This window comes from Emys orbicularis, chromosome 17, assembly GCF_028017835.1.
Source record: "Emys orbicularis isolate rEmyOrb1 chromosome 17, rEmyOrb1.hap1, whole genome shotgun sequence".
NCBI classification, from domain to species: domain Eukaryota; kingdom Metazoa; phylum Chordata; order Testudines; family Emydidae; genus Emys; species Emys orbicularis.
Window position 1 is genome coordinate 1,913,450 of NC_088699.1, and position 54,936 is coordinate 1,968,385.

At 41.2% G+C, this 54,936-nt stretch overlaps 1 protein-coding gene across 1 annotated transcript; it reads left to right on the forward strand.

Moving 5' to 3' along the window:
- The first annotated feature begins 17,278 nt into the window (after positions 1 to 17,278).
- FOXN1 (forkhead box N1) lies at positions 17,279 to 40,809 on the forward strand. Its single transcript, XM_065418550.1, has 8 exons — positions 17,279 to 17,401; positions 19,033 to 19,536; positions 23,300 to 23,410; positions 29,246 to 29,373; positions 30,813 to 30,909; positions 36,571 to 36,778; positions 37,423 to 37,953; positions 40,538 to 40,809. Exons 1-8 carry the CDS (start codon positions 17,279 to 17,281, stop codon positions 40,807 to 40,809), a joined length of 1,974 nt encoding a protein of 657 aa, XP_065274622.1.
- The last annotated feature ends 14,127 nt before the right edge of the window (positions 40,810 to 54,936 follow it).

Genomic DNA, 54,936 nt, shown 5'->3' on the forward strand with positions numbered 1-54,936 from the left:
TCCTTTCAAATGGCACTGGTTACTTTGGACTCAATAGATGAGCTATGTATATAGTTATGAGAATAGGTTCAAATCATCTCACCTTTCTCACCAGTGAGCCCCTGCTACAGAACACCTTTTGGTTACAGTTACTCCCTGCTCTACAAAAAAACCACAGTTCTTTTTGCTCCATTTCCTTATTCCTATATATTTTTTGCATTTATTTATTAAGGCTGGGCTATTTGAGGAGCTCCTTCACTCAGGCTCTTTGTCACTATTGGGCACACACATTCCCCCTCCAGCTCCCTGACTCAAACGGATTCCTACACAGACTGACGGTTTCTCTAATGGAAGGAAGTGGTTACCCTCCTCATCAGCAGATCTTTATTTTTAGAGGAATTAGCGTCCCTCCTTCCCAGACTCTGAACCAAATTTGCAGGTGAGTTTAAGCAAGTCCAAGAAACTCTAGACGGGGTCTAAATTGGTATAATTTATGCTACAGCTACATTAGGAGGATTTGCTGGTATAACTATGCCAGCAAAATGTTATAGTGTGGACAAGTCCTTATATTTCTTTTCCTTCAATTCCCCACTGATGTTTAGACTCCCTTGGGGACCTGTCTAAACACAAACTGTCACTGAAATATATCAATTGGTTTTAATTCACATCTTTTGTAATTATGGTCCAAGCCTGAATAGACTCTCATATCAGATTAAGAGTGTTCTACCTTAATTTATCATTTTGCCAATTTAGGCTAAATTGAAATAGAATTTTTAATCCAAAATAAGAGTGTCTATACAAAAATTTTCATCAAAATAACAAAAGGTGTAAACTAAAATCAAGAACGTCCTTATACTAAGGAGCCAAAATCAGAGGCGATCTGTGGGTTAGGTTCCCACACACAATCTAGATCTATGAGAGTTTGGTGTAATTTACAAACTAAGGTGCTGAAAGATGAAAGAAGCTGTAAATTAAAGTAGCCTGTACCCTATTTTAACATACACATATTGTCTCCTCAGTGTGTAAATTACAGCAACCGAAACTCCCTGGCCTGGTGTAGAGCAGAGTTTTTGGTCCTGCTGTAACTCAAGTTAATTGATTTCCACTTTACTCAAGTACATTAACAGACTAGAAAATGCTAATCTAGACACTCAACAAACATTTGTTCCAGGAACAAATGTTTACTGGGCATTTAAATTAGCATTTACAGTTGTCTTGATTATCTTTCTATTTCCATTCTCAATTTGTTGTCTCTTCCTCATCTGTGTCCTAGTTGCATTTGGGCCCAAAGGAAACAAATCTCAGGGTCCAGCCAAGCCCAGATGAAGAGGCTACTTTTGGGATTTAATGTTATTCTAACTGTGAGCTGTGATTAGGAGAGCACAGAATGGGATGTAGTGAAGAGAATTTCTGAAGACTTCCTCTAAAATATCAGACTTTATTGTTCTGATGATTTCAGAGTATTTTAACACTTTGGAATTCAAAATTAAAACAAGTGAAGACTTTTCAGTCATTAAAAAAAAAGGTTAAATTCGAATGTACTGCAGTCCTTACCTTATCCCCGAGTAAATCCCTTGTTAGGTTTTAGAATCTTACTCCCTTCACAATAAGGATTGTTGTGAATCAGATTAATTTCTTTCCCAGGAAAGGCTAAATATAGACATAGATCATGAACCATGGAGACAGACAAACCTGCTCTGACCAATACACCAACCACTTTGGAAAGGTAGTGGAGTTAGAGCAGAGGTAGGCAACCTATGGCATGTGTGCCGAAGTTGGCACACGAGCTGATTTTCAATGGCACTCACACTGCCCGGGTCCTGGCCACTGGTCCAGGGGGCTCTGCATTTTAATTTAATTTTAAATGAAGCTTCTTAAACATTTTAAAAACCTTATTTACTTTACATACAATAGTTTAGTTATATATTCTAGACTTATAGAAACAGACGTTCTAAAAACATTAAAATGTATTACTGGCACGCGAAACCTTAATTAGAGTGAATAAATGAAGACTCGGCACACCACTTCTGAAAGGTTGCCAACCCCTGAGTTAGAGTCTAGCCTTAGAAGCAGTAAATCTTTATTGAATTATTTACTGGTACCATACTACATTTTTCTCTTTAAGGGCAGATTATTCTTGAGAGTCAGGTATGTCTATGGCATAGCGAAGAAAAGTGCAAGTTTGTAGAGGAGTGGCTTACACCACATTTTCACGAATTAGGATGGAGATGCAAGAGTGTCACACTTATTTCTACCAAACTATGATAATGTGTAATTATAATCATCAAAACATGGTGCTTAGATGCCTAAGCAGAGCAAAGCAGCCAGAAGCGTGGTCAATGATCTAGCTCCTAGTGTGAAGTATTACTAGAAACAGCAATGGTGTTTGTCATTGTTCAATAATTTCCATATCAAACGTTCTCCCACCTTAAAAGATTTTTTTTTCTAGCTGCCCGCCCTGCAAACTCAGACTGGAATCAGAAAGTCAAAGAGGATGCACATCATCTCCAGTAACGTTCTGCAGCCAAATCATGGCCTTAGTTACACGTGTGCAACTCTATTGTCTTCTGATTATAAACTAGATTCATCGATTCTAAAGCCAGAAGGGAGCACTGTGATCTTCTAGTCTGACCTCCTGTATAGCACAGTCCGGAGAACTTCCCCAAAATAATTCCTAGAGCAGAGCTCTTAGAAAAACCTCCAATCTCGATTTAAAACTTGTCAGTGATGGAGAATCCACCACAATCCTTGGTAAATTGTTCTGATGGTTAACTACACCTTTGTAACTCCATGGGCTTTATTGTGTACACTGGGGTAAGTGATTGGCCCTGGAACTGGACGTTTGTAAACAATTCTGTTGATGATGCACAGGAGCTGGGTTGGCTCCACAGAACTAACAGAAGTAAAAATAGTACAAAATGGCTTTTATCACTAAAATCAGCTTATAGTTCTCTGAATATACCTAGGGAGATCTGCTGAGCAGGAAGGTACCATTTCTACATAGTCACTTTTCAGAGTAGAACCATGCTTTGGAAAGGGAGCTTTCATAAAGTAAAATTGGAAGGAAAGAGAATTGTAACAAAAACTTCCCCTGAAATTTTCTGTTCTCCCTTTGCTAATCCTGCACAGTACTGGGCACTCCATCCCCGATCCAGCAGAGCACATACGCACACCTGCAACTTTAAGCATGAGCCGAGTCTTACTGAAGACAAAGCGTAAGTGCTTTGCTAGATTGGGTACAGAGTAATCAGCATCTTGTTGGATAGGACTGAGCCCAGGGAGAGCAATTCAAGTTTTGCGATATGCCACTTACTTTAAGGGACTTGTTTAATTGGGTCATTTTCTTGTCTCTGGTTGTCGGCTCTGCTGTTTTAGAGTAGCACTAAGCATTATCTTGGTATATTACTCCGGGCACCTGGCTCCCTAATTCTCCCCAACAGAAGCAAAGACTGTTCACTCAGAGGCATTTGCAATTTTCTCAAGTTTGGGGGAATTGTTCCTTTCTGGATTAGATACCTACATCTTTTGTGCTATGATGTGTTTGTGCATATGACAGGCTCATCACCAGAAGGAATTTTTTAGTGGTGAGAGAGCTCTCTCTTTCCTAAAATCACTGGGGCCTGTCTATAAATGAGAAGAGTTGGGGAATGACATTCATAGTGGGATATAATCTGAGACTCCTCCTGAAACATGACCTGACTGCAAACTCTCTGGATCCCATGGGGTTATATTTGTATTTCTTTTGAAGAAAAGGTTGTATCATGAAGAGGTATTTTTAGTTACCCTTAGTGTGGGACTGGGAGAGGGGAATCTATTGATAACTGAGACTACAAATACAATAGTAAAATTCACCCATGAGGAATCAACTGATAGATGGCCTGGATACCCAGCAAACAGAAAGAGGACCCAGGGGGACAGTGATGGGGCTCTGGAATTTACAGCTCTATGACTTGACTGTACGGGTCACTCTGGCAAGCAGACCCATCCCTTTGGGCATACAGTCAACCATTCAAGGTGGGAGTATTTATTTTATTATTTTAGAAGTTCTTAAGAAGGCTGAAATATCTCCACCTGGAACAGACAAAGATGGCACTTGCACTTCTGTAAGCGTGAAAGCCTTCATTTATTCCTTGGGTGTGAGTGTGATTGAGAGGGGGTGGGAAGTATTTTTACTGAGGTCTGAGTACATTTTACCTGTCTGCTGTGTAATGGCTACTCTTTATATTTGCCCCTTTGCTTGCTTTCTATAACGCTACTTAGCACAGGGACTCATAGACAGAAGGTACAAAATGAAGGGCAGCTAATGTCTCATGAATGGTGATTGTATGGTATTGCTGATATAGCGGTCAAAAGTGTGCTGGCTGCCTCCCCAAAGAGCTTACAGGCTAAACAGATAGTACACAGACAAGGGAGGCGGGAGTAGGGTCTGTGCTGTCAGAGCCAGGGCCGGCTCCAGGCACCAGCGTAGGAAGCTGGTGCTTGGGGCGGCCAATACAAAGGGGCGGCATTCTGTCCGGTATCGGGGTGGCACGTCCGGGTCTTCGGCGGGAATTCGGCGGCGGGTCCCTCATTCCCTCTCTTCCTCTATGAGCTGCCGCTGAAGAGGAAGAGAGGGAGGACCCGCCGCCGAATTGCCGACGACGAAGCGGCGCGATTGAGCTGCCGCCGAATTGCCGCCGCCAAAGAAGCGTGATTGAGCTGCCACCGAAGTGCTGCCGCTCGTCTTTTTTTTTTTTTTTTTTTTTTGCTGCTTGGGGCGGCAGAAAAGCTGGAGCCTGGTCAGAGCCTTGTTTTTAACCCTTGTCTGTTTGCCACTTATTATTTAGGGTTTAGGGTTTTTTCAAACCCATGTTTATTTGATCTCACTCCTTCTCTTTCTCTCATCAGCACAATGTGGACATCTGATAAGAGTTGAAAGAACTCCTAGCATTTATATTATAATATCTTTCTCCTTCTGAAAATGAAACTAGCTTTGGGAATAGGAAGGGCCTTGTTAATAGTTGGGGTTATTCTTCCACATAAATTGGTGCCTCCCCATGGCACCTGTTCCTCCACATTTGGTGCTTTGTGTGAGATTTTTCCAAGCATCTCTAGGGATAAGCGACAGAAGCTTATATCCCTCCAAATCCTATGGTGTGCTTCTGGGAGACAGCTGGATTAGTTAGTAGTTGCTAAATGGATGCTGAAAGGCATTTGATCTTGGGAAGTCAAAGTAAGTATTTAAGGGTCACCTTTTTTCAAGGGCTTTATCAACAGAAACTAGAAATCTGAGCCAGAATCTCTTCAGTTCTAACCACATGCAATTCCTTGTCTACACTGAGGATTTCAGCCTCCAGTGGCCAGCCACCAGTGCAAACTCTTGTAAAAACAGGTAAAACCACCAGTGTAAATTGCAGCTTATAGGAGCTTTGCCTGTCCACACTTGAAACTAGTAATGGTGAAGCTACACCAACGGCTGCAATAGGAGCAAATCCCAAATGTAGACAAGGCCTTGAAGACAGCATCTTAAAGAGGACAAGAACTAATGCTCAAAAAAAAAAAAAAAATCTCAGAGGTTTAGCAGCCACTGGAACTTGAGAACTTGTCCGGGGGAAATTCAGTGTCTATGTCTCTGCTGGCTTCTCCCCTTCTTAGTGAACACATCACTGCTCAGTGAATCAGTTGCCCACGTTTTTTTACATACTCAACTTACAACCATACCAATAAAATTCCCAAATCCATTCCCTAGATCAAATAAAGGTAATTACAGAGCTCACTGTGGGCGATTCCCAGGGGGAGGGTGGGAGTGGCCACGGGTGGGGCTGGAAGGTGAATACTGTAAATGCACAACAGAGAAAATGGGAATGTACCACACCCATCGTAAAACATGCTGTCACAGTCAGCAACAGAAATCATTAGGGTGGATCTTTATACACACCTTTCTCATAAAGAAAGAAAGATGGCACAAGATCCCAAGATGAACTCACAAGCCACAGGGAGCTGAGCGTGACTCACTCACTGTGGGAGAGGAGAAAACTGGAGAGGATTGTGAGACTGTTGAAGGAGCAATGTCTTCATGTTTTCTGTGAGATCCCTTCCCTTATGGGATGGACTGGGTACATCATATTGATTCTTGTCGGCCAAAAGACAGTGCTGATGTCTCTTTGGTGTTTCTCTTGCCCATACAATGCCACTCCCAGCCACACTGCAGGGAGAAGTGTTGCTCCTGTCCAACTCCTGGAGAATTCGGTCAGATTCATGCTAGTGAAGATGCAACATTGTTCTCTAAATCTGTTTTGCACTGTTTAAACCTGCTGGCTAAGATGGTTATCCTGGCAATGGCTACACTTCAGCTGGAAGTTTGCCTACCAGCTCAGGCAGACTGACAGGTGGTAGCTGTACTTGAGCTAATGTACTAATAATAGCAATGGGCACATTGCAGCAGGAGTGGCACAAGGGCTAGTCAACCAAGTATGGATCCAGGGGGGTCAAATGGGCTTGTACTTGGGCAGTTAAACCATGTTACCCCCCATGTCCACACTGTTATTTTTAATGCACTAGCTCAAGCAGACGTAGCGTGCGTCTGTCTACTCGGACTGGGAGACATGCTCCCAGCTGTAGGGTAAACATACCCACTAAGGGAAACATTCAAAGATTCTCTGTCTATTTAGAGTTGGGTCTGATAGCATGGTCAAATCTATGGTATAAAGTAATGAAATCTCACATGGCTCACATTGAAACCAGCACAAATGTGTTCATCTCCAGAATAGGAAAGTGCTGAGCAATGGATGGGGATTTCAAAAATAAATTTATTTAAGAACATAAGAACGGCCATACTGGGTCAGACCAATGGTCCATCTAGCCCAGTATCCTGTCTTCCAACAGTGGCCAATGCCAGGTGCTTCAGAGGGAATGAACACAACAGGTAATCATCAAGTGATCCATCCCCTGTCGCCCATTCCCAGCTTCTGGCAAACAAAGGCTAGGGACACTTCAGAGCATGGTTTTGCATCTCTGCCCGTCTTGGCTAATAGCCATTGACAGACCTATCCTGCATGAACGTATCTAGTTTTTTTTTAATCCTGTTACAATCTTGGCCTTCACAACATCCTCTGGCAAAGAGTTCCACAGGCTGACTGTGCATTATGTGAAGAAATACTGCCTTTTGCTTGTTTTAAATCTGCTGCCTATTAATTCATTTGGCGACCCCTAGTTCTTGTGTTATGAGAAGAAGTAAATAACACTTTCTCATTTACTTTCTCCACACCAGACATGATTTTATAGACCCTATCATATCCCCTCCCCCTTAGTCATCTCTTTTCCAAGCTGAAAAGTCTTAGTCTTACTAATATCTCCTCGTATGGAAGCTGTTACATACCCCTAATCATGTTTGTTGGCCTTTTCTGTATCTTTTCCAATTCCAAAATAACTTTTTTTGAGATGGGGTGAACAGATCCCCTGCACCCCCCACTTCCTTCGATTCACTGTGACTCTCAGCCAGCTAGTAAAACAGAAGGTTTATTAGACGACAGGAACACACTCCAAAACAGAGCTTGTAAGCACAGACAACAGGACCCCCTCAGTCAGGTCCATCTTGGGGGGGCAGGGAGTTTAGACCCCAGCCCTGGGGCTCCCTCCATTTCCCCAGCCAGCTCCAAACTGAAACCCCCTCCAGCCCATCCTCTGGCCGTTGTCTCTTTCCCGGGCCAGGAGGTCACCTGATCTCTTTGTTCTCCAACACCCCCCCTTATCCCACCACCTAGATACTTAAGAACTGCATAGGGGAAACTGAGGCACCCACACAGTATTCAGAGAAAACATTAAGAACGTTCCCACTTCGTCACAGGAGGAAAGAGAGAGAGGACCAAAAAGAGAGAGAAATGGGTTGGGGAGGACTTGGGGATTGAAGCTCTGTTCAGGAATGCATCGCCTGATGGGTGCTTTGCAAAATGTATGTGGCCCAGATATGGATGACCCTGATGAGAGAAGAAACTAGCAGAGAATCACATGGGGTGCAAGTGGTTTTGGACTAGAAAGAGTGAAAGAGGAAAACCCACAAAAGGTCAAGGAGCCTAATATGGTGAATGGAATATAAATGGAAACGGAAGCAGGAAGCCGTCTACGAAGGACTTGGTCCAATTTCTGCACAGCTTGCAAAATCTGAAGTCTCCGGTCACTGAAGAATTTTTTAAAAACCTAAGGAAATTAATTCCCAGGAAAAAAATTCATTACCTGAAAATATCACTTACTTAAGCCAAAAAAACACAAAAACACCTGAACCGAATGTTGTATTTTTTCTCAAAACACAAATGCTAGAAAGCCAGAAAATTCCAAGTTAAGTTTCTGCTTTACAAACACACACACACACACAGCTAAAAACATTCCAAAATATGCAGATGTAGCCAGGGTTCACCAAACAACCTCAACCTGGCCACTGTAACACCACCCTAAGAACTGAAAACTGTGATCCCTTATCCATCCATCATACAGGTTTATTTCATCAGGGACCACAAAAATGGTCCTCTTAATTAACCTGTGTGATGGATGGATAAAAAGTGCATCAGCATTTTTGATTAGGCTCTGGGTGCTGCTACAGGACCAGAATTAAGGGTGCTTGTGTAACTGTGTATTTTCCACTTTTAATTATTTTTATATTTGCTTTTTTTTGTACGGTGTAATCTTGACTTGAAATTTCTAAGCTAACATATGTTTATACAAGATATTCTTACTTTTTTGTTTTGTCTGAAATGATAGATTCTTTCAACTTTCCCCTCCGGTTAATGAAATATTGTGTTTCGGAACAGAGCAGTTATTAGTTTCAGAATTACTCACTTAGGCTTTGGTAGTATTTGGAAACAGTAAAGTTCTGGCACAACTGGTGAACATCACCAAACCTCAAACATCCAGCAAACTTCATAAGGTTAGACTTCAGTTCAGTACGTTTCATGAAAATGAGAGAGATGCTAAACTGTATGAATCTGTGAACTTGGTTCAATGAGGTGGGTGTGGGAAGCAAAACCAGATTAAGACAATCTATGCCCTTAGGCCCACCAACATGGGGCTCCCCTGGGCCCTGACCCTACCCCTTCACTCCCAGAGAGACAGTGGTGTGCACTCCCATGACTTCAGGAGTGGCGGCAGGCCCCCCTCTACCTTGGAAGCAGCATGGCAGCAGAGGAGTACCCTTTCCCTCCCAGAGACAGCTGTGGTGGCAGAGGGATTCCCAGTACTTCTCCCAGCAACTGGGGTGTATCAGCTTGTGTGTGGGGCTGGGCCTGCTGCATTCTTCTCTTCCCACTACAAACAAAGTCTGTTGGGGATGGGGTTGGCGAGCCCCTCTCCCCAAGGAGTGAGTCTTGGAAATAACGTCCTGCTGAGATGGATGGGGGAAATGCACACCTGTCAGAGCTGTGGCTTCAGGCTGCCTGCAGACTCTGGCAGAAATCCCTCCTTCTCTGACACTCAGGTCAGGTTTTCAAATTATCTTTGCAACCATGACAGCTAAAAACATACTTTTTAAAAATGAAAGCTGAGTTTTCTGATGTGATCACATAACTCCCATTGATGGGGCCCTAGCCTTGGCTCTATAGTGCCTATGTTTTAATCTATCCCTTGTGAGGAGCAATTGTGTTCAACATATTAAACAATTAACTACCTTTCTGTGGAGTACAGAGTGAGTGAGCAGACTGCTGCCCCCATTAGTGTAATGGAATGTCCTACAGCTACCTCTTCAAACACCTTTTTAAAACAGATTTAGAAGAAAAGCACAAGATTCTGGATGCAGTTTGTTGCAGAGGTAGTTGTGATGTATTTTGGGAAAGTTGCACCTGCAGTACATGAAAAACCTGCGGTGAAAACTCCGCTCTCTCCAACTAGGAAAGTGTCCTCTCAGCAGGGATCTGATGTTTTAATAACTCCCAGCCTCTGTTACAGTACAGAGGGAGCATGGATGGGGTGAGAAAGAGACTGATTGCTTTTGTTTCCACTGGTTATTAGGACACAGTAATCACTCAGTGCCCAGACCTGCATATGGAAAGCACTTACTGACAAACAGCCAATAATTTCTTTTTTTTTTTTCTAATTATCAATGTATGTTTCTACAACAGTAAACTTTAAAAATAATAATAAAAAACAAATTCCAGAAGGGAGTTCTAATGACTTACTGTCAGGGTGCCTAGAGCTTTTGTATAGGCTGGTATTTGGACCTTAAATCAGAATAATAATATAAATAATCAAACATATCACACATGTATATATACATACATATCACATGTGTATATATACATACATATCACACGTGTATATATACATACATACACATGGAATCCATGATGCTGTAGCATAGTACAGTATGAGTTTTGGATGGCTGCACTACTCACAATAGTTGAAGCCATGAATAAGTTATACTGATCAACTCAAACGAGAGAATTATTGATAGGTGCAATAAGTAATGAAATAGCATTTTCTAATGCTTTGCCTAGTCTACTTTTAAAAGGCCCAAGCAACAGGACCCCTACCAGTTCCCTTAAGGATTATCCCACACAGGTCAATAATTTTCGTTATTCCTATTTATACTCCCAGATGCCATTCTAAATAATTCTCCTCTCTCACTGGAGTTTACTCCCTTCATATTCTCACAGGGCATTTATCATGTCCCTTCTTAGGATTTGTCTACACGATGGTGAGAATGTGCACTGCAAGCAGTGATTTCTAAAGCGCACTAAGGGTCTTGCACATTAACTGGTCCGTGTAGCCCCTGCTGATTCATCCTAAATGTTCCCTAGTGCGATTTAATTTATGTTAAAGTGCACTAAGAACATTTAGGGCACATTATGGTCTACATGAACCAATTAATGCACAACACATTAGTGCGCTTTAGAAATCATAACCCATTAGTGCGCATTAACCCACTGTTTAGACAAGTCCTTAGTCACTGCCTAGACAACCTGCATGTATTTAGCTCCTTCGAATCTTTACTCATATAGCAATTCCTCCAGCCTTCTAGTCATTTTAATTGCTCTTCACTGAACTTTCTCAAATTTGCTAATGTCTTTCTGGCATTGAGGTGTCCAAAGTTCAGTGCAATGTTCATAAGAACGGCCATACTGAGTCAGACCAATGGTCCATCTAACCCAGAGGTTCCCAAACTGTAGGGTGCACCCCTTAGGGGGCGCAGAACATTCAGAGGAGCGCAGCAGCCTTGGCCCCCAGCCACTGCCCCCTTACCTCATCCACATCTCCCACCCTAGAGCCACGGTCCCGCTCCCGGCTCAGGGGACATGACCCTGAAAAGTTTGGGTACCACTGATGTAACCCAGTATCCTGTCTTCTGACAGTGGCCAATGCCAGATACTTCAGAGGGAATGAACAGAACAGGCAATCATCTAATGATCCATCCCCTGTTGTCCACTACCAGCTTCTTGCAAACAGAGGCTATGGATACTCAGAGCACGAGGTTGCATTCCTGACCATTTTAGCTAATAGCCATTGATGGACCTATACTCCAGGAATTTATCTAGTTCTTTTTTGAACTTGTTATAGTTTTTGCCTTCACAACATCCCCTGGCAACGAGTTCCACAGGTTGACTGTGCGTTCCAGGTGTGGTCTCACCAAAATTACATAGATAGGGTCTCCCTGCTCTGACTCGATGCCCAAAACTACACTGCCCTATGGCATTGGAAATTCGTGGCTAATCTGCTGTAATTACCCTTAGGTTTCTGTCTGCATTACTACTGTCCAGGTTTCTTCCTCCTGTTTGAGATTATTTTTCTAAAATTAATCTTGTTTTGCTTTTGCCCCACCATAATCATGTGTCTAAGTTCCTTCCTAATGTTTACCTCTAGTGTTATCTGTGCATATCATTAATAATTTGTTTACCCCTCTCCCAAATCACTAATGAAGCTATTAAATGAGACTGGGCTGAACCCCAAACCCTGAAGCACCCCACTAAACTACACCCCTATTTGAAAAATTACCATTTGTCATTACTCTTTGTTTATGTTCACTCTGTTAGTTATCAATTCACATGCAAGGCTCAAATCTAAGCCTATATGTAGTGATCCTGTAGCTGGATCTGCTCAAGCAGACTTCTGGAGCCATGTGGAACCCCAGTGACTTCAACTACCTGCATATAAACTGGTCAAATGGCACAAGGATTACATCAGCAATTTCTTGATACCTTAAGTAATTGCTTTTTGGAACAACTAATGCATGAGGAGATGCTATTCTCAACTTAGTCTTAAATAACATACACAAGTGATTTCAACAAGTACCTATAGTTTCTAGCTACTAACTAACAGTGGCCCCAGTAAAATTAAGTTCAGCACCCTCAGGGGATGAATCATACCAAAGTTTTTTTTTTTTAATGAAGACTTGTCAAAATGGTCTAAAGTGAGGAAAATAAAATACTTAGAGACAGCGTGAAAGCTACTTAAGTGTACTATAACTGAGTCCCAGAAGCAATAGATACCTCTAAACAGAAAAGGAAGCAGGAAGGCAATGAGAAACTGGCATGGTTAAATGGTAAGTTAGGTTTGTGCAAACATATACACATAATTCTACATATTGACATCTGAAAATATGTCTCTTCCAATGTTTTATTAAAAATAGAGAGAACTTTAGTAAGATGGATGTCATACAGGGTGACCAGATAGCAAGTTTGAAAAATCTGGACACTTTTTTTTCCCAGGGGGGCGGGGGGGGAAGAGGCGACGGGGGGATATAGTTGGCAATATAAGATAAAGGGGGAAGAGGCGACGGGGGGATATAGTTGGCAATATAAGATAAAGCCCCTAATATCAAGACGTCTGGTCTCCCTAATGTCATGGGGCAACAGGTTCCACAACTCAGGGCCCACCACAACAAAGTACAATCATCAGCCAACCTGAGACACTATCCTTTACAATTCAGTAATGTCTGAGTATAGATTTGTCAGGACAGGAGGACTCGAGAAGGAGGTCTTTCATACAGCCTGGCCCTGCTCTCTTCAAAGTTTTAAAAAGCTCTGATTCTTGTTGATACTGTTTCTATTTCTGAAGGTCTCCTATATAGTGATGCACTACTAGGAAGAGACATAGACATGGGAGGCTTTGGTACCAAAATTAGGGTTGCCTCTGAAATGCTAGGAATTTGGGATTGATGAGTGGAAAATATGTCACTCTAAATATCCAGTTGGAAAAGTGGAAATCTAAAATTCCATGGCCCTTCTGAACACTTGCCTATAAAAGGCCGCTGGAAAATATCCCAGATAGTTGTCTCTTTACTGAGAGGTATCAGTGTGAGTTGGAGAGGAAAAAGATGATTTAGTGCTTTGGGGAGGGGGGAGAAGAAAGAAGCAGATCACAAAAGCTGGTGTCAAGCAAGGAGCAGTATGCTCCTTAAGGCAAGCTGCATGAAGAATGAATTATGAATTGGTGAACATCCAAACACACCTTCCTCTCATGAAAGCTGATCTCAGCCCCAAGGGATACAGAAGGCATTTACAGTAGCACCCAGCATTCAGCACATCTCTGAGTGCTCAGACGGCCCGGTGCCGAGCTCTGGTGAAGTGTGTCGCCGGCAGAGTGTCCTCCAATCTCCAGGAAAGATACAAAAACAAGGATTGTTTCAGCTATGGCCTGGTGCCAGTGGCTTCAGTCATGCAGAGCTAATAGATCAGCTGCTGCTGCCCAGCTTACCCAAACACTCAGCTGAGGTTACAGTTTCTCGCTTTATTTTATTTATATTTTTAAAGATAATTATCTTATCATGGGAGCCTGGGACTGTCATGCAACATTTACAAAAGCAGAAATAACATGGGATTTGGAGAAATGATTTCAGCTACTCCTAAGGGAATAAGATACGTTTTTTAAAATCAAAGGGTCATTGTTTTCCGTGACAAGTTAGCTCTACCTCTAGGGAGTTCATATCCTTCTGAGTCCCCTCCCTTCCAAGAGCAGCTGGGTCATGTTTATTATACGATACAGTCAAGCCTGCTTATTGTCAACTTGCACTGGATACAATTTTTTCCCTCTTAAATGAGATTTTCCAATAAATGGAAAGCCAAACCAACTAGGTAGAAGATTTTTTTCCTCAATCCTTTATGGATAAGGAATAATGTCTATCCCCTCATTACCCATTTTCAAAAATCATAGAAATAACCTTAAAACAAAGAAAAACTACATCAAAGGCGTTAATGGTGCACTGATTTTATAATTTGCATTTAGTATACCCTCGAATCTGTTCATACGTAGAACCAGTAGTTAATGAAAAACTCGTTTGTTCTGAGTGCTTCAGCCAACATATAGGATTGTTTGAGACAGGAGCAGTGTTTTACAATTTACAATATATAGAAAAATGTTTGACAGTTGATATTTAACAGGCATATAAGTATGACGTTCATACAAAATAGTTTAATTTAGTGCTGAGAATATACTTTCAAATTAATAGGATATTCCATTAACTACATTTTCTTAAGTGGGCTTGATCATGTTCTGAAAATCTGATTTTAATACAAGTCCTTAAAGGCAATTAACCTGACTAATCTCTAGCACACAAAAACAAGTGAGGGAATGGGGAAAGCATGTGATCTGCACACACACACACATTTTCTTGACATGCAGCAGGGAGGGAAGATGCTTTGTGTATATTTTTGGTGGGCGTTCCAAATGCAAAGGCAGATAAGGAGACAAAGGCTACGCATCTACCCTATGTGCTAGGGGTGTGATTCCCAGCTCGCGTAGACTTACTCATGCAAGCTCTCATTGAGCGCTAAAAGTATTAGTATACTCAGGGTAGCATGGGCAGTGGCAAGAGGCAGCACAGACTAGCTATGCCAAGTACGTGCCCATAGAATTCGGGCAGGTTTGTACTTGGCACAGCTAGCCTGCACTGCCACCCTCCACTGCCTGTGCTACCCTGGCTACACTATCCTAGTGGGCTAACTGGGGGGAGGGATAGCTCAGTGGTTTGAGCATTGGCCTGCTAAACCCAGGGTTGTAAGTTAAATCCTTGAGGGGGCCACGTAGGGATCTGGGGCAAAATCAGTACTTGGTCCTGCTAGTGAAGGCAGGGGGCTGGACTCGATGACCTTTCAGGGTCCCTTCCAGTTCTATGAGATAGATATATCTCCATATATGAACTCGGTGACAGCTAGCATGGATATGTCTTCGTGAGCTGGGAATCACACCCCTAGCTCAACTGGTTTGACAGTGTATTGTTACTAGGGTTGCTTCTAGTTCAATACTCAATAAGACACTTCCACTGCTCAGGGGAGACGGATTCTAGTCTTAAGATGACAGGCAGGCTGTTCCTTTCATGCCAATCTCCAGGAGATAGCAAAACAAAATCCACAGGCTAAGGCTGGTAAAATTTGGCTGCAATTAAGGACATTATATTGGAAAGATCAAACAGTTAGTTTTCCTTATTTACAGTGTACTAACTCCCCTTATAACCCAAATGTATTCATTACCACTTTCAGAAGGGCAACCCAATGGCTTTCAAATAACTAGAGCCTGAATGTCCTGGTTCAGGCAGAACCTTTCCTGACCCATGGCAGGAACTCGATTGTAACGCCTCTGAACACAGGACCTATGGCAGACAGAAAAAGAAGCTGAGGTTTGGATGTTATTTACTAGTGACCCTCAGACAAAGTTCTTCTCTGACTTGCTCACTTCAGTTACATCTCATCAAATTGACTTCTTGGAATCAAGTTACTTCTCATCCTGTATCAGTCTTACTGAGAGAGTCTGTCAAATGCTTCTTAAACACAGTATCACCAGGCCTTTAGTGTAGCTGGACCAATGCTTCTAATCAGATTCTGAATTTTTGGTCCACAAAATGAGGTAATTGGTCAAAATTCAAGTTTACAGCCCAGGTCAGCCACCAAGTGAGAAATGAATATTGAGAACAGGGCTGCCAGTGCTGAACATCTACAAATATATCTGATATGTCCAAGTTGTCAGCATTTCCCACCTGCTCCTTTCATTCAATAATTAGAAGCTCCCTCCCTGTCAGCCTCCAGATAAGTTGCTCAGAGATGATCCTGGGCCCAAGACATTTCTCAACTTTAGCTAACATCACTTGTTCCTGATCTAGTAGAGATCTCACACCAGATTTCCATTCCCCAGGGTGTTTTATTCCCTTGGGCAGTGCACATTGCAGCCGACCTACTCATCATGAAATAGATTTTGTTCTTTGAACTATAAAGGCAAAAGAAAAGGTTCACATATTAAAATTATATATTGTTTTTAACCAAACCTAATAAACCCTGCAGTTATTTACCTAACGGCCATTTAAACATGTAGCAAAACTCCACTGATTAACTCTTTATGTAAAGACAGGATTTTAAATTTGTACATCTGGAATCCAACTTCCGTAGTTCCAACACAGCTCAGACATGACAGGATCTCTCTGTAGGGCAGCACGTTCAGCACAAGGTCGTCTGTGATATATAGGCTAAGCCATCACTATTACTGCCTAAGAGACTCTTAGGGAGGTCACAAAGAGCAAGACCCAGGAGAGCCCATAGCACATAAGACATTAGAAGATGAAACTTGCTTCTCTTAACACAAAGCAATAGTATCAGAAATGTCCCAGTTCAAAGGTTAGGGGCAGAGAGGAAGATGTGAGTGATGACACTACATAGCATTAAGTGATGCTGGATCCTTACACATCTCAGCTACATGTAATGATGTAAGGCAGAAGTCAAAAGGTCATGTGCCTTTAACCAACGAAAAAGTGGAAGTGGAAGTATATGACCCCTCCCAATCTAAGCAGTGAAGAGATAAACCTTCCCTTTAAATTGCCCTGCCCAGAACAGTATGGGTTCATCTGCATAAGAGCCTCTCAACAAAGCAGTGTTATTATCCTCAGATAACACTCCCCAAGCAGTGTAGTTTCATCCGTACAAGCATAATCCTCCATGGAAGAGCAATGCACTCCACAGTAAACCAGCGTGGCTATCACACCTCTCATCAGAGCACTGTAGATACACCTGTATAACACCTCTCCCTATGCAGAAAGTAATGGGAAAATGCCAGTGTGCTGGTAATTCTGTAGAGTTTTGGGTGGACAGGGTGACTAGACTGGATATCTGCAGTCGGAATCTTCCCCAGAGAATCAGATGATTTAGTTCACAATTCCAATTTTAGAAATACTCACAATCTGAGGGAGAGGAACACTGGTCAGGCAGGTATGCAAATGGTGAAGCCCAAGAGCTTTGTTTGTGACAAGAAAGGCTGTCCGTTTACAGTAGACAGCTTTTTAAAAGCAGATATACACTGATATTCATTGTGGTTTGGTTCCATTACAACAGGATTTCTACCTGGCTGGGACTTGGTAATGGTTTCATTGCTTGAAGATCAACCTAATATTAAGTTCTCTTCTTCGGACACTCTGGAGAGTGACCAACAAGACAACCTCATGCAGACACAAGGGGACCCAAGCTCCCCAGCTCAGCAAACTGTGAGTAAGACATGCAATCTTTTTTCTCCTTTTCAACAAGGACAAGCCCAGCTACAGTGCTTAACAGTTGGTATACTGGGACTCAGATTTGTCCAGCCAAAGAAATAACACAAGAATAAATTCAGAAATCTTTATGGTAACAGAAGGTACCAAGTATCAGAGGGGTAGCCGTGTTAGTCTGAATCTGTAAAAAGCAACAGAGGGTCCTGTGGCACCTTTAAGACTAACAGAAGTATTGGGAGCATAAGCTTTCGTGGGTAAGAACCTCACTTCTTCAGATGCAAGTAATTTCCTGCCTCTGGAAATTTCCATTACTTGCATCTGAAGAAGTGAGGTTCTTACCCACGAAAGCTTATGCTCCCAATACTTCTGTTAGTCTTAAAGGTGCCACAGGACCCTCTGTTGCTTTTTACAGAAGGTACCAAGAATGCCGAATTGGTGTACAAGAGCAAACATTTAAATTATATTTTTGAAGTGTCAAAAGCTTACACATGGTGCTGAATTGTAAGCCCTATGGTAACTCTTCTACTGGAGTCTCAGTACTCAGGTACAAAAACAGGCAACTTACCTCTAATAGGAATCATAGTTATTTTACAACTGGTGGTGTTTTTGAAATTATTTTTATACTGTTTCTTTACTGAACCATAGAAATTAGAGATTCAAAGGATAAACCCATCTTGTCCATCCCCTGCCAATGGAGGATATCACCAAGTGCTTGCTTCAGACTTGGTTGTGACTTTAAGTCATGAAATGAAAGAAATTCTCTGACTGTTACTGCTCACATATTCAACCTGTCAGCTTGCTAAAAAAAGAATGCTGTAATGTTATAGCTGATGATTTTGGCATGTCTGTGTCCACCACCTGGTTTGGTACATTGCATTCAACAACAGTGAAAGCAAATATCATGATTCCATCATGAAAATTCCAGGTGGTGGATTAACAGTATAGTTGTCCAAACAGCTTGGCACCTCTATGATTTTATTATACTTCTTGGTGAAACAAAAATGGCCTACCTGCAGACATGTTTCGCTTGATTGAAGAATGAAAAGGGAAGGACAGTTATAAAAGAATATTACAATTGGTTTTCATTCATACATCAAGCCAAAAATGGCCCGGAGTTGGATTTGCTTTTTGGATAAATCTCTGAATGAACAGAATTTCTCTGTGAAAACCAGATTAGGACTGACTGCTGATGTTTAGTTGCAAGAAATGCTCAAATTGGCATCACACATCAGGATACATCAGCTTCCCCTTAACATCTCACAACAGTAGCTTACTGAACTAAATTAATACCTTTGATTGTCACAGCAGCAATGGGTGTAGTGCGCCTAATCCATTCAAATTGGACGTGTATTTAGAAAATTAAAAACTAGGACTCTTGACAAACAAGTTCTTATGTAGATTAGTGATCACTGAAACATTACAGGTTTTTTATGACATCCTGCAAGTTCTTCAAGGTCCCTCTCTCTGCAGGGAACACTGTATTTTCATGCAGATTTCCCTGAAGGATCTTTCTGAATCTGCAAGTCCTTCCCTGAATATGCTTCTGTAGCCCAGTGTTCACTGTATATTGAAAGTATCAGCTCTTGGAGTTCAATGGTCTTTAAATGTATGTAAATTTTGCCTTGCAGGATAATCCCAGTTTCAGTTGCCAGTCGTATGATCCAGACAGCAGGACAGAAAGAAAGAGTTCAGAATCTTCTCACAGCCCAAGCCCCTCTTCTCCAACCCAGGATCAAATCCATGGGAGATTTCCTGCCAACCAAGGAATTCACTCTGGCAAGTGCAAATTTAAAGTCTCTCCCAACGCTGAGAAATTCAGAAGGTATAGCTATGAGGAAAGCACTGCAGGAAACTATGGCAGGTTCCTCAAGAGCAACAGGAACCCCTTCCATCCTTATAAGAGGGAGTTCAGTGAAGATGTCTTCCAAGAAACTCATCCAGCCCTCACACTGGATAGTAATTCCTTCAAAAATGCAAGAAGCGTTGAGGGTTTTGAAGAGCTACCAGGATCTACAGGCACTGGAGAGTCAGAGTCCTTTCCCACACATATTCAGAACATTTCCACAGAACCAACATGGTGCAACAATCTCCAATACAACCTCACAGGCCAAGATCAGAGTTCCCAAGTCATGGTGAGTTATCATACTACAGAGGGCTATCATCAGGGTCCTCAACTACTTTTGGAAATAATTCCTGTTATCCATGGCATAACGGTACCAAGAATTAGTCTTTCAAGGTTGCAGGCGAGAGTTCATAACTCTCATAACTGTTATGAACTCTCGCCAGAGTTCATATCTACTACTTTTGTTGCAGTTCCCCATGCAACTCCCTTTCCTCAATTAAAGTTAATTCTCAGAAGTCCATAGAAATGATTTCCCTATAAACCCAATATGTGGAGCTGAAATATTCAACTTTCCTGACAACTAAGATTCAGGTAGACCAAACTGAGTGGTGGTTCCCATTTAGTTGGCATGCTAACATGGAAAATTGTACTGCTATATGGCATTCAGAAGGCATGTTCACAAATTGTAATGTTTCATTTCAATACTATAGGCAGCAATAAACGAGCTTCAGGACAATCTAAGATCATATTACTATAAGGAGGTTTGGGCTCTTTATATTTCCTGCATGTTTTACTTGCTTTGAGATTGATAAAAGAGTAAATATAAGGAAAGGTATAAAGTCTGTAAACTCCTTTAAATTGCAACTCTTTGAAATCCATTATTTCAATTAAGAGCAGGTTTCCTATCTCCATTTCTTCCATGGTTCATCAGAAAAAGAAAGTTTTAAGGCAGAACCCTAGTGACAATGAAAAGACGGTTACCTACCTTTCGTAACTGTTGTTCTTCGGGATGTGTTGCTTATGTCCATTCCAATACGTGTGTGCGCGCCACATGCATGGTCGTCGGAAGGTTTTACCCATCCGGTGGGCTGTGGAGCTCTCTGGAGTGGTGCCTTTGTGGCGGTGTATATAGGTCCCTGCCCACCCGCTGCCTGCTCAGTTCCTTCTTACTGCCACTGACAGTCATTGGAGCAACTGGTTTCTTGCTTTGCCAGTGTTTCTTAGCGTTTTTCCGTGTATATAGTTATTATTTTTCACTAGATCGTTAGTCAGTTTTATTAGTTAGCACGTTTAAGTTGGGGGGTTCCCCCCGATATTTTCCCCGTCACCGGGGCATGCCGTGGCCCCAGGGGTTCAAGCTCTGCGATAGGTGCAGTAAGCCTGTGCCCAGAGGGGATCCGCACGCTGCTTGTCTAAAGTGCCTGGGAAAGGGTCCTTTGCAAGACAAGTGCACCATCTGCAGAGGCTTCAAGCCCAGAACTAAGAGGGAGAGAGACTATCAAGCTCCTCTTGATGGAGTCTGCTCTCCCGCCCCAACCGGCTCAAAAGCCAGCCTCAGCAGCCTCGGTGCACAGCGCCCTGGCCTCGGTGCGGGACATCTCAGCACCGAGGAAGGACTCGCATAAGGAGCATCGGCACTACTCCCCTACGTGGAAAGCTGGCTCATCAATGCGGCACCGTTCACAATCCCCGGCCAGGGTCAAATCTCCTCCAAGCAGCCCCTCAGCTCGAAGCCGAACTTTTGATGGTGCACCTGGGGACAGAGCACCAGCCCAAATCCTGGATCCTTGCCCTCCCTTTGTGAATCATCTGTCCCACTTCTACTGTGCCTGGGCCCAGATTACTTCAGATTGCTGGGTCCTGAGCATGGTAGGGGGTGGGATATTCTATCCAATTTTGTGCCCGCCCACCTTCCCCGTCCCGCTTTAGGGACCCCTCTCACGAGCAACTCCTGCTACAGGAGGTGCAATCGCTCCTCATGCTGGGGGCAATAGAGGAGGTTCCTCAGGAGTTCAGGGGCAGGGGGTTCTACTCCCAATATTTTCTCAGATTCATATTGTTTCTGACTTACCTGAATATGCTGGTGAAAATAAGATGTGCATGTGACCTTTTAATAATGAATTTTGATTGTTTTTAATTTGCAGTTCTATCTTGTAAACTTGAAAATTACATTTCCATACTTGTTCTCAGTCTGGCTATTCCTCTGATGCTGCTGAAGCAAAAATGTAGTTCCCTTTTATCACTTAAACACTACAGTAGAACATCAGAGTTATGAACAACAGAGTTACGAACTGACTGGTCAACTACATACCTCATTTGGAACTGGAAGTATACAATCAGGTGGCAGCAGAGACAAAAAAAAAAAAGGTTTCAGAGTAGCAGCCGTGTTAGTCTGTATCCGCAAAAATAACAGGAGTACTTGTGGCACCTTAGAGACTAACAAATTTGTTAGTCTCTAAGGTGCCACAAGTACTCCTGTTATTTTAAAAAAAAAAAAAGAGTAAATACAATACAGTACTGTTAAACATAAACTACTAAAAATAAATGGAAAGTTTAAAAAAATTGACAAGTTATGGAAACTGTTTCTGTGCTTGTTTCATTTAAATTAAGATGGTTAAAAGCAGCATTTCTCTTCTGCATAGTAAAGTTTCAAAGCTGTATTAAGTCAATGTTCAGTTGTAAACTTTTGAAAGAACAACCATAACATTTAGTTCAGAGTTACAAACAACCTCCATTCCCGAGGTGCTCGTAACTCTGAAGTTCTACTGTATATGCATTCCTTCGAATAGTCCTAAGTGGTTAAAAGACACTGCAAAGGCAGTAGGAGAACACACACTTTTTGATATATAACACAAAAATATCAGTGATTATTTTTAAAGGGATGTAGCAGATTTAAAAGAAGATATTTAGAACACTGAGGTTGCCCTGCCAGTTTGCATCGGTTGGTAGGGAGCTCAAATCTTAATCAAGTTGCCAGGATCATTTAAAGAATGCCAGCTCTGTGGTTATTAGAAATTATCCCACTTACTCACATATTATGTGTTTAAGCTATTGATCAAATCTGTCCATCAGTCTTTATAACATAACAGTATAATTGAAAGGAAAATTGAGGTTGAGCTTCTCTCTTTTTCTGAGGTAATCTCCCTAAATGTATTGCTGCTCTCTGTTCTCTTCACTAGTACTGGATTTTGCTTGTTATCTGTTTCAGAGTAGCAGCCGTGTTAGTCTGTATCCGCAAAAATAACAGGAGTACTTGTGGCACCTTAGAGACTAACAAATTTATTAGAGCATAAGCTTTCGTGGGCTACAACCCACTTCTTCGGATGCATATAGAGTGAAACATATCTTGTTATCTGTTGTTACTCCTGGAAGGATAGCCAAGGATTTTGAATATTCTAACCACGTCAGCATCCCTGAGGCAAGTCTGTAGGACTCTGGCAGCACACTAAGTGTGTGGAATCCTAGACAGAGAGATGGGCAGCAGGGGAGAGGCCTATGCTGCTAAAGCCTGACCAACCTATCTGCCTTTCTTGGCAGTTTTAGAGATGGCTCCTATTCTACAACTGGATTTTCTATAGCAATCAAGCTAGCTGATGCAGTCAGTCTAGTTTGACTTTCCTCTGCAACCTGTTTCTCCATATATTTTGATTCTCAACTCTCCCTCCAGCTTTGTGCATTCCTTCTATTGACAGCCTAAAGGAGTGAGAGAAAGGCAGAAAGAGCTAAGGAGTGCAGGTTATTCTGGTCGGTGAAGAAAAAAGGACAAACAGAAATGATCATTTTCTGGATTTTTCATATTTGTGTTAGAGGATTTTAACAACAGCCCCTTTCTTTCTAAATAGCAACTGTACAAAAATCAGTAAGAGGATGTGCCTTCTAACAGCTCCAGCAGATGAAATACATTCCTGTTAATACTTCTCGTTTGAGGAGAAATAAGTCCAAGAAGGGCAGAGAAAACATCCAAAGGCAAACAGGAGGCAGTAACTGAAAGGCTCGATGTAGTTACACGTCTGTCGTTTTCTGTAATAACTCCTTATCTGAATATATTTCAGCGGGATTCAGAGGTCAAGCTTAAGACGCCTCCACTGGAAGGGCAGCCCAGTCTGTACTGTTACCAAACTCCAGTGCAGCAAATGTACTGTCCCTCACACCCATTTCACCAGGTATGTGCAATGTGTGGACAACTGAATTAATTGAATGTCCTACAATATACTGGTCTGGTGACTGACTATAAAACACAAAAACTGGGTGAACAGTATCAACTAATTCTGCACTTGCTGGGAAGTTCCTACATGAACAGTCTCATGTTGCTTATGAAAAAACTGTCAAGGAGAAATAGAGATAAATGAATTTTAAACGTTTTAAACACAGAAAAAACAACCTATAAAAATGTTTTGGTATTGCTTATTTATTCTCTTATAATGACTCCTAGAGAAAACTGGTTCTGTTAACAAGTTAAAAGATTTTACATTCAAACAAAAATACACATAAAAAAATATTTTAAAAATCTGGGTAGTCCACACAGCTTTAAACAGCCAAGTGCTGCTATAGCTACAAATCACCTTATCTGTACTTGATTGCCATAAACCATTTATTTTGCAGCTTTCTCACTATGATAGTGTACACCTCCTAAGATCTGCAGAAGGGGAGCCTACCTCCTGCAGATTTTAGGAGGTGCATAGATGTAGGACACCCCTTGAGTAAGTGCACAAACTCCTGGAGAACCTTAGATGATTCCTTGGGGGTCTTCTGAACTTCTAGCCACTGTGAGACTTCGCACTCTGAACACCCACAGCAGTTCTCGGGAGGCTCATGGCCCCCTGACATAGGCATTAGGAAGCTCATGATCCACTGACCCCTATAAGCCCTGCCTTAGCATGTTCTTGGGGAGTGTCCCACACCCCCATAAAACATAAGAGGGGCTATGGGCGTCCCCACCCCAGCCACATCCTCACAAGCCTTGGGAAGTTCATCAGTGCATCAGCACTCCTTGGCAGGCTCCGTGGGAAGGAACAAACCTATTAAGGTGTGTAGGAGGTGGGTCAGGGATGGCACCTGTGAGATTCCTAAGGCTCAGGTGGGGAGAGGGTTTAGTGAGCCTCCTGAGGTACACAGGCTTGCAGATAGCAAATCTATGAAACCATGTGTTCCTATTACTATTACCCTTGTCTTCCCTCTGCCTCCACTCCCTCCATTATGTTCTGTACCTACCTATTACCCTTTGTAGTTAATTAGATTATAAGCTCTTCAGGACAGAGACTGTCATTTACTACGTGTTTGTACAACACCCTGCACAATGGGGCCCTAGTTCTGCTGGGGTCTCTGGGCACTACCGAAATTCTATTAATTAACAATGTGGAGGCTTGTCCTCTCCTACAGACCTCTGGGGGTCCACAGGACTGGGGCAATGCCCACCATATCTTTTCCCCACCCCTCCCCAAGACTCCTGTTCTCTGCAGCCCGCAACTCCCACACCATGCAGACATCCTACAGTGTGCAGGAGCTGAATACCCTTCCAACAGACCTTAGGAAGTGTGCAGGAGCTAAATATATCCAGGGTGGATTTGGGAGAACAGAAGCCTTGGGGCAGATGTCAGAGAGAATAGGTTTTCCTTCTACCCAGGCTATGTATAAGAAACCTGGCTAGGGCACAATGTCACTCCCTGGCATGCTGCTATGTCTCATTGGAGCCACCAACTAGCCAAAATTAGCTTCTTAGTTCCCAACAAGCTAGGTTGATATTACAATTTTAAATCTTAACTTTTAAAATAATTTTCTCTTTGGTTCTCAGAACTCGTTTCAACCTGAAGAGTTCAGCGAATCATAATTTCTCTATGTGACTTCTTTTTTTAAGCTATAAAGTGGCAAAAAAAGCATTACATTATTTTTTTAATTCTCATGAACAGCTCTTTTTTGGGTTCATAATTCATGAGACCTTTGCCAGATTAACCTCAAATTTAGTAGAAAAATTGCACCATCCGAATCTACCAGTGTTGAAGTGAACTTTCCGTTTTTGTGGATCTGAGAGGAGTGAGTCCAAAACCAGACTTACAATGAAAGCAACTATGAAGCAGCTCTACAGACAGTAAACTCAGATTTCAGCCTGCTGTCATGGCACCATTCTGCCTCCACATCATATAAATATACAGCCATACACTGCATGTAACTTTAGCAGAAATACCATTTTGGCTGCTAATTAATCTGCACATTCTTTTCATGTTCTTTATTCCCTATGAAGGCAGATGTGTGACTTGATGCCAATATTGTTACTACATGTTGGCATTAACTAGATTAAAAAAAACCTACAGTGTAACCTCTGAAACACAGAAGGGAGTAGCTGAGCAAGACAAGAAGGGAGTAGCTGGGCAAGACACAACAAGCACTACATGAAAGGAAGTCTCCATCCACCTGTAGGCTGGCACTGTGACAAACCTCTCACATGTAGCTAGTTGCTATTATAATTTTCAGCATTTGTTCTTTTTATATTAATATGATAAAGGTAATGGCAATATATGCTAGCGCCCAAAGATGAAAATGACAGGCATGAGTAGCCGAGGCTGCAAGAGGTGTAGAATTACTGTCCAGCACCAGACACCAAGGTGTAAGTGCTGCAAATGATACAAAGTTTGGGAGAAATAGTAAGTATTGTAATGGAATGCTGTCAGTCTTCAGCAGAGCAGAACCACCACCAAAGCTTTGCCCTGCAAACCTCAACTGGAGCAGAGCAATTTGGCTTAATAAAAATGAAACACAAGCAAATGGGGCTTTTAGCCAGACAGAGGGCTGTCCAAGTCCTGCCTCACATCTCAATATAGAGGTGAGAGGTCAGCTCCCTCATTAATTCTGCCAGTAATTTAAAATGGTCTCCCCTTCCCCTTTAATGGGCACAAGATAGAAAATGAGTCATAAGGAAACACCTTCTTATGGACCTGAAAGTAATAGCAGACACGCAGCACTTACTGACGTCACCCACCCACCATAAAACATGGACACCTTTCATGCCAGTTATGCCATGTCATAAGCAGTACAAGCCCATCATACCAGACCCTTCCCCAGCCTCCAGTCCCTTAAGAAGGAGCAATGAAACCAATAAAACAGAAATAATCTTTAAAACACCCAGTTCTTGCCTCTGGTAATGACATCACAGTCATTTCCATCTCCATCTCCTTTCCTTCCAAAGAGCCACTGAAACCAATAAAATCAAAATTACTGTATAAACACCCAGTTCTCTACCCTGGTAATAACTTTGAACCCAGGAGGACAAGTCAGACAGCCTTTGGAGATGTAACTTATGGTAGTTCCGAGGGCTGCATCTTTGCCCAGTATGTATGTTACTGGAGCAGGATATAGAAAAGTGGAGAAGTTCTCCATGTCCTGTTTCTTTCACTTTTGTTTGTCACTGTTGCAAACAAGTTAATATTTTCAGTAGGTTTCTCTATATGGTTCTGGCGTGATTGCACCTGGAATACTGCATTCAGTTCTGAGCAGCTCAGAACGAAAAAGATACTGGCAAACAGGAGGAAATTCAGAGAAAAGCAACTAAAGTTACTAGGAAACTGGAGGAATTGAACCATTAAAAGTATAGCTTGAGGGGACATGATACCTATTGGCAAATATTTGAAGTGTGTAAACAAGGAGCAAGGGTAATTATTGGTCCAATGAGATATTAATTAGTAATGATAGGGTAAAATTAAGAAAAGAGAAATATAAGCTAAATATTAAGAAAAATTTCCTGACAGTGAAAGCTGTCAAAACTATCGAATAATCTCCCAAGGAAAGCAGTTAAAACCTCATGGCATGGGACTTTTGAAAGGAGGCGGGATAAAGCATTAAAAGGTGTGCAATTGAGAATACTCCTGCATGTACTGCACAGTTTGTTTTCTCCATCTCCAATTTGCGTAATTTTGTTACAGCAAAAGATATAATCAAAATGGGACGGCCATTGATTCAATTATTTACAAAGCTTGGATTGGCACAGAGTTCAAATCTCAAAAATAAAATCTACATTTATAAATAGCACCTCCACGATAAAGAGATTGCACCACAGTACTTGTATGAGGTGAATTGAAAAATACCATTTCTTTTATCATTTTTACAGTGCAATTAATTTTTTTGAGTTAATCGCATGAGTTAACCGCAATTAATCAACAGCCCTAATTATTATATTACTGAAATTCAGGTAGAGGAGAAATATATTTTAAAGTATAATGACAGATGGCAGAGAGTCTCTCACAAGTGTCATCAATGGGGCTTGCCTGAACGTAACCTACTAACTGCCAAACAAAGAGACCTATAGTAAAGTGAAGTTTAACTGCTGCTGTTTTAAGAGCCTGGATCCCTCTGTTATGAAGGCAAGTGAAGCATTTAAATTAAGGCAAAACTAAGACAATCTACAATAGTCTTTTCCCCCTTAAAAATTCTCACCAATGTAGTTCTATCAGCAGGAGCAATAGCGTAGATGGGGCAAAGAACACCAGTAGCCAGAGTTTTTAAACCCATCTTGTCTAGCTCTAAACAGGTTCAGATGATATGGTTGTTAAAGCTGCCACCCAAAGCCCCATCTGAACTAATACTCCCAACTTTGCTACATATCGTGATATTTTAAGGATAAAGCTGGTGTAGACACAGCTGCACAGGTCTATCATCATAAAGTGATGGGATCAGTCCATATTTCACCTGCATTCTCATACTACATTGGCATAATGTCAATAGTAGTAAGTATTCTGAACTGCTGCTCTTGACCAATCACTTGGCCATTCACTGCTTTGGTACAGTGATTAACAGATTGTTTTGGCACACTTATTATATAATTGCAATGGGAAAAGAGTTCAATAAGATCATGGCAATGAAGTAAACTAGTCACCGTGTTCACCTAAGTAGAAATATGTAGTATCAGTTTTCCAGATTTTGTTTTCTAGAGCAGTAAGACAGTAAGGCCAACTTTTAGTAGGAAAACATTTATATCTAACTTAATGATCAGATGAGAGGTTCTCGTGTAAAAGCATTAGTGTTTGTAGGATCAGCTTTACTGCTGTTTTGACATGTAAACCAATTCCTTCCTCACCATAAACTTTTCCTGTAGCTTTCATATGGTAATTTGGTTCTGGTCTCACTCACACCACCTATATTTTTATTAGAGCAAACTACCAAATCAAAGCTAGCAACTTAATTCTAATATAAGTGATGAGCCCTCATTCAGATCCTAAATCACCAACGGCCCACCAGACATCTCATAGGGCCTGCAGCCTGCTTCAACACAACATACTAACAAATGGTTGATTCATTAGCATTGTCATCATACTTACATCTTTTTAGTTTACACACACTACTGTACATAGGTTGTTTCTATCTAAATATATGCAAAACAAGCTGAACGTAAAATATAAATCAATACAGGTGACTTTAAATCTTATTAAAATATGTAGTCAAAGCTGCTATTTGTTTCTTGTTCTTAGGCTGTTAAGAGACTTGATAGAATGAATTGCCTCATTTTTTTCTCAGGCCAGTAGAAGAAGATGCTTTGCTTATTTTAGGATTTATTTGTTTTCATGTGTACTCTGACACCACTCATCCTTTAGAAGTTGCATCATCATGTCTAAATTTAGTCAGCAAGCAAGGAAGGCTTTGTTGTGCTTACTCTGATGGCGCAGAATGAATTTGCCCCATTGGGCTTCTGTCTTAGTTTATCTCATCTCCACTTTTAAAAAACATTCCTTCTTGTCCCCAGAGGTTTTTTTAGTAGCTTTAATCTTTTGTCTTATTTTAGAGTTTTAGTCTTTCATGGTGTATTTTATTGTTTGAAGTATTTCATGCTGTTTTGTTTCTTTTTAATCTAGTAATTAATGTAATATTTTATTTCTCTGTGTAGTGCCATATTGGGTTGGTGGAAGGTATCCTCAGAAATATGTTTATTGCTACTATTAATAAAGACAGTTTCTGGGAGTTTCTTGCTTCTTTTGCTTTTAAATCAATTAACTTGTCTTTTATCATGTTGTCAGTATTCCTCAGGAGGCAGTTATCCTGTAACCTATATTACCTCATCACACTATCCTTACCAGAGAATCGCTCCTCAAGGGAGTCAAGAATCCCAGCAGCCTCTGTTTCCTAAACCCATCTACTCCTACAGGTAACTACCTGTTTTTTCCCAAGTCTAAAAGTTAGGGGAACCATGCTACTTAGACACAGCCTGCCCCCAATACAGAATTTGCAACATAGTGCTTGCTCCCATTTGTTTGAAACTTATGAATCATGAAATGTCCTAGATTCTGGAGCAAAGATAGAGGGAAAGTCATATGGAAAGGAGCTCACAAACATTTCACACACTTTTGAGCACGTAAATAAAAAACTGCAGTATGTGTGCGCGCGCACATACACACTCTTTAGTTTTAATATATAAAATATATAATATTAAATTATGTGTTTGTTTTCTCACGAATATGGGGCTCCTGGCAACTGATGGTTTTTCCAGGATATGAAATAATGCTAATTCTTTTCTGCTGAATGTGGGCAATTAATGGGAAAGACAGGAAATATGTCTCACACACACACACACACACACACACACTCTCTCTCTCTCTCTCTCTCTCTGGACACCACACACACACGCTCGCTCGCTCTCTTTGGAAACACAAGGGACAGCTGGTAAGCAATGTTTTCTATGAAGTTAGAGCGTTTTCCTTGTAAAGTGTGGGCTTTTTTTCCACTCTTGTACCATCTGCTTTTTCAGTGAAACTAAACCCTACGGCACTAGTGCTGCCTCCACAGTCTTCTCAGTCCCCATTGTCCTGGAGTATCTGAAATAAATCTAGCTATCCTGCACGCAGGAGGTCCTTTGGTGACCATATAACCTGTATTAGGGCTTTACACTGCCGCCCATCTCCAGTGTCTGTGTGCCATCGCAATAGCAAAGACCCTAGCGGGAACTCTTCTCCAGAGGACAGTTTGCCAAAGTAAACTACTACAAGTTAACCTCAAGTTTAAGCCCTTTGTCATTGTCAGTCTGACATTCCCCATGGGGTCTTTGGCAGCCTACGCATTTGAGCTCAGTGTTAACAAATTCATGCAGTGGCAAGACCCACCAAACTAAGTTTGAAAACCTTGGACCTGATCCTACACTTCATTACACTGGTTTTACACTGATGTAACTCAACTGAAGTCAGACCCTTTAGGTGTAGAGCAACAGTTACTGCTGCAATCCTTACACAACGTAACGGATAGCCAGGAAATTACTTGTAACAGCTTCATGCAGCCTTTAGGAATCACCGGGATTCATCTTATTACAGTGAAGATCAAACAAATGAGTTGCACATGCTGTAAAGTTCTGTCTTTTTTTCTATTACCGGGAAACCAAATAATACAGGCTGAAATGTGAAGCTATCATGCCTCTTTATAATAAATTGATTTGTGTTTTATTTAAATATAACTAGTCACATAAACATGATTTTTCTATATATTTATTTACATTTTTGAAAGAGCATTCTAGAATCAGACATGCACTTTCCTGAAGAGAGATTTTCATGCCTGACTGTTAATCTTGCCGTCACTGTTTCTTCTTTGTTCCCAAAGCATCCTGATCTTCATGGCGCTCAAAAACAGTAAAACAGGGAGTCTCCCGGTCAGTGAGATTTATAATTTCATGACGGAACACTTTCCTTACTTTAAGGTGAGCTCTTCATTTTAAAAATTGCTTTCAATACCTTTCTGCTTCCCCCTTTCCTTGAGATCTGCCTGTCAGCACAGGGTAAGAGACCAGGTCCATTCTACTGAAATGGATAGTTTGCTTCTTAGAATACAAGAGCAATATCTAACCAATGACATAGTATACATCTCCTAGCCCTTTGGTTTTCAAACTGGGGGGTGGGGAGGTGGGGTGGAGGGAGGTGGAAACACGCTGAGGTTATCAGGGGGCCACAAGCAGCACAGAGCAGGGACACTTCTAAGTCAGCTGCATCTTGCAGGCCACCACAGGCCTCATCTAATGACACCATTAGAAGGCTGTAGCCACCACTTCACTGTGCTCAGGGAGGGGGCTCTGCTCAAATTCGGGTCAGGTAGGGAGCCTTGAGGCGCCTGCACTGCAGGGGAGCCAGATTTGGTGTGTGTCTGGTGGGTCTTGTTGTAGGCTGCAGCTTCATGCGTTGGAAAGCAGCAGGGCAAAGGAGGCAGAGCCTCCCTGGCAGCTGCAAAATGGTCTCACTGGAGCAGCAGATAAGAAGGGGAGGCAGGTGGGGACCTGGTAACGGCTCCTGACGGGGTATGCATGGGGGAAAAAGGAGAGGAATGAACCAGGGATGCCCCTGCCTCTCTATTTCCTGCAGGCACCCAGCACCCACCCACACCCTGCCTCCCCTAGGCACCCAGCGCCTGCCACCCCCTGCATCTTCCCATGCAACTCAACCCCTGCCTCCCTCTCTCCCCAGCATTGTCAGTTTAGATGGCTGGGCTATCGCTCTCCTGTCTTCCGTGGCAGATGGAAGGGGGCGCATAGGACATGAATCTCCGAAGGGGGATACAGCCAAAAAAAAAAAAAAAAGTTTGGAACCTCTGCCTAGTCCATGAGTCTAGTGTGTACTCAACACACTACCCTAGGCTATGCAGAAGGAATGAGTATTGTATAGGCGCAGCGGTTCTCAAACTGTGGATCATGACCCCAAAGTGGGTCACGACCTCGTTTTAATGGGGTTGCCAGGGCTGGCATTAGACTTGCTGTCACAGCACTAGTCCAGAGCAGTAGCAACAAAAGACCATCAATCCCCATCAGCATCTTTATAATAGAGTTTAATGCAAGGTGCACTCTTATTTTATACTGTTATGTCACAAGGGACTCAGCTATTTGGCCAAAAACAAACAGGAAATTAAACAACATGACAGTGACCTGGAAAAGTGTTTTTTTTTTTTTTTTTTTAAAGGCAGATCACAAGGAATCTAGAAGTTAGACAAAATATGCTGCTCCAAATCAAGGAGTAATTCAGAGTCTTGAATTTGTTCTCTAAAAAAATGACAGTCGCCTTCCCCTTATTTTTAACACCAGGTACATGAACAGGTACATGAATTAATAGCATGCTAAACTATGATGCCTCGTGGCACAATGCACAAATTATGTGATCTAAAGCCAAGTATTGCATCTTTATTTGAGGACTATATTATTTTCTAGAAGAATAAATTCAATACATTTCAAATCAAAAAGTCAGTTTATTAAAAACATATCAAAATATACATTTTATAAACATAACCATAAACACTCCTGTATTTATTCACTAGTTACTGAAGTTACACTGCCTTATGCTTCACACCAGATTAATAAAAGAAGCTGTTCCAGACCCAATGCTGCTATTGCTAACACAAATACATAGAATTCTTAGGAGTGGGAGAACCTTGCTCCACTAAATCCCTCTTCCTGTTCCTGCCCTTTGAATGTGTTCCTGATATAGTGTAAAATAGCAGTGAAACATCCATCCTTTCCTTAAACACATTTTTCTGCATATATTCCACTACAGCCTTTGAGTATCAATTCCCCACTCCAGTAACAGTCAGAGAGAAGGTGCCATTTCTGATACCTTTCCCTCCCATTCATGACTCCACAAGATATCAACTCCTTGGAGTGTGAACAGTTCTTTTCTCATATCCTTGTGTCCCCCCACTTAAGTCACTTAAAAACCACAATGAGAATGAGGTTCTCCTCCTCCGCTCAATCCAAGTGTGCTATAAATAGAATGACAGAGGGTACTGCTGGGACAATCACACATTTTGCAAGAAGAATCTTTTTGCACGTTAGTTTTATAGTCAACTAAATTCCATAATTTCATCCCAAACATCCTTAAAATAAACATAGAAAATGACAGAACTGTATCTTTTACTTTGGGGCAATCAGTTCTAGCTCTATCTAATCTATAAAATTACCAGAGTCATCCACCATACAATAGGTTACTGCCCTATGAACTACTTGTTCTCTTTGGAAGTCTTCATCAAGATCCTTGTGAAGTAGTTCCCTTTATGTTATCCTCAGCAGTCAGGCAAAAATAGTTTTGTTTTTTTCTATCAAAAATCACTCAGTAGTTACCAGAACATGGAGCCAAGGGGTGGGGAAGCAATTACAGCTGGGGAGAAACCATATAGTACAAATGCACACGGGATCTTGCTGGGAGACATTAGATGACACAAGCCCAGTCAAATTAACTTCTACTCACTGCCACAGCAAATGCAATTTCTATGATGCAACAGTCTCATTTCTAGTTGAAACAGAACAATCCAACTCCTACGTCCTAAAAAAAATCCATACAGCTAAAGTGGAATTGCTCTTTGAAGTACCTCTCCCTTCTCTTGAGAGCCAGATTTAAAGAGAAAGAGTTTTGCAAGATCATAAAACTCTTTAAACTTCAAGAGGCGGTCACGATCAATGGGTCTGTGCAGAGTAACACTAATTTATGTATATATAAATTGGAGATAAAAATACTGCCAGTGGTCTGGAGGTTAGAAAAGTTTGTGGTCTGATGGGACCATAACACAAGGTATTTTCCCTCTCTTAAATTCTACACTCCCTCCCACCATACTGCTTGGTGTGAGACAGGAGCCAGTTAGTTACCAGGTTTCGACTGTAGAACAGCAGCTTTGGTGATCAAAGCTCATTAATACTGGACAAGAAAAGTCTTAACTTAAAAAAACAGTTACCAAGAGAAGATGCATCATTAACACATTGTTGGACCATTCTGACAACTGAACTGGGTAAAGCGTTAGATTTTCCCTGACAAGCATCTTTGAGATCTTGATGTCAGAACCAATTCATCGCCTGGCATCACTCTTCAGAACCAGTCCTCTTACTAATAGTTTTAGGAACATCTAAAACAAAAAAGTATTTCAAAGCATGTGCCCCACCCTTTCTGAAAACCTCTGGGAAGCATATGCCACTCCCCACTTTCTCTACTGCTGAGCAGAAACATTAATTATCCTTACTAGGCAGGGACAGGGCAGACATATAATCTTTCATTTATAGGGCTAGAAATAAAATCTCATGTTCTGCTTTTTAAAAAGCTATATCATTCACTATCAAGTGATAGTGGACGTAAGGGGAACATCTTTATTGTTTATATTTGGAATTGGTTGGCATCAACTTAAAGATGACCTGCAAAGGGGAACAAAATTGGGCTACTGCCCCTATTTGCTGCTTTGTGGTGGATAAAGACGGCCCAATTTTTCTGCTTGTTTTTTTAAATTAGAATTAAAGTCCTCACTCACCCTGAAGACTCTGATGAACTAATAAAATGGTGATGTCACATGAGTCAAGAAAGTGAAAGCTGAGCTATTAAGAGGGGAATGGATTTTTTTCAGATTGGCTAACACGCTGTTTTTTTTGTTTTTGTTAACATCTATTTAACCTCTGTCACTAATTAATATTTGGAATAAAAGAAGCCCTTGTTAAAGATCCAACACCCTCACCCATTCAATTAAGGTGTCAAGGACACTCAGTAAATAATCCTTATACCACTCAGTTGTCCTCCAACAAAGCTAAGGAAAACCAAATTTTAGATTCCTGATACCACTTCTCTTTTCAAACTTCAGTTCTAAATAGACAGTGATGAAAAAAATCCAGTATGTGAAATTATACCTGTAAGTAAAATAAATGTCAGATAGAAATGTTTCTTCTTGTTTTGCATTTCTAGGCCTATACAATGGAGAAAATCTTGCTTCTGCTGTAGGTTTTTTCCTTCTACTCTATCTGAATCTTTGTGATTAAGTGCAGAATTTCCCCTCAGGGCAAGGAGGGAACGGTTTTTATCTCACTGATCAGAGAGTTCTTGAATAAAAATGGCGGGGGTGGGGGGCTTATTTTATTGAAGCAATTATATGTATTGTTCAATCTAAGAACCTCCCAATTTTAACAACTGGCTTAAAAATAAAGGTGAAAAAAAGACAGTAGTCAGGTGTGGAAACTGTTTTGCCTCATCTAGAAGGCTAGTGACTCAGCCTAATAGTTATACAATTTGCTAACACACAAAATTACACCCATAGTAACATGCTAAGTCCTATTTGATGTCTATTGTGACACTCAGGTGAAGTCCAAATAATGTGTAGCCATTCGGTTATTTGCTTCAATTTTTTCTAGATGTTCTGAAGTGGACTAAAGATGAACCTTCTTTGTATAGTTAATTCTTCTTTTGATTTTTGTGAGCTCACTATTGAATGATCCAGTGGCCACTCCTGTGCAAAAATTGCTAGTTGGAACGTGGTGACTGTCCCACAAACTTCCTTGCATCTTAAAATGTCATGTTTTTCCATCACTGCTAACCTCTGGCATATTGTCCTTATAATCCAAAAAGAAGAAGCAACACAACTATTATCAGCCAAAAGCTCTACCTAAATATGATTTCAAAAGCACTTTAAAACATTAAACAAAATGAAGGGCAAACTTATTTGTCAGTGCTAGGTACTGCCATGTGAAAAGTCATGGGTTTATTCTGGTCTCAGCCTTTTGATCTGGCATGCAGCCTTACTGTTTTGAGCTATGAACTTGCAAATCTCATAAACAAGAGCTGGTCAGTACTAGGACAGCAGACCAAAAAAAAAAGGAAAAACTGAGGGTGCTGCAGGAAGTGATAATAGTGATTATGGGCCTAATTGAAAGCCCACTGGAGTCAATGGAGGTCTTTCCATTGACTTCTATGGGCTTTGGAACATACCCTCAACATGTGACACCATTCTCTGTGAATCAGCATTGAACCAATGCCCCACTTATGATAAGTTGCACTGAGCATCTCTTGGATGAGGAAAGGATGTTGTGCTTCTAGAAGGAAGGCCTTTTGGGTAAAAGAGATGTTCTGTCTGACCATATGTGATCATTAAGGATCCAACAGTACTTTTCATCCATTGTAAAATACTGGACATTATCATGTAAGTACACTTCATAAAAAAATCGGCTTGAGAATGGGAATGAGTAATCATGAGTTTCTACTCTTGAAAAGTTCCTATCAGAAAAATGTTCCTGACAGTGAGTTCTACATAAGATCGTGGAACAAATTCTTAAGGGAAGTGGTGAAAGAATCATTGCTGGGATCTTTGAAAACTAAACTGGTCAAAACATAGACAAATACATGCCGGAAACGATCTTGTGAAGGTCCTTTTGGGAAATGAATAGATCTGAACTAATGGCCCTTTTCCAGCTCTAATTTCTTTGGGCAGCCTCTCTTTCAAACCACTGTGCGTTGGCAGCTCTTTACTTTAATTAACAATACACAAAGCTATCCTTTCAGCAGAGAACTTGAGACACCGTAGAGATATATTTGGGAATCTATCTTCCAGTTCACGTCTTAGTTTGAATTTGTTTTTCTAGACAGCTCCAGACGGTTGGAAGAACTCTGTACGCCATAACTTATCCTTGAACAAATGCTTTGAGAAAGTTGAAAACAAGTCAGGTGGCTCTTCTCGGAAAGGCTGTTTGTGGGCACTGAATCCGGCCAAAATTGATAAGATGCAGGAAGAGCTTCAGAAATGGAAAAGGAAAGATCCAGTTGCTGTGAGGAAGAGTATGGCAAAGCCAGGTTAGTAATATGCTAGTGCATTAGTTCTCAAACAGTGATACACTGCCTGCTGCTAAGAAGGGTTCTGTGGAAATATTTTGAGAATCAAGCAATAGAGGAGGATTTGGGTGCTGAGAGGGGACATGATCCATGTCCAAGGCCTCTTGCTTATTAAATGGGTGGCAGCACAGAAATGTAGGATTAGGGCTAGAGTAACAGCTGTTTTTGCTGAGAGACTTCCAAACATTCATAATGCTACAGACCAAAAGGCACCCTAGAGCTAAGAGGTGTATTCCCTATCATTTCAGTGAAAGATGCATCTCCCTTGACATCTGTCTAATCTTTGATACAAAAGAGACAGAATTAAGCACTGAGGAATAAAACTGGGGTTATTTAGCATGCAACTATCCCATCTTTAAATAAAAAAAAATGTACTTTATGAAACACTCACTTGAGATTGATGGGTACTCCCTGGGTCTGTTTTTCCACACTAGGTACCAATCTCATTGCTGTTTTAAGGTTGGCATTTTCTTCTCGTGTTCATTTTCTGAGCAACACTAAAATTCCAGTTGCAACTTAGGGAGACTCACAAGCTCAATGTTGGGTAGGCATTAACAGCCCTACATCAAATTGTAATTTATTTTTGTTCTGTTTTTGTCTTTTAGAAGAACTTGACACATTGATAGGAGATAAGGCTGAAAAACTAAGATCTTCAACGGTGTCCTGCAATCCAACTGGTGTGACAAGTTCAACAGTTTCCAGACAGATGTCAGTCCAGCCCCATTCTCTGTCTGAGCCATCCCTGTCGTCTAATATCCGACAGCATTTACATGCTATTCACACAACAGGACCTCTACGTGCCAAGAACCCACTACCAAGTTTGCTTGGGGGGCACCAAACTCCATGTTATACATCACCACAGGTTTTCCCTCAGATCTCACCTACCTTAATGCAACAATCACCTGGTATCCCTCAGAGCATCTTCCCTTCTGCAGATACTCAAATTGAACTTAGAGCACAACCTAGCACCACCCAAGACTCACCTTTGCCAGCCCAGACCCCTCCCATACATGGTATGAAGATGTTGACAGAGCACTCCACAGCCAGGACAATGCAGGACACACTCATGCAAGAAGCAGACATGAGCAATGATATTGATGCTCTTAACCCTTCCCTGATTGACTTTGATCTCCAAGGTAAGTGCCTGATATTTCACTAAATGTTTATTTGCTATTTGCACACTTATGATATCAAGACCTAACCATAGAAGAAATCTCCTTTTCTCCTTGCATGCATGGAAAAGCAACTACTAGACAAGTGCCATTAGTTCTTTTCTTGGGCTACTTGTCCTTTCCACAGCCAGAGAAGAGCAGTTCACTAGGATTCATTATCTCATGCAATATAGAATTTAATATTACTTATAGAGAATGTTACCTAGAGAAGACATCATTTAGAACCAGAGCTTGGAAAACTGTTTACTCCCTGCAAAATCTGCAGTCCCTAAATACTGTACAGTAATGCAATATGTCAAATGTAGCCCTCCACCTCATCACACATATTTCCTAAGTAAAAAGTATCCCACGCATAGTTATTAGATGAATGTCAGATACAATATCACACGAGAACAAGAAAACATGTTTTTATTTGAGTGCATGGTACATAATTTTTGGTTGCATTCACCCTTATTGTTATAATCCTCTTCCAGTTTTTGGCTAAAAAAAAGCAATTTACTGCTTATGCAATTTACCACAGATGTTTGGGTGATCACTTCACTGACCTCCTACACTTGGTAAAGTTTGCTGAAATGATTGTGTAGTGCAGACATCCAAGCTCCTGTTCTCAGCCAAACAAATCTTCCTTTGACTAGATATAGTGCTCAAGGCCCAAATCACCCTTCCACTGCAAAAATAATAATCAGTGGAAGAGCCAAAGTTAGGTGAAAAATCTATGGCTTAGAGGCTGTAGAGCTCCTGATGGATCATGCCATAGGAAGGGTAGGGTTTGCCCAGCTGCAGGGGACAAGAGGCATACCAAACATCCTCATGGAAATACAACAGAGTACAGCAGTAGAAACGGAAGAGGCACAGTGCAAGCCTGTGAATCCAATAGGGTTGAGTGCACATCATTATCATGGCAAGGCACTGGTGCAAAATATTGTTCCAGCTCCATTGACAACAAGATCTAAGGCAACGGGGAACAATGGTATCAGAAGCTGCCAGACCATCTCCAAATGATCAAAAAAAACTGTAGCGTATAGATTTCTCCATTAGTTACTGATGACTAAACAGATAGATTTCTAAGTGCACCATTCTGCACATTTCCAAATACAAAATTCAACAGTCCATTCCTCTCTCTTGGCTCCTCACCATTTCTAAATACCTTATTTTGTGTACACACATATTTGTGTTCCCTGTACTCTGTACCTTTGACCACCCTGGCATGATGCCACCAAGCACCAGCGCTGCTGTTGCACAAGTTTTTCAGCCATTCCATCTTAAATTACTTCCCTTTCTCTACTCTATGGCCTTTTTTATTCTACAAAATGATCTGGCCTTGGGTTTGGGGTTTACTGTCTAATAAGTAATAAATGGGACTTGTTAAGTTGTCAAACATCTCACAAACTTAAGGCCAATTCAGTCTTCATTTACATGGAGTACGTCAAACTTATTCTAGGAAGAGGGCTAAATTATATTTCACATTATGATGCATAAACCGTAGTTACAAATTTAGGGAGATATACTCCCCCATATCCACAGAAAGTCTCCCGCAATAAGTGAGCGGAGAATATGGCCCTCATGCAGTAGCTTAACTTTTAGTTAGTGTCACCTTTGCGTTCTGCATCATTCAGTGAGAAACGGCAGTGTACACTTTTAGGACAAGCAGCATTTCTGATGTTTGCTTATTTGACCATTCATACATGCAGTTACTTGATTTGACCACATAACTGCAGTAACTCCATGTGCAGATTAAGCACACAATTGTGCACCAACATTATTTGAAAGTCTGTCCCATTGCAGTTTTGTCTACGCTGAGCTGAGGGAAGGATTTCCACCCACGCTAGCTCTTCCCATCACTCGCCAGGCTGCAGCTACACTCGATTTTAAGGGCCTATCTACACATACGAGGCTGCAGTGGTGCAGCTGCACTGCTGTAGTACTTCAGTGAAGATGCTACCTAAGCCAATGAGAGGGCTTCTCCCATTGGCATAGGTAATCCACCTCCCATTGGCATAACACTGTCTACAGGTCAGTAGAACTACATCGTCGCTCAAGGATGTGGTTTTCCACACCCCGAGCGACAGTTTTACCGACAAAAGTCGCTAGCGTAGACCAAGCCTTAGTTCCACCAGAGCTAATGTATGTCTCCTCAAGGTAGGAATCACACCCCCAATCTTAAAGTGTAGACATACTGAAAGCATCATCATTAGTTGTAAAAATCAATACCCTGCTGAGATGAATGGGGGGCAGTTTGCACTTTTAAAAGCTGTTGCTTCTTTCAGTTGAAAATTCATCAGTTCACATTTTCAAAGGCATGTTCACGACAATATGGGCTAGAAATTAGTTTTAAATGAAAGTATACATGCCGCTGAATGTGAATTTGTCATCTGATGATGTAAAACAGTTCTTGCTGTCTGTTTTATCTCACAAGCGCTCAGTAGTAGACATGATGCACCAAGAGTGCACTCACTAGTATCTCTTGCATAAAAGAAACAAAAGCAAACACACGCACACACGAAAGCTGAAGACTACATCAGTGTGTTGGTTTTGTTTTTTGTTATAGGAAATCTTTGGGAAGAACTGAAAGATGACAGCCTGGCTGTGGATCCCTTGGTTCTCATTTCAACATCCCCAATATCCTCTCAGTGCTTCCCTTCTCACTATCAGATGGATAGTAACAGCAGCAGCAATACCCTCACCACCCAGAATAGCACTCCACAGAGCAGCTTACCCGACTTACAACTCACTACTCTTTACTCTGCCTTTATGGAACTGGATACAGTGTCCACAGCCTACTTGAATAATTCTGGATCCAAGCCTATAGCACTAGTGTGAACCACAAAACAACCCAGTTACATTATTTTTGTCCCAATACAGTCTTAACGGTCACACTGTCTGTCTTACTCTTAGCACCTTCCAGTAAAATAAATCAGAACTGTGTCCATTTGAATAAGAACTATCTTTTTTCCCCAGAACTGATCTGCAGGAAATTCAAGACCGCTCTCATACTATTGGTAGCGTATTTTTTTAAATGTTGAAAAAAATATGGCTCACTAGCTTAAAGCCAAAGTGATGTTGACTAATACAACCATTAATAGCTTAATCAAACCACCCATCTTTTGTATTTTCATAAACCAAATGAGCACCTGGAGAAAAGAAACAACTATCAAATATTTTTATGAAAGGTATTTACAACTTAATGCATAAATCAAGGCATACAGAAATAAAATCTTCTCCAAACACTTTTCTGAAGTTAGTGATGTCCACAACTTCTGCTGCAGACCACTACAGAAAATGCACATATTAAAAACATTTTCACAACCTCCTCAAAAGAAAGTTTGGCTGAAAGACACACATATACTGCAAACTATGCAAAAATTATGAGAGGATTAGCCTCCTGACAAAATAAAACAAAAAGCAATAAATACACTGTAGCAGGAAGTTTCACACATTTTAATGTGTTTAAAAAGGAATCAAAACTTTTTTTAAAAATAAAACCAACAATTTAGTAGAATTTTTACGTGGCGGGAAAATTATTCATATTTAGTCCCTATTTTTATCCAGATGGGCTGAGGAGGAGGAGGAGGTATTTCACAACCTTTGAATCAAGATGTTGAAGAATACACACAGAGAACCAGCCACAACATTTTTGTGAAGTACCGTTGTATTGGATACTTTCTATTAAAATAGGATTTGAAATGGTTATTAAAAGTATGGTGTCAAGAACTTTTCAAATCATTTCAAATGAGATAGAAATTATATTTAAAAATAGCTATACCTGATTCTGGAAGAGGAAAAAAAAGAGCAGCAGAAAATACCAGGGAATAATTTTTGTATGTAGAGGAAGGGTCTGGACAGAATACCAAATCATAATCCTTTGTGGTTGATTATTTTTCTGACAATGTCCATAGTAAGTGAAACCACTTTTGTCTCATGGAATCATAGAATATCAGGGTTGGAAGGGACCTCAGGACGTCATCTAGTCCAAGCCCCTGCTCAAAGCAGGACCAATCCCCAACTAAACTTCTTTTCAAATTAAATGCTATTTAAATTTTGCATCTGGATGGTCTAGTGCAGTGGTTTTCAACCTTTTCTCAGTTGGGGACCCTTAAAAAATTTCAAATGGAGGTGCAAACCCCTTTGGAAATCTTAGACATGGTCTGCAGACCCCCACAGGTCCACAGATCCCAGGTTGAAAATCCCTGACTCCAAAGCCTTCCTAAAGAGACTCTTTATGGGCCTGTCAGGGAGTCTACAGGTTTGACTGACATGACCCTTACTCTACCTACTCACAGGCAAAGCGAGCAGAGTGACAAATACAGAAGAGTTTGCCAAGCTGCCCAATATACAAGGCAAAATGGGGAGTGCTAGGTAAATGTACCAGAGCTGGCAGGATGCCTTCTTGACCATCCAAACGATGATAGGAGAAAAACTGCAGGGTTTGTTACTCCTTTGTTAATGGCTGGCAGGAAATAGAGATATGAGGGGAAAGAAAAACTGTTGCATCTGAAGAAGTGAGGTTTTTACCCACGAAAGCTTATGCCCAAATAAATCTGTTAGTCTTTAAGGTGCCACCAGACTCCTTGTTGTTGTTGCATCAAAAGGAGCTGCAGAAAGCCACAGAATAAATTGTGGGGCAATGTCTTGACATTGTATTGTGATGTCTGCACCATGAGATTTCATCAATGTGAAGACAGAGCCACTTCAGTGCAACAACCCTAATCTCATCACAATGTGAGAACTTCTCTCCAGAATTATATTGTGGCTCTCTGCCATTCTATTGGATGACAGAGTAGCTTTTGTGCTATGCAACACTGAGTACTATTTGTCTAATGGAGCTTCTTTACATCTTACTAGAAATACATTATACCAAATGGTATTGGCTCTTAGCACAAATTCTGATAGATTGGTTATACTCAGGAAGAGCTATGTTGCAGCACTTTTTGTGCATTTCATTCAACAGTTTGTGTATTCAATTCACTGCACTAATATACTGAAGTTAAGTTTGGAGGGAAAAGTTATAACTTGTATTAAAAACTGCTGGAATGTCACCCTATTTGTGCTCATAGCATCAGGGAAAAACGAACTGGAAGTATTTTCTGCTTAGAGAGGCATTGCCAAATAGTTTAGTTGACCTACTTAATTCTGGAGCTCTCCAGATTTCTAAATTAAGTCGCCAATCCTGCAAACACTTAAGCACATGTATAACTTTACTAATGCAAGTAGTCCTGTGACATCAGTGGGGCTACTCACTTAAATAAAGTTATACACATGCTTTTGAGTTTGCAGGATTAAGGCCTAGAGTTTTCTGGACTTTGATTAATCTGTCCTGTCATTCTCCCCTTCCAGGATTAAAATAGGCCAAAACATAATTTGGGTAAGAAAATTACTTCGTCTTGAAGCTGCCAAATCCAAATCTTTAAAGGTGATACATTATTCTAAATATCCATTTGAAAAACATATATTACTATATCCATCGATTTAAAAATTCACAAACACACACAATTGTGATGCTCTTGTGCTCCTTCTGCAGGTTCTACAGTAGTATTTAGCTAACACAATTCCTTGAGTTGTGCTAACATCACTGATAATAGTGGCAGAAAAACAAATAATCATCATGAAACACTGAGCAGGCCAGGGGAGAGAAATCCATATTTGCCTGAATTAAAAGGTTAAGTGTTGTAGAAAGACATTTTATTTTCAAACTTCTAACAGATTTAGAAACCATGGAAAATTCAGAAACGAGTTATTCACTTTCTTAGTTTACCTAAGAAAGCACCTTATACAGAATACAGTTAAGCATGAATTCAGTTTTTAAATGCCTGTTTAATTTCCTGGGTCCTAGCAATTCAGAGTTAGAAATTTTGCTGAATGTAACTGAGCAAATATGCATGCAACTGTTCCATTTATCTTTTGAGGGCAAGAGGAGATGCAGACTCAATTACATTTTGAGAGCAAAGACAATGGCTCAGTAAAGGGCATGTTTAAAATAAAGTTTATTTAGCAAATAATGTTACTCTTCAGTATTAAATTTGAAGTAATATATTATACATATTCACAAAATAAAAATCACATGGGCCTTGAACTTACCAAAAGATCAGCTTGCTCAGTTCCTTGTGTCCGTATGGTGTCCCATTTACTTCAATGGGACATTGCAAAGCTATGCCAGTGCAAAACACTGTAGGATTAAGACCATAAATCCTGATCCTGCAAAGCATTTAATAATCATGGGTGTAATTTAGCTCAAATGAGTAAGTCACACATGTTTTAATAGCGTTTCATGATCAAAGCCTAAGCATCTGAGGGCCCAAACTTGTATACTTACTAGCTGGTGTAGGCAGAGATTTTCAAATGGGCCGAAGGGAGTTAGATGCACAAATCCTACTGACTTTCAATAAGAGTTGGGTGCCTAACTTCTTTAGGCCTCTTTGAAAATTCCAGCGGTAATGTTCACTACTTCATTTGAGGTCAATGGGATTGTGGACAGCAAAAGGTACTACACAAGTGTTTGCAAGATCAGGCCCTACAAAACTAACAATCTTTCCAATATTTTACATTTTACAGAGTTTTTTTCCCCAAGATAATATATAATAAAGTAACAAAAAGAACAAACAACAGAGGTACTAAAAGTATAGCCCTGTCATTCTACATCGGAACAAGACGAAATTGTAATAAAAATCTATTTGTGATTAAAAAAATCCCCCAAAACACTGCATATGAAAAAGATTATTTTTAAAATGATAAATTAGTTAAGTGCAACAGTGGCTGGAATTTGCCAGCAATGCATTAAATATCAACTATAAAGGCTCCAAATTCAATTATGGTAAATATTTAAAAACAGAAAAACTAAGTTCAATTTCTGTGTTAAACTTTGCAACACATGGACACAACCAATTCACCCACACATTGTGAACTGTTAGATTTGGATTTAATGGGCCAAATCCTCCTCTCAAATGCACAATGTATTAAGTCCATGTGGCTATTGTGCTTCTTGCTGCAATATATTCAGTAGTTTTCTTGTACGTCTAGCAGTATTCCACACTTTCTAGGTGATAGAATAAATTTTCCAAAGAATGAATAGGTATATTAAAAGCAAAAGAAAAAACAGCTTATTGTTTTATGTTTTCCTTGTAAATTTTTGTGTAATGACTACTTTGATGCATTATGTCTGCACTAAAGTAAGTTATCTTTGCTATAATCTGTTTATATAAAAATATTTATTGTAAGCACCTTAATGTTTTATCCAATGTATTTCAGTGTTAAAGTGGTTGGATATTATGCAAAATTACAATTGATTATATGTTTTTTCTCAAAGCAACTGCTTTGGAGGACAGGGTCATAATTCAAAATGATCTGGACAAATTGGAGAAATGGTCTGAGTTAAACAGGATGAAGTTTAACAAAGACAAATGCAAAGTGCTCCACTTAGGAAGGAAAAATCAGTTTCACACATACAGAATGGGAAGAGACTGTCTAGGAAGGAGTACGGCAGAAAGGGATCTAGGGGTTATAGTGGACCACAAGCTAAATATGAGTCAACAGTGTGATTCTGTTGCAAAAAAAGCAAACAGATTCTGGGATGTATTAACAGGTGTGTTGTGAGCAAGACACGAGAAGTCATTCTTCCGCTCTACTCTGCTCTGGTTAGGCCTCAGCTGGAGTATTGTGTCCAGTTCTGGGCACCGCATTTCAAGAAAGATGTGGAGAAATTGGAGAGGGTCCAGAGAAGAGCAACAAGAATGATTAAAGGTCTTGAGAACATGACCTATGAAGGAAGGCTGAAAGAATTGGGTTTGTTTAGTTTGGAAAAGAGAAGACTGAGAGGGGACATGATAGCAGTTTTCAGGTATCTAAAAGGGTGTCATAAGGAGGAGGGAGAAAACTTGTTCACCTTAGCCTCTAAGGATAGAACAAGAAGCAATGGGCTTAAACTGCAGCAAGGGAGGTCTAGGTTGGACATTAGGAAAAAGTTCCTAACTGTCAGGGTGGTTAAACACTGGAACAAATTGCCTAGGGAGGTTGTGGAATCTCCATCTCTGGAGATATTTAAGAGTAGGTTAGATAAATGTCTATCAGGGATGGTCTAGACAGTATTTGGTCCTGCCATGCGGGCAGGGGACTGGACTCGATGACCTCTCGAGGTCCCTTCCAGTCCTAGAATCTATGAATCATATTATAAAGAATAATGTTGGGGAAAAAAAGACTGCAAACTATTAACGAATTTGAAATTGACCACTCTTCCAAATTGTGACTTGTTTTTTCTAGCATAACATATATCTAAAGGTCTTACTGTTTTGTTTCAGTTCAGAGTCTGTGACTCTGGTAGCTGGGAAAGTTCCCTTGACATGGGATTCTCTCATCACACACAGATACTATATACCAGAAATGTAGGGCAATTATTAAAAAAAAAAAGTTAAAAAAAAAATCAGAGAAGGTATAGTTCCCACCTCAGTACTATTTGGTTTTGAATTTTTTTTTTTTTTAATATTACCTCTGATGTGATGCAGCCCAGTATAAGTAGACTCTCTTTTCTTCGAACCGGAACCACAGTTTATGATGCGTCGTATGTGGACATAAGATTTTCCAAAGGTGGCAATTCTACTTTAGTGTCTTCTGTAAAGAAATTTTTTAGGAAATTAAGGAGAGGCGAGGTTGAGGGGACAATATAAATTCCATATTTTTTCCTGCCCATGGCTAGTGGTGTTTGCTCACTAGTCAACCTGGACCAAATGTATTTGTAGATACCAATTTTTCAGGGGGAAAAAAGAGTAGTCTTCTAGAAATCTAAGTGTACTTAGCATCACAAATAACTGACTAGAAAACAAAAGGACTTGCTTATGATTTCCTTCTCCAATGGTATGACTAGGAAGCATTTGCATGTAAAAGTTTAGTATGTATTTAAAACGGTCTCTTTTAAATGCCTGATTTAAACTTCATAATCTCCCTAAATGCCAGTTTATTTTGGTGCTAATAACATTTTTCTGATTTCTTAATTTTTCAAAATTCTCTGAGCTTTTAACTTTACAAGAATTATGGCTAAAGGAGGCTGCCACCCATTCATTTCCCTTTTTTTATTTGTAAAACTACAATCTCATCTGAGGAACATTCACCTGTTTTATTGTCACTATCCACCTTCCAGGATATTTTCAATGAACTCTCTTTGCATCTCACTCAAATACCTGTGCTATATATAAACCACAGTATCTGGTCAACATATATTATGGAAATAGACAAAATTTTAAACTGGCAAATTAATGTAATTTTTTGACATTTTTAACAAAAAATGTATCTTGAACATTTTTCTCTGTACACAATCCTTGACACTCAAAAGCATAATTAGTTTGTAGGTGCTTTCAAAAACTACCAACCAAATCCCACCACATGAGCAGTTGATTCAATTAATCAATATTAATGTTTCCATTTTTTTGTAATACTTGAATAAGATTATTTTATACCTGTGCTCAAACACTTGTACTTAGCTACTGCATACCAAAAATAATAAATACTATTAAATGAGTGTTTGCTGACTTTCTGACAATTCCTAGTCTAGGACAAATAAAAATAAGCTGTTTACAAGCTCAAGAGGGAAACAGACCGTTTGTCTTTTCCCTGCTTCCCTCAACTCAGTAATATAATTGGAAGATTGAAGAAGTTCTACACTGAACTAATGGATTCTTCTGTTAAGGCAGCTAAAATGCATACAATTTGAACCTAGACATTTATTGCCATATGGAGAAAGAGGCAGGAGTATTTGCCTGTGTGAAGAGTGATAACTGTGGCAAGATACATAAATAGTTCTGACTCACAATTAATCAAAATCAACAGCAATGAGAACAATGTCAAGGCATTTTAAAGTATGTGACCTTATTTTCCCCTATAGTTTTATAAAATCTTTGAATTCTGCAAAATTTAATGTTTAAATTGTTGAATGGATCACTCAGGTGATATAATAAGCAATGGGATAAAGACCCTCAATACTGACCAAAAGTTACCACCAGTTGTTGACGGTCTATGTGAAATGAGTTGATGGACGTAGCCTCATACCCCGCACATTGTGTAGTTCAAAAAATTACTGCAATCTGTGCAACATTCTGTATGTGTAATAAATATTGCTTTGAACAGTGGTTACTGAATATGTACTGTAGCTACTTTTTAAACCTAAATAATTTACCCATTTTAACAAAATATCAAGAAGTATTAATGCTCGTTATAGATTAATGGGAAGTAAAATTTCACATTTTAAATCTAAAATACATTTGAGTTGCTTGCAAAAACAAATTCAAACTCACAATATTTTATTAGACACAAAATTAATAAAAACACTTATTATTAAGAGTATAACCACTTACATTACTTCATTTAGTTGGATACTATAAATGCTTGGGACTCAAAGTGATATCAGCTAAAGGGGTTAAAGAGAAGATAATGTTTTAATTAAATACATTTTCAAGTGTATATTTCTTCCATAGTGAATGTTAGTATGGGGCCAGGCTTTGAAGGAGATGAAACTATGGCCTCTTCAAATAAAGATCCTCTTCTTCAAGGCTTTGGTCTCTGATTAGAAAAGGAATGGGAAGGAATTTTATAATGCCACAGTCTGTTTTGTCATACATTTAGTACCTTACTCCAAAAGTAATAGCACTGACTTCAGTGGGACGAGTTGCCTATTAAGGTACTACTTATGATTAAGGGTATTAGAATCTGGCCCTAAATTGACAATGGGAGAACTGTCTTTGGCCCTTTGACCTATTGGCAGGTTAGTGAAGAATATGTTTTCGTATATATTTATTTTTATTACTGAGTGCTGTTTACTTTCTCATTCACCTGTTTTCCTGTATTAGTAAATACATACTTGCACCAAAATATTTACGCTTGGATAATATGCTTCACATGCAGCATCCATAAAATTGACACAAGGCTGTTCAGCACATCTGAACATATATGCTGCATATAGGACAATACACTTATAGAAACATAAGAACGCTGCAGAAAATAAGATTAGTATAGATATTCCCCTGGTCTGCGTTCAGTAAAATTTATACTGGCATTTCTTCCACTGATGTAGCTGCACCAGTGCAAACTCCTAACACAGAACTGGTTTACACTGATGCAACATGATTTGTGCAATACAACGTACCCTAGGGTAAATTCCATGAGTGCAAATTGTTCTGCACTGGTGCAAACAGCATCTATTCTAGGTGTTTGAGTTGTTAGTTGAAAACCTGATATGGCTAAGGCTTAACAGTTTGAATTCTCCCACTAATAATCGGGAATTTACATAACTAACTCCTTCTGGCATTAATGGAAGGAAAAGATGGTCAGTTTAAGTTTCCCCTGTATTGACAAAATACTACTTTTAGCTTTCCTAAAACTACAATGAAAGAATGAACTAACTTTCCCAAATTTGTTCAGTGTAACCAGGCCAAATATACATGCAATATACAGCATAGGAATACAGTACAATATTACACACAAATCAAAATAAATTCCCTCCCATTAAAAACAGCTAAACTTCTGAAAATCTGTAGCAATAATTTTGATGCAAAGTTTATGTTTTGTGCACCCATTTTCCCCAGGTTAGGAGACAATTTAATTTGTTTTTCCTTCTTGATATAAATTTTTCTTTATTCTTATTCTAATAGTCCTTGGATGGGGTCCTGTGGGTTTAGAACCTGTCCTTTTTGTAGTATCTCCACTTTGTTTCTCTTAGCTAATTCAGCAGCTGCCTGTCTGACCAGGTTTTCTTTCTGGTCCTTTCTTAGATTCATAGATTCATAGATTCTAGGACTGGAAGGGACCTCGAGAGGTCATCGAGTCCAGTCCCCTGCCCGCATGGCAGGACCAAATACTGTCTAGACCATCCCTGACAGACATTTATCTAACCTACTCTTAAATATCTCCAGAGATGGAGATTCCACAACCTCCCTAGGCAATTTATTCCAGTGTTTAACCACCCTGACAGTTAGGAACTTTTTCCTAATGTCCAACCTAGACCTCCCTTGCTGCAGTTTAAGCCCATTGCTTCTTGTTCTATCCTCAGAGGCTAAGGTGAACAAGTTTTCTCCCTCCTCCTTATGACACCCTTTTAGATACCTGAAAACTGCTATCATGTCCCCTCTCAGTCTTCTCTTTTCCAAACTAAACAAACCCAATTCTTTCAGCCTTCCTTCATAGGTCATGTTCTCAAGACCTTTAATCATTCTTGTTGCTCTTCTCTATACCCTTTCCAATTTCTCCACATCTTTCTTGAAATGCGGTGCCCAGAACTGGACACAATACTCCAGCTGAGGCCTAACCAGAGCAGAGTAGAGCGGAAGAATGACTTCTCGTGTCTTGCTCACAACACACCTGTTAATACATCCCAGAATCATGTTTGCTTTTTTTGCAACAGCATCACACTGTTGACTCATATTTAGCTTGTGGTCCACTATAACCCCTAGATCCCTTTCTGCCGTACTCCTTCCTAGACAGTCTCTTCCCATTCTGTATGTGTGAAACTGATTTTTTCTTCCTAAGTGGAGCACTTTGCATTTGTCTTTGTTAAACTTCATCCTGTTTAACTCAGACCATTTCTCCAATTTGTCCAGATCATTTTGAATTATGACCCTGTCCTCCAAAGCAGTTGCAATCCCTCCCAGTTTGGTATCATCCGCAAACTTAATAAGCGTACTTTCTATGCCAATAAGTTGGGGGGAGGGATAGCTCAGTGGTTTGAGCATTAGCCTGCTAAACCCACGGTTGTGAGTTCAATCCTTGAGGGGGCCACTTAGGGATATGGGGCAAAATCAGTACTTGGTCCTGCTAGTGAAGGCAGGGGGCTGGACTCAATGACCTTCAAGGTCCCTTCCAGTTCTAGGAGATAGGATATCTCCATTAATTTAAATTTAATTTAATTTAAGTCGTTAATGAAGATATTGAACAGAGCCTGTCCCAAAACAGACCCCTGCGGAACCCCACTCGTTATGCCTTTCCAGCAGGATTGGGAACCATTAATAACAACTCTCTGAGTACGGTTATCTAGCCAGTTATGCACCCACCTTATAGTAGCCCCATCTAAATTGTATTTGCCTAGTTTGTCGATAAGAATATCATGCGAGACCGTATCAAATGCCTTACTAAAATCTAGGTATACCACATCCACAGCTTATCCCTTATCCACAAGACTCGTTATCCTATCAAAGAAAGCTATCAGATTGGTTTGACATGATTTGTTCTTTACAAATCCTTGCTGGCTGTTCCCTATCACCTTACCACCTTCCAAGTGTTTGCAGATGATTTCCTTAATTACTTGCTCCATTATCTTCCCTGGCACAGAAGTTAAACTAACTGGTCTGTAGTTTCCTGGGTTGTTTTTATTTCCCTTTTTATAGATGGGCACTATATTTGCCCTTTTCCAGTCTTCTGGAATCTCTCCCGTCTCCCATGATTTCCCAAAGATAATAGCTAGAGGCTCAGATACCTCCTCTATTAGCTCCTTGAGTATTCTAGGATGCATTTCATCAGGCCCTGGTGACTTGCAGGCATCTAACTTTTCTAAGTGATTTTTAACTTGTTCTTTTTTTATTTTATCTGCTAAACCTACCCCCTTCCCATTAGCATTCACTATGTTAGGCATTCCTTCAGACTTCTTGGTGAAGACCGAAACAAAGAAGTCATTAAGCATCTCTGCCATTTCCAAGTTTCCTGTTACTGTTTCTCCCTCTTCCCTAAGCAGTGGGCCTACCCTGTCTTTGGTCTTCCTCTTGCTTCTAATGTATTGATAAAAAGTCTTCTTGTTCCCCTTTATTCCCGTAGCTAGTTTGAGCTCATTTTGTGCCTTTGCCTTTCTAATCTTGCCCCTGCATTCCTGTGTTGTTTGCCTATATTCTTCCCTACAAGCTCCAAAATGGCACCGGATAAAGCCAGGTCTGCAAACAGGCTGTGTTTGTGTTGATAACTAGTTGATGGATTTGCATACTGTTTAGTCCTTGACTCCTTGTAGACATTTTTCCAGAGGTATTTCCCTCATCCTTGTGTCAATGCTGAAAGACTGTATCACTAAGTTTTCTCAAGCTGTTGTGGTACTAAATGAAAAAGTAATTGATTAATTATTCAATTTTTTTAATGAAATCATAGCTTCTGCTGGTATAGGGAGTAAAAAAATCAAGGTAGGATACAATCTAGGAAACTTCAGCGTGGCAAGTGCAGAGGATTAGCAAAATAGGTCAGACTATCCAGAACTCTGAATTTTTACTGGAAATTACTGTTATATGAAGTGGAATAATTTCCCCCAACACTCTCCTCATCAAGAAACTCACTGCAGTTTTTACTTTTCTTAGTGGGCATACTATAGATGGGGTGTATGCTCCCTTTATGTAGCCAGGTGTGTTTATATTCAAACGGATCCATCTACAGCTAGTCATAGTGTCAACAATTTTAATTGCCCCCACCCCAAAAAACCTGTATTTTCTACTTAGCTTCTTTAAAGCCAGGTACAGGGAAGAGAGGAGCATAGATCCCTTCCTTCCTGCAGAACTGAATGGCAGTCATTCAGATAGCATGAATCCTGCCCCCTCTAAAATCATTACAGTAGCTTCTAAATGCGAGTAAAACTCAACACGGGCTGCACTCCTTTGCCTTGCGTTCTACGCTGGAGCCTTTCGGGTGCACGTGCGTCAGGTCTGCACTTTTCTCTCCAGCCGGGGGGGCCGGAACGGACACTTCAATGACAGCGGAGAGTCTCCCCGAACCGCAGGAGCCTAGACGCGAAGGCCTAAGCCCAGCACCAGCAGTGGCAACACTGGCACATGTCGGGCACGAGCTGTCGCCGCCCAGCGGGTGTCCCCCGCGCCTTTCCGCGCCGCTGCGCGGGGAGGCGCCAGGACGGCGGACGGGAAGGGGGTGAGGCGCGGAGAGGCGGAGGCCCACCGAGCTCGCGAAGCCCTGCTGAGGAGGGCGGGTGGCAGCACACCCCTCACCCCCGCGGGCTGTTTTCACCGTTGTTTCGCCCGCAACCGGGGGGTCTCCGGGCCGCTCGCCGCGCTCAGGCACGGCGCCCAGGGCCAGGCGTCCACACGCCGCCCCTTAAATCCAGGGGCTTCAACACCCTCCTCCCCCCATTTGCCACACACCAGCGCCTGCCAGCCTGGGGGGAGGGGAGCGTTCAGGCAGCGCTGCCCTCACAGCTGGGCTCGCTGACATCGCCCCGCCCTCACCTCTCTCCGCGGGAGGAGCAGCCGCTCCTCAGGCTCAGCGCGCGAATTTCGGCCGCTGGGGCCAGCCTCCGCACGCTGCTCTCTGATTGGCTGCCCAGCCCCTCGCGCTTCCACTCCCCCCGCCGTTGGGATTTGAACAAAAGCGCGGGAAAGGCGGTTGGTTTGCCCTTCGCTCGCCGGGGAGACTCGCATGATGACGCGGGTGAGAGATTTCAGCCAAGCCTCCCTCCCCGCCCAGGGCGAGCGCCGCACCGTGCCAGCTGTGATGTGACACCCCTTCCCCAGCCCAGACTCTTCTCGAAAACTGGCACAAACCCCGCAACGAGCCGCACGCCCACCCCAGGGCTGCACATGGGTCCCTCTGGAATCGTGTTGGGTTTTAACTCCTTATCCTTGTATGCCTCCCCCCAGCGAGGTGTGGGGGCTGTGTAGAGAGCGCTGAGCTGACCCAAACCAACCGCCATGCGAACAGGCCAGTGGCAGGCAAGACACCAGTGCCCAGCTTGCTAGCAGGAGGCGTGCGGCCTTTGGCCAGCTAGATGGGCTCATTCTGGTAGTTGCTATAGCTTTGTATAGGATGGTTGCTGTTAATGCTTTTTAAATCAGTTTTAAAAATTAAAATAACCGTAGGGTTTATAATGGTCCCTGTTGCCTTTGAAAATTACTGCTAGCCAGTGTGCGATGCTCTCCTGTACTGCCGATGGCGCTCCTGAGGGCATTCTGCGCCAAAACTTTAACAAGTCTGCACACAATATTTTAAAATTCTGCAAATTTTATTTGTCAAATAAATGTGGAGGCTCCACCATGTCATTGGGGAGCATATGCCACTGGCAGCACAGAGGTGGGAGATCACTGTGCAGCTCCCCCTGGGACACGGACTCAGCGGTGAGAGTGCACCCAACCCTGACACCGCGCAAGGACCAGGCCTGCCCCAGAAATACCCCAGAGCCCTGCCCCTCTGTGCCAGGTGCACCATGTGTGGGCAGGTCAGCTCAGCAAGGCAGGATCCAAGTATGAAGGGGCTTAGTGTCGGGGGATCCAGGTGTGAATTGAAAGGGTTTTGTGTGGGGCAATCTGGGCGCAGTAAGCGCGCGGGGGGGAGTTTGCAGAGCTTCCTTCGGCCAGGAGAGAAATCTGAGAGTGGGTCTAACCCGGCCCCGAAGGCCGTGCAAGGGAAGAGGAAGTCCCGTCCTCCCCAGCCCAGCTGGGACTAGCAGCTGAACCCACGGCAGGGTAGGAGCCACCCCAGCGCTGCCTCCTGCCCCACAGTGATTTACCTCTCTGCCGGCTGCTCTGGGCCCCTGAAACATACTGTGAAGAGATTATTCAGAGGAGGACATTCTCAAAGGCTGCACAGGAGATGTTTTAAGGTAAGTCTAGGAGATTTGGAATTAGTTTTCAGAATGAAGGTTAATTAAAATAAAATCCATTGTTCAGTTAGAAGCTATTTAAAAGAGAGAAATGCAGCATATCCATTGCATTGTCAAAGGCGGCAATTAGATTGGTTTGACATGATTTAATTGAAAGATCCATACTGGCTATTCCTTATAACCTTGTTATCCTCTACCTGCCTATAAACTGATTGTTTAATAATTTGCTCCAGTATCTTTCCAGGTATTAAAGTTAGGCTGACTGGGTTGTAACTCTCTGGGTCCTCTTTGTTCCCTTTTTAAAGCTACGTACTATGCTGGTCCTTCTCCTAGGGTGACCAGATGTCCCGATTTTATAGGGACAGTCCTGATATTTTGGGCTTTTTTTCATATGGGCT

Bases quoted from the DNA above. Each gene is read 5' to 3' on its own strand.
- FOXN1 (XM_065418550.1), top strand. From the start codon at position 17,279: ATGGTTTCATTGCTTGAAGATCAACCTAATATTAAGTTCTCTTCTTCG. The intron at 19,537-23,299 runs GTGAGTTATCAT...AATATATTTCAG, and splicing joins ATCAGAGTTCCCAAGTCATG to CGGGATTCAGAGGTCAAGCT. The intron at 23,411-29,245 runs GTATGTGCAATG...TCATGTTGTCAG, and splicing joins CCTCACACCCATTTCACCAG to TATTCCTCAGGAGGCAGTTA.